The following is a 72089-nucleotide window of genomic DNA, read 5'->3' on the forward strand; positions in this document are numbered from 1 at the left end:
AAGACGTAAGGAGAACGTTTTGGTGGCCAAACATGAAGAAGGAAATCGCAGATTTCGTGGCCAGGTGCCTGAATTGCCAAAGAGTAAAGGCTGAACGATGCAAGCCCAAGGGGCTCGTACAACCCCTTGAAATACCACAAGGAAAATGGGATTCCATATCCATGGACTTCGTCGGAGGGTTACCCCCAACAAGAACCGGCAAGGACAAAATCTGGGTCATAGTGGATCGGCTGACCAAAACGGCACGATTCATTGCCATGAAGGAATCATGGACAATGACGCATCTAGACCAAGCCTACATAAGCCGAGTAGTGAAATACCACGGAGTCCCCCGAAACATTGTGTCCGATAGAGATTCCAGGTTCCTCTCACAATTCTGGAAATCGCTACAATCGGCGTTGGGGACACAACTAAAACTGAGCACAGCCTTTCACCCCACGACAGACGGCCAAACCGAGAGAACCATCCAAACCCTCGAGGATATGCTAAGAGCCTGCACACTAGACTTCCGAGGGACATGGGAAGAACACCTAGACCTCATCGAGTTCTCATACAACAACAGCTACCACGCGAGCATTCGCATGGCACCCTACGAAGCACTGTATGGTCAGAAATGTAGAACCCCCTTATGTTGGGAAGATATGGTCAACCCGGTAACACTGGGCCCCCAATACCTACAAGACACCATAGCTAAGGTCAAACACATCCAGGAAAGGATGAAGGCCGCCCAAGACCGCCAGAAGTCTTATGCCGACCTAAAGAGGAAACAAGCCAAATTCAACCTCGGGGACAAGATCTGGCTAAGGATCTCGCCCACACGAGGAGTAATGAGGTTCGGAAGTAAAGGAAAACTCAGCCCCCGATTCATCGGTCCTTACGAAATCGTAGAGAGAATCGGGGACTTGGCCTACCGCCTCGCCTTACCCATCGAACTAGAACGAGTACACAACGTGTTCCACGTATCTCAACTAAAGAAATACATACACGATCCAAGCCACGTACTCTAACACGAGACCGTAGACCTCGACGAGTCACTAGTATACGAAGAGAAACCCGTAAGAATCCTGGACACCAAGACAAGAAATACCCGGAACCGAGTCATAGAAATGGTGAAAGTCCTCTGGACCAACCACGGGACCAAGGAAGCAACATGGGAACTTAAGGACACAATGAAGGAGCGGTATCCCGAGCTGTTCACTCCAGGTAACTAAAGGAAAACCTTTCACCAAGGGCCAAGCTTCGGGGACGAAGCTTCCTGTTAAGGGGGGGAGAGTGTAACACCCTGTGTTACGAGTCCTAAAACCAATTAATTAATTAATTAATAGCCCAAGAGAAAGAATGAATTATAATGATTAATTAGGGAAAAAGGCCCACCATAGCCCGTGGGCCCTCATATATAAACCCAACCCCTAATCCCAATAGGATTAGACTCTAAATAAGATCCCTAGATCTATAAATAGGGAACTTAGGGGGCACCTAGAATCCCTCCCACAAGAAAAACGCCCCACCACCAAAAGAGCTCCAAGAACCCCCTTAGGAGAAATCAAGAAAGCAAAGAAGCTTAGAGAAAGATCCTTCATAGCCAAGGAATTAATTAAGGCTAAGAGGTAACCCATGTCTCAACAAAACCTATTTTCATAGCTATGATTCCCCCTTAGGGTTTCCCCCATATTATTGTGTATTGGCGAGATATGATGATTATTATTGATGTTTGATGTGATGATTCCATGAGGGATCTTGATGATCTTGATATTGGGAGATTCTTGATGATTATGGAATTCTTGATGATTATATAGAGTTCTTGATGATTATGTGTTGTTCTTGATAATTGTGTGATGCTCTTGATGTTCATGTGTTATTCTTACCGAATCTTGCAATTAGAAGACGAACCGTATACTTGTTGATATAAAAGTGATTAGAACCCTAGGTTGTATCGTATGATCTTATTCTTGGATTATCGGGTGGGGAAATCGCATGTTTGGGTGTTGATTATATTAGAAAAGCATGATAGGTTATGTGCCGTTCGTTTCTCGTATTTGATCCGTTAATTGTCTACGCGTTGTTATTACTTGCGCTGTAAAGTGTCTAAGCATGGTTTCGGGTTCCACAATGGTTCCCGGGGCGTAATTGTGTGATAAGAGTCAGTGGGGGGTAGGGGACCCGCCACCTACCCACGGCCGAGAAGTCGTCTCCGGCAGCGGGCAGCCGGCGGGCGGGCAGCTGCCCGCCGGCGACCCGCTGCCCGGAACAGTAAAACCGGCGAGCAGCCGCGGGTGGCCCCCACCCACCGGCTACCCGCTGGAAAATCATCCCCCCTTCGGGAACCCGGCTTCCCCGTACCCCGTGGTGTCCCAGCGGACTCCGTTTATCGTGCCCATGTCTAGTTTGATATTTTGGGTACCGTTCGTAGGTTTATGAGTCTATTATATTGCATGCTAGTTGAATTGGTATCCCGTTGACCTAGGTGGAAGAAGTATGAACCCCTTAGGACTATTCTTAGTAAGTGCTGGATCACGCATAGGTTTTGTTATACGTTTTCTCCCCCTTCCTAATGTGTAATGTGGGTTGCATGTGCTTGCTATGTGTTATGTGTGTGTTACCCCAATTCGGTTGTGATCGGATTGGTTATCCTGAGCTGCGGTTCAGAAGCTGGCTGCGGTCAGATTGATACTCTTGGGCTGCGGTCCACCGTTTGGTTGCGATCAAACGTTTCTATACGAGCTGCGGTTCGTCCTCTTTCCTGGCTGCGGTCAGATGACATTCTCTTGGGCTGCGGTCCACTATTTTGTTGCGATCAAACACTATGATGAGCTGCGGTTCATCGGTCGGTTGCGATCGACCCCTCCGTGTTGCGATACGGGACAGGGTGCTGCGGGGCTGTGTCAGAGCTATATGCGCTGACCCTCATGTATGGGCATGCGATTGGTCCTGTGGCGCCAACAAAGTGTGTTATGTGTTGTGACATGGACGAGTTGTGATTACGAGTGTCTTGGGGGATGTGACTATGGGATTTATATTGGGGATTGTTCATGTTGGGTTATGATCATTGTTTATGCCTTGCCTTATCTGCCTTATCTGTTGTGAACTGCATATGCTCGTTATAACTGTGCTTGTGTCTGGCCTTATCTGTCGAGTCATTCCCAGTTTTAAAGCTAGTGTTCGTAGGATATATTTTCATGCTCAAAATGGTTTTCTTATATCTATATGTATCTCTATATGTATTGTATTTCAACGCGTTGGAGTGGGTTACCAGCATCTCTCGCTGAACAGATATATTTGGCTTTCAGGCACAGAAGATTAAGTCACTGGAGTGCGCTAGAACTTAGAAGTAGATAGTTTCCCTTTTGGCCTGCGTGCCACGTTTACATATTTACGCTTTGAGGATATTAGTTAGTTAGCCTGTGCACTTGGGTTCTCTAGCCCAGGTGTGGCATAGCACCCCGAACGCTTGTATTTATATCTTGGGATTTAATAAGATTCTACTTTTATTATATGTTTTAAATGTCTTGAAAATCTGGGGTGTTACATGTTTGCTCAACAAAGTCCGCGGCACTAAAAGTTACGAAGATATTAGGACTGTAAATGGAGTACAATATGACTCATTCTGAGATGCGTGTTATGCAAGAGGTTTAGTTGATGATGACAACGAATATGTTGATGCAATAGATGAAGCCAGTCATTGGGCGTCAGCGGAACAATTGAGGAGATTGTTTGTGACATTACTAATGAGCAGTTGCATGGGGAAACCGGAAATAGTTTGGCACGCCGTTTGGCAACATCTATCAGACGATGCCCAATTCAATATCCGTACACAACTGCAGAACAGAGGTAATCGTACATTTTTAAAAGAATATTAAGTCAAATTTAACGTATTTGAGCTATAACAACAAATGTTTATATATATGTATGCAGAGTTTGTGTTGACCGATTCGCAGAAAATGAACTTTGCTTTAGTTCAGATTGAAAAGCTATTATCTAATCATGGTAAGAGTTTGAAGGACTATCCTGAGATGCCAACGGCCAATTTTGGTGCGTTAAACATTATTGCAAATAGGTTGATTCAAGAAGAATTATCATACGATCGTGGAGAACAAGAGAAAGAGAATCAAGAATTGGTAAGGCAGTTAACAGACGAACAAAGGGCAATATACAATGAAGTGTTAACTGACGTCGATTGCCAGCAAGGTGGGTTATTCTTCGTATCTGGTTATGGAGGGACAGGTAAGACTTTCTTGTGGCGAGCACTTTCTTCCGCATTAAGGTCTAAGAGTCAAATAGTTTTAAATGTTGCTTCTAGCGTCATAGCTTCGCTGTTATTACCTGGTGGTCGTACGGTGCATTCCAGATTTGCTATACCGATATCTGTTAATGAAGATTCCACGTGCAACATAAGGAACGGCAGTGAACTGGCGGAACTTCTTGTGCAAACAAAGCTGATAATATGGGACGAAGCCCCAATGATGCATAAATTCTGCTTTGAAGCTTTGGATCGAACTATGCGGGATTTGATGCGCTTCGTAAATCCAAGGAGTTCTGATATGACATTCGGTGGCAAAACAGTTGTTTTGGGTGGCGATTTCAGGCAAATTTTACCAGTCATTCCCAAGGGTACTAGACCGAATATAGTTCGTGCGAGCATTAGCTCATCCTATCTATGGCAATCCTGTAAAGTCTTGAGGCTGACTAAGAATCTACGCTTGAAAAGTGTTCAATCAGAATCCGAGTGCAAGGAGATCGAGGAATTTGCTAAATGGATAGCTAATATAGGTGACGGAATGATTGGGTGTCAACTGGATGGGGAGTCAGAGATTACTATTCCAGAAGATTTGTTGTTAAAGTGCGAAGATGACCCTATTGCTACAATTATTGATAGCACTTTCCCCAATTTCCGACTGGGACTTGCCGATTTGTCATATCTTAATCATAGTGCAATTTTAGCTCCAACATTGGATGTGGTAGATGCCGTTAACCAATACATGAATGACCATAATCCCGCTGAGAGTAAGACATACCTGAGTTGTGATTCTGTGTGTAAGTCAGATGCCAATGTGGACATGTTAGTGGATTTGCACACTCCGGAATTCTTGAATGCATTGAGATGTTCTGGAGTCCCAAATCATGCGTTGACATTGAAAGTTGGATCACCTGTTATGCTGTTGCGAAATATTGATCACACATTAGGATTATGCAACGATACAAGGTTGATTGTTACAAGGTTGGCTGACCATGTGTTGGAAGGCCAAATCATGTGCGGTACAAATGCAGGAACAGAGTATTGATTCCTAGGATGTCTCTTACACCGTCAGATCCTAGATTGCCTTTCAAATTTCAACGAAAGCAATTTCCCTTGATGCTATCCTATGCCATGACAATCAACAAAAGTCAAGGACAAACGCTTGCTAAAGTTGGGTTGTTGTTGAAAAAACCGGTCTTTAACCATGGACAACTATACGTAGCTGTTTCAAGAGTTAGTAACCCCAGGGGTTTGAAAATTTTGATTTGCGGGGAAAGTGTACCATGTCTTAGTACGACTAAAAATGTTGTGTACAAAGAAGTTTTCAATAATGTATAATAACAATTAACAATTTGTTTCAATAATACGTTTCTTATTAGGTTTCTTATTCTTATTATATTATACGTCATATTTTATGTACTATATAGGTAGAGTCTCTTAATGTATAATAAAACTACTATTTTCATCAATGTCGAATAAAATCACTACTTTTCATTTCACATTTTTAAAGGTCTAATAACTATATTCTATACTGTATATATATCATACTATTACGAATTCAAACTATATATTTTTTCAGCTAATTATATTATACTGTATATATATCATAATATATATATAGCCGCGCATCGCGCGGGTGCACCTACTAGTTCAATAATAATGGTTATAAAGTGGCAAAAAAAACTAATGTGGACTAAAATTGGAAACGCCTCTATAACAGTAGGACCAAAAATGGAATTCACTCTTATCAATTTTCTCAATAAGATGTTGGTGATATATTGGCTTGTTTCGGCCTTTAGATAGATTCACACCCAAGTATCTGAATGGCAGAGTCGATCTTTGCATGCCCGAATTTTGTGTCATAGTAAATAACCTTTGGCTCGAGCAATTTTTGGAAGTAACATAGAAGCTTGGTAAAGCTTTAGGAAGTCTTTTAGTGCCTTGAGAGAGTTCGCAACACCATTCACAAAGATCACAATATTGTCCGCGAAGGCCAAATGAGTGACCAACGGGCAACCCCTCTTCGACGTATAAGGCGACAGCATACATACTCCCACTTTTTGTATGAGAGAGCGCGATAAAGCTTCGGAAACTAGAATGAAAAGTAACGGAGAAAGCGGATCGCCTTGTTTCACCCCTCTCGATGGTTGGAAAAAACCACAGCTTACCCCGTTGACTAAAACCGAGAGTCTTGTCGCCGCTAGATTGCCCATAACCAGCTGTACAAAGGTTGTTGGGAAGCCAAATCTAAGCAGTACTGCACGTAGAAAAGGCCAGGATACATCGTTTCTTTCGTTCAAACATGGGCCGACGAGGTTTCTTAGGTTTTAGGTTTAATGTTCTCATTTATTTAGTCAAGCATAGTCTTGGATGAGAAGAAATGTCAAAATACCCCTAAATTACACGGCCTCTTGATGGAAATACTAACGGTGGGACAAAAAGTGGAACACATTTAATAATAGTGGTTATAAAGTTGCAAAAAAAATTAATGTGGACTAAAATTGGAAACACCTCTATAACAGTAGGACCAAAAATGGAATTCACTCTTATCAATTTTCTCAATATGATGTTGGTGATATATTGGCCTGTTTCGGCCTTTAGATAGATTCACACCCAAGTATCTGAATGGCAGAGTCGATCTTTGCATGCCCAAATTTTGTGTCATAGTAGATAACCTTTGGCTCGAGCAATTTTTGGAAGTAACATAGAAGCTTTTTCCAAAGTTGATTTTCTGACCCGAACCTTCTTGGTAAAGCTTTAGAAAGTCTTTTAGTGCCTTGAGAGAGTTCGCAGCACCATTCACAAAGATCACAATATCGTCCGCGAAGGCCAAATGAGTGACCAACGGACAGCCCCTCTTCGACGTATAAGGCGACATCATACCTACTCCCACTTTTTGTATGAGAGAGCGCGATAAAGCTTCGGAAACTAGGATGAAAAGTAATGGAGAAAGCGGATTGCCTTGTTTCACCCCTCTCGATGGTTGGAAAAAACCGCAGCTTACCCCGTTTACTAAAACCGAGAGTCTTGTCGCCGCTAGATTGCCCATAACCAGCTGTACAAAGGTTGCTGGGAAGCCAAATCTAAGCAGTACTGCACGTAGAAAAGGCCAGGATACCCTGTCAAATACCTTCATCATATCTAGCTTGACCACCACATTTGCTCCCCGACACTTTTTATCTATGTACTGCAGTAGTTCAAAAGCAAGAAGCACATTTTCCTGAATACTACGCCCCTTCACAAAACCCGCTTGTTCCCTAGATATCAAATTCGGCAGAATTGGGCTAAGCCACGAAGTAACTATTCTGGTGAAAACTTTGTTTATGAAATTGCACAAGCAAATTGGTCTGAAGTCAGCATAAGAGGCCGGATTTGCAATTTTTGGGATTAATACAATTTGCGCGCTAGCCATGGCCCTAGGAACCAGAACCCCTACAAAGAAGTCCTGCACCGCATGAACAACGTCTTCTTTTATTTCCTCCCAGCAATGTCTGAAGAATGCCCCGGAAAAACCATCGGGACCCGCAGCACTCTCCGGATCCAAACTCCAAACTGCTGCCTTGACCTCCTCTTGCGAGATTGGAGCCATAAGAGCCGAAGCATCTGCCTCGGCCAACCCTTCCGGTATACATTGAAGTAACCGGTTCAAGCCTGGGCAGTCCTCTGCCGCAAAAAGAGCGGAATAAAATCTGACTGCCTGCTCCTGGATTTCTGCCTGAGAGGTGAGGAGGAGCCCATCAGAAGACTGGATAGCACAAATCCGTTGCCTGCGGTGTCTATCTCTAACCACAGAGTGAAAATAACGGGTATTCGCAACTCCCTCCTTCAACCATCGTACCCTTGCATGTAAAGAGGCACTAGAATCCTCCGTAGGCGATTCAAAGTGGACACACTCATCCCCAGCCACTCGCTCCTCCAGGTCTTTGATGCGGTCAAAAACATTACCAAAGACTTCCTTGTTCCACACTCGCAGAGCTAATTTAAGCCGCTTCAACTTGAAAGCGAGTGCCCTCATGCCTCCTCCATCTGCTAGCAAAACCCAATTATTTTTCACGAGCTCTGCAAAGCCTGAGTGGGATAACCACATGTTCTGGAAATGGAATTGTTTAGGGCAAGACATGGCGTCATTTGTACCAACCAGGAAGAGGGGGGCGTATCGGAGGAGGAAACAAGGTTCATCACCTCAAGCAGGCCCGGTCCATATTATTTTATAGGCCCGTGATAGTAACATAAATGAGCCCTATATTAAGTTTATATATATATATATATATATATATATATATATATATATATATATATATTATGTATATATACATATATATATGTATGTATACATACATATATATATGTATATATACATAATATATATATACATATATATATATACATACATAATATATGTATGTATATATATATATATATGTATATATACATAATATATATATACATATATATATATACATACATATATATATATATATATACATAATATATATATATATATATATATATATATATATATATATATATATATATATATATACATACATATATATATATGTATATATACATAATATATACATATATATATATATATATATATATATATATATATATATATATATATATATATATATATACACGTACATATATATATATATGTACGTATATATATACATATATACATACCTACATATATATATATATATATATATATATATATATATATATATATATATATATTTATATTTATATAACTAAAATTTAAATTAAATAAATAAAAAAATACTAATGTCAATTAATTTGAAATAAGATTCACAAGTTTTTAACAATTTTATATACACATGAAAACAATTATAGATACATTCCTAAATCCAAAATAATTAATAACCGCATCACTGCTTTCATAAATAAAGAATTATAGTTTTCAAAAATGAAAAAATAATTTAAAACCAAATGAATTTATAGACAATCACATTATTATTATTATAATAAATAATAAAGTAATTGTTAATAAAATTTTATAAATAAATATAACTCGCAAATAGGAACATAGCATACAATCTTAATTATTAGGAGCAATAAATTAAAACACTCGAACATGATAAAAGATATTCATAATAAAATATGAAACATAATTAATTGGATAAAATAGTTTGAAGAAAAAACACATAATAAATCATACATCTCCTATATTGATATCATATTTATAAATACTTTTTTTAAAGTTAAATCAATTTCTAGCTTTTCTAGATTCATTTGAATACGATGACGCAGAATAGAACTTCAAAACTACATTGACTAGATAATTCATAAAAAAAAAATCTTCTAAAATATTTTACGTAACTAAATCACAAAATATATTATATATACATAACTCATTATAATGTTTACAAAATAACATATATTATAAATATAAGTAGTAAATTACCCGAATAGAAATTGTTAGTGTGTTATTTCTTTAAGAAAAACCCCAACATATATTTGGCAATATTACTATGCAAATTAAGATAGGGTTTAGCGTGGTGTCTGTCCGTCTTTGAAGAAGACTGATTGAGGGCACCAGTGATGTAAAACAGTCAAAGCTCTAGATGGTCTTACCAGAATTCGAAGCTCTCAGGATGAGTGAAGAAGAAACTATCTCTAACTTCCATAGCCGTGTTCAGAATTTGATGAACAGAGCATTAGTACTTGGGGAACCAATTAGAGATGAAAGAGTTGTCAAGAAGATCATTCGTTCTCCACCCATACGATTTCAAATGAAGGTGACTGCAATTCGGGAAAACACAGGCTGGGAGAAGAAAAGTGTAGGAGAGTTTATGGGGAATCTGCATGCTTATGAACTTCAGGTGTTGGCTGATGACAATCATGTAGTCAATAGAAAAGGCAACTCAGTGGCTTTTGTAGCTGAGGCTGATCGAGAATCTGACACAAATGATGAAGCCTTAGCCTTATTAACAAAAAATTTCAAGAAAATACAGAAAGGTTTCAATCGAAAGATTCAAGGACAGCCTAATATGACTCAGTACAAAAGTGGAAACTCCTCATATCAGAAATCAGAACCGTCTTCTTTCACAAAGAATAGTCAATCACAGACTGGACGAACAGGGCAATTCAGAACCACACCTACAGACACAGTTAAAACATTAAATCGGTCAGTGCAGTGTCGGGAGTGTGAAGGGTTTGGACATATACAATCTGAATGTGCAACTTATCTCAAAAGAAAGAAATCTATGTCTGTATCTACCCTAAGTGATGATGAAGAGGAAACAACAGATGACCCGTCTGATGAAAATGTTGGAAACTTCGTAGCCTTCTTCACAGCAACAGTGGTTCACTCAGAAGGAGATGAAACTGATGGTGAATCCTACATATCATCACATGATTTTGAAGAGCGACATGTTCAGCTAGAGATGGAATTTTCCAAACTGGTTGGTAGTTGGGAACAACTAGTGAAAATCAACAAGAATCTGAATGAAGACCTGAAACACCAAGATAAACTACTGAAGAAACTAAACACTGAATTAGTATCGAAAGATGACCTTATTGCTCAGATCAGATCTCGAGAGGTAAAGCTGATAAAAGAACTGGGGGATCTGAACACTATCAAGATGATGGATACCACTTCAACCTTAGATAAAATTCTGGATTCTGGTCGAACTCCTAACGATAAAAAGGGGCTTGGATTTGAATGTGGACAGTCCTCAATGTCAGCTCCTGTTTGTATCAAAGAAGGTACACCTGGTGGTGATTCAGTTCTCTGTCATGAACGGGGCCAATCATCAAGATCAACTCAGTTCTATCAGAGAGGAAGCATGTCTAATGAACGAAGGTATATCTGGTGGTGATTCAGTTCTTTGTCATGAACGGTGCCAATCATCAAGATCAACTCAGTTCTATCAGCCGGGGCTGCTACAACTGGACGAAGTCCTCTTGGTCAGTGGCCTGAAAGCAAACCTTATTAGCATCAGTCAGCTGTGTGATCATAATTGAATGTGTGTTTCATCCGAGACTGCTATAGGGTTTGTGATAAGGCAGATCAAGTGGTAATGGAAGGAACTCGCTCTTCTAACAATTGCTATGTTTTAACAAATGATACTACCTATTTCATGTCTAAAGAAGACGAATCAAAACTATGGCATCCACATTTGGGACACATAAATTTCAGAGATATGGACAAAGTGATCAAACTTGATGCTGTTCGATGGATACCAAAGCTTAAAGTAGAACAGGAAGGAGTTTGTGGTGCATGTGCTATTGGAAAACAAATCAGGGCTCCCAACAAAGCAGTAAAGATGATTACTACTAGAGATGTCTAGAACTGGTTCATATAGACCTTATGGTTCAAACTGAAATCATTAGAGGAAAGAAATACATCTTTGTGTGTGTTGACGACTTCTCACGGTTCAGTTGTGTATACTTTCTAAGAGAAAAAACTGAGGCTTTTAATGCTTTCAAAACTATGTGCATAAGAATTCAAAAAGAAAAGGACGAACCCATTGTAAAAATCCAAAGGCTGAGAAGTGATCATGGAAAGGAGTTTGAGAACACCTTATACTAAGATTTCTGTTCAGAAAACGGGATAGCTCATGAATTCTCTTCTCCACGAACGGCACAACAGAATGGGGTTTTGGAAAGGAAGAATTGAACCTTGTAAGAAATGGCAAAGTAATGCTACATGCCTCACATCTCCCACAATGTTTCTGGGCTAAAGCAGTGCATACTGCCTGTCATACAGTCAATAGAGTCTATCTCAGACCCGGTACCTCTCAGACACCATATGATATATGGAAAGGAAAAAAGCCAAACTTGAAATACTTTCATGTGTTTGGAACCAAATGCTATGTTTTAATTGACCGGGAACAAAGAAGAAAGTTCTAACCCAAGAGGGATGAGGGAGTATTTCTTGGATACTCACCAAATAGTCGAGCCTATAGGGTCTACAACAAAAGAACTCAAACAGTCATCGTGTCAGTAAATGTGGTTATTGATGACAATCCAGAAGAACCAAATGAAGCATCTATGATTAACCCTGAGTCAGACTCTCTTATTAGTGATCCACCAAAATCGTCTAACACAGCCAAATTGACTGACACACATGAATCATCAGAAGAAGATGAGGGTAATCCAGAAAAAGACAAATTGCTTTCTGATGGAGATGGAAAAAATAAGTCCACCAGAACTCAAAAAAAATCATCCATCAGACAACATAATTGGTGATCCAACATATGGAATGCACACCAGAAGCAGGGTGAGAAGTAATCTGATAGAAATAGCTGGTTTCGCCTGTTACACCTAAAAAATAGAACCAAACAATGTGAAGGAAGCCTTGCAGGATGACTTATGGGTTAAGGAAATGCAAGATGAACTACATCAGTTTGAAAGAAATCATGTGTGGGACCTTGTTCCAAGACCTGACAGTGTAAACATAATCAGAAGAAAGTGGATCTTCAAAAACAAAACTGATGAAGCAGGTAACATTGCAAGAAAGAAAGCTCGGTTAGTTGCTCAAGGATATACTCAGATAGAAGGAGTTGACTATGATGAAACATTTTCACCTATTGCTAGGTTGGAGTCAATCAGAATCTTACTAGCAATAGCATGCAAACTGGGTTTCACACTGTTTCAGATGGATGTCAAGACAGCATTCTTGAATGGTTATTTGCATGAAGATATCTATGTGGCACAACCTAAGGGATTTGAAGATCCAGTTCACCCAAATCATGTCAACAAACTTAGGAAAGCTCTATATGGACTCAAACAAGCTCCAAGGGCATGGTATGAACGACCGACGCAGTATCTACTACATCATGGTTATGATCGAGGGAGTGTGGACAAAACATTGATTGTCAAGACCACTGGAAGTCATGTTACAATCGCTCAGATCTACGTGGACGATATTGTGTTTGGATCTACTATACAGAAGTATACTGATGATTTAGTGGAAGTCATGAAGAAAGAGTTTGAAATGTCCATGGTTGGTCAACTGACTTATTTCCTAGGTCTTCAAGTTAAACAAAGTCCCGAAGGATACTTTATCTCCCAGGAAAAGTATGCTAAGAACTTGGTTAAGAAGTTTGATCTGGAATCATGTAAGACACTTAGGACTCCTATTTCAACCTCGACAAAGTTTTCTAATGATGATGCCGGTCAGACAGTTAATTCCACAGTCTATCGAAGTCTGATTGGAAGTCTGCTCTATTTAACAGCCAGTCGTCCGGATATAATGTTCAGTGTTGGCATGTGTGCTAGATATCAATCAGCTTCCAAAGAGTCACATTTGATAGCTGCTAAACGGATTTTGAAATACATCAAGGGTACAATTCAATATGGAATTTGGTATTCCAAGGACAGTGAACTGAGTCTGATTGCATACTGTGATGCCGATTGGGCAGGAAACATTGATGATAGGAAAAACACATCTGGTGGATGCTTCTTTGTTGGGAAGAACTTAGTATCATGGCTAAGTAAGAAACAGAATTCAATTTCCCTGAGTACAGCTGAAGCAGAATACATAGCAGTTGGAGGGTGTTGCACTCAACTTGTTTGGATGAAGCATATGCTGCTGGATTATGGTCAGTCTCAAGACTCTATGAAACTTTATTGCGACAATATCAGTGCCATAAACATTTCAAAGAATCCAGTTCAACACTCCAAGACCAAACATTTTGATATAAGGCATCACTTTATCAGAGATTTGGTTGAAGCAAAAGAGATAGAATTGGAATATATTCAGACAGATAAGCCACTGGCAGACATACTGACTAAGCCTCTGGATGCAAATCGGTTAGAGATTCTCAGATCTGCTCTGGGGATCTGTAGGAAGGATTGTTAGGGCAGAACGGTAAACCAGAAGAAGGGTTTTGAATTTCTCAGCCTCGAGTCAAATTTCAAAATTTGATTTCCTTATTTAACCCTCTTCTCTTTTTTTAAGTACGATCTTAACCTAGTTTGCCTACATTAAATTGCCTTTTTCAAATTTCAAATCTTCCGTTTAATCCCCAAAAAGAAGCTATACCGTTGCGTCAATCACTTCATAGCTGCATGTATCTTGTTTGCCGCATTGATGATCATACCTCACTGTAACACCCCTAAAATTTAAAACTTTAAATGCTTATGAAAGGAAGGTAATTCTATTATTAAATCCCAAAACAGAGCATACTTAACAAAAGAGTTTGGGGTGCTATGCCACATCTGAGCTGGAGAACTCAGATGCACAGGCTATACTAACTACATATCCTCAAAGCAATGTCGATACATCATCATGGCACGCAGGCCGAAAGGAAAACTATCTATCAAAGCCTCGGACCTCTAGCGCGCTCCGGGGCTACTCATCTCTGCCTGAAAGCCAAATATATCTGTTCAGCGAATAATGCTGGTAACTCATTCTAACGCGTTAAAATACAATATAGGGATATATATATATATATATATATATATATATATATATATATATATAGAAAAACCATTTTGAAGCCGGAAGATATATACTAGGAGACGTTAGTTTTAAAAACCGAGAATAGACTCAACAAGTAGGGACAAGCACATTCGACAGATATAATCATGCATATCAAGATACTAGCATATATCCTAAGGTCACAAGATTATTTCACATCATTCATATCATTATTCCATCATTATCTCAAAACATAAGCACACTTTGGTGGCACCACAGGACTAATCGCACGCCCATACATGAGGGTCAGCGCATATAGCGCTAACACGGCCCCTAGGCACCCTGCCTCATATCGCAACACGAAGGGATTGATCGCAACTAACCGATGAACCATAGCTCATCATAACGTTTGATCGCAACCAAACGGCGGACCGCAGCGCAAAAGTGTATTTCTGATCGCAACCAGATTATGAACCGCAGCTCATGTAAAATGTTTGATCGCAACCAAACGGTGGACCACAGCCCTATATAATATTTATATACCTGACCGATCGCAACCGGCCTGGTTAACAGTTGATATGGTTTTCAACCCATCTAACTGTCCGTATAGCCAATTTGATCGCAACCAAATTGGGGTATCATGCACACATAACACATAGCAAGCACATGCAACCCACAGTAGCACATTGGGAAAGGGGAGAGAAAACGTATAATAAACTTATGTGTGGTCATCCACATACTAGGAATAATCCTAAGGGGTTCATACATCTTTCGCCTAGGTTAACGGGATAATAATTCAACTAGCATGCAATACATAAGACTCTTTTATCCTACGAATGGTACTTGAAACATCAAACTAGACTCAGGCACGATAAACGGGGTCCGTTGGGACACGGCGAGGGTCGGGGAAACATCAAACGGGGAAAACCACCTTCCCACTTGGGAATTTCCAGCGGGTAGCCGGCGGGTGGAGGACCACCCGCCGGCAGCGGTTGCCTAGCCAGCAGTCACCTGCCCGCCGGCTGCCCGCTGCCGGCGACGCCCTTTAGGGGCAGCGGGTAGGTGGCGGATTCCCCTACCCCGCACTGACTCTTTTTCAATACTTAGGTCCCAGGATCTTTTGTGGAACCCGAAACCATGTTTAGACACTTTTAAACGCAAACGACGACACCACGTTGTCAAATAACGGATCCAAGCCAATAATCACATTGAACACATCCTAACATGACTTCTAAACATAATCAATATCCGAACATGCGAATTCCCACCTAAATATACCAAGAATATCACAATATGAAATTCACGATTCAACCTAGGGCTCTAATCATATTTAAATCACAAAATCATACCTTATCTTTAGAATCAAGAACATCAAGATTTATCAAGAATCAACACACAATTATCAAGATCCTCTTATAATCATCAAGATTATCAAGATCAACACATAAGATCATCTCATCAACATAAAGATCATATCATAATCATCATAAAAGATTTATCAAGACACAGGCATAGAGAAGGAGCCAAAGAAGAAGATTATAGCAAGGAAAATAGGTTTTGTTGAGACATGGGTTACCTCTTAGCCTTAATTTAGAATCCTTGGCTATAAAGGTTCTTTCTCTAAGATCTCTCTTCTTGATTTCTCCTACGTTTGGTGATAGGGGAATTCTTGAGGAATTCTTGTGTGGTGGAATCTATTGTGGTGTGAATTCTAGGTGCCTCCTATGTCCTTATATATATCTAAGAGTCCTAATTAGGGTCTGCATGGTATGGGCTTACTAATTCTATTTCTTATAGGATTAATGGTTTAGTTTAGGGATAAGGGTCCATTGTCTATGGTGGACCCTTCCTTATTAATTAAGGGAATTTAATTCTCTTTTAAGGGTAAGTAATTAAATAATTAATTTGGGTTAGAGACCGTAACACGGGGTGTTACACCCTACCCCCCTTACAAGAGGCTTCGTCCCCGAAGCCGGTGCGTGGATCCATTCTCTCGCCCCTGGACGTTACGAATTTTGGCCTCCTGATTAGGAAATGTGGCTCTACGTGACGTTTTGTTGGGGGTAGAGTGGAGCTTGGTGAGGTGGTGTTTGGAAAGTTTGGGTCTACCATGGTTTCCTGCTCCTGAGCTAGATGCCCCGCGTGTGCCCAACATGGCCTCGATTGTTGCCACTCTCCGATCTAATGCGCGCGTTGCGTGGATTAGGGACGAGAACCCTTCATCCATGATTTGGTTTTGCCGGGTGAGTTGCGCGAGGATGCGCTCATTGACGGATCCTTCATTTTGACCTTCCGGATCCCCTCTCTCTTGTGCGGGTGCAGGTGGGTTAGGCTCGCTATCTTCCTCCTATTCCTCTTGTTCTTCTTGTTACCCACATTCTTGCATTGCCCGTCTTAGTTTCTTGATGGAGATTTCAAACTGATCAACCAACTCTCGTCGTTCTTCCGTGGGCTTTAGACAAACGTCCTCGAGGGTGATGTATTGTCCCTCTCCGATATGGTAGATGTCGTTGCGGCGGAGGTTCTAGGCATTGAAAATCATCCCGCTTACGGGTTTGATTTCCGTGTGGCTTAGGTCCACCCCTTTCTTTTCCATGATCCAACTTAGGATCATCCCGTAGGGTAGACTAAACCGGTTGCTAGACTTGCAAAATTCCATGTCTTTTAGAATGAGGGAGGGTAGATTGAACTTGACCTTGTGTTTTAGAAAATAGGCAAAGGTGCACTCTAGGCTCCCCACATCCTTGCTTTTGTTATTTGTGGGCAACAGGCTGTCTGTTACAATCATGACTCACAATTTCTGTTTGGCGGTTAGCCATTTCCTGTTTGGCCGGGTGGCCGAGGTGAAGTCATCTTCCTTTCCGAGTAGGTACCTGTAACACCCCAGATTTTCAAGACATTTAAAACTTATAAAATAAAGGTGAAACCTCATTAAATCCCAAAACATAATACAAGAGTATGGGGTGCTATGCCACACCTGAGCTAGAGAACTCAGGTGCACAAGCTAACTAACTAATATCCTCAATAATGTAAAGGCATAGGCATGGCACGCAGGCCGAAAGGGAAACTATCTGTAACACCCCCTGTTACGGCCTTCAATCCCGGATTAATTATTTAATTATTCCCGTCAATAATAATTAAATATGATTTAATTATGTTAGGTTTACCTTTAATTAATTAGTAAGGTCCACCATGAACCGTGGACCCTTGCCCGAATAAGAATCTTAAGCCTGTTAGGAATAAAGGAAGTAGGCCTTTTACTATTCAGATTATGATTAGGATCCTCTTTAATTAATATGGTCCACTATGGACCATGGACCCTTATCCCTAAAACAAGCCCTAGCCCTATAAGGAATAGAATTAGTAAACCCATACCATTCAGGCCCTAACTAGGAGTCTTAAATATATAAATAGGGGACTTAAGAGGCACCTAGAACTCCCCACAAGATTAACGCCCCACCACCCCAAAAGAGCTCCAAGAATCCCCTTAGGAGAAATCAAGAAAGCAAGGAAGCTTAAAGAAAGATCCTTCATAGCCAAAGGAATTAATTAAGGCTAAGAGGTAACCCATGTCTCAACAAAACCTATTTTCATAGTTATAATTCCCCCTTAGGGTTTCCCCATATTATTGTATATTGGTGAGTTATGATGATTATTATTGGTAATTGATGTGATGATCCCATGGGGGATCTTGATGATCTTGATATTGGGAGATTCTTGATAATTATGGTATTCTTGATAATTATATGGAGTTCTTGACGATTATGTGTTGTTCTTGATAATTGTCTGATGCTCTTGATGTTTATGTGTTATTCTTACCGAATCTTGCAATTAGAAGACGAACCGTATTCTTGTTGATATAAAAGTGATTAGAACCCTAGGTTGTATCGTATGATCTTATTCTTGGATTATCGGGTGGGGAAATCGCATGTTTGGGTGTTGATTATATTTAGAAAAGCATGATAGGTTATGTGCCGTTCGTTTCTTGTAATTGATTCGTTAATTGTTTACGTGTTGTCGTTAATTGCGTTGTAAAGTGTCTAAGCATGGTTCCGGGTTCCACAACGGTCCCCGGGGCGTAAAGTGTGTGAAAAGAGTCAGTGGGGGGTAGGGGACCCGCCACCTACCCACGGCCGTGAAACACCGCCCGGCAGCGGGTGGCCGGCGGGCGGGCAGCTGCCCGCCGGCGACCCGCTGCCCGGAACAGTAAAGTCCGGCGGGTGGCCCCCACCCACCGGCTACCCGCTGGAAATTATCCCACCTTGGTATCCCGGCTTCCCCGTTTGATGTTCCCCCGTTCCCCGTGGTGTCCCAACGGACTCCGTTTATCGTGCCTATGTCTAATTTGATGTTTCGGGTACCGTTCGTAGGTTTATGAGTCTATTATATTGCATGCTAGTTGAATTGGTATCCCGTTGACCTAGGTGGTAGAAGTATGAATCCCTTAGGACTATTCTTAGTATGTGATGGATCACGCATAGGTTTTGTTATACGTTTCCTCCCCCTTCCTAATGTGTAATGTGGGTTGCATGTGCTTGCTATGTGTTATGTGTGTGTGTTACCCCAATTCGGTTGCGATCGGATTGGTTATCCTGAGCTGCGGTCAGATTGATACTCTTGGGCTGCGGTCCACCGTTTGGTTGCGATCAAACGTTTCTATACGAGCTGCGGTTCGTCCTTTTTCCTGGCTGCGGTCAGATGACATTCTCTTGGGCTGCGGTCCACTGTTTGGTTGCGATCAAACACTATGATGAGTTGCGGTTCATCGGTCGGTTGCGATCGACCCCTCCGTGTTGCGATACGGGGCAGGGTGCTGCGGGGCCGTGTCAGAGCTATATGCGCTGACCCTCATGTATGGGCATGCGATTGGTCCTGTGGCGCCAACAAAGTGTGTTATGTGTTGTAACAGGGACGAGTTGTGATTACGAGTATCTTGGGGGATGTGACTATGGGATTTATGTTGGGGATTGTTCATGCTGGGTTATGATCATTGTTTATGCTTTGCCTTATCTGCCTTATCTGTTGTGAACTGCATATGCTCGTTTTAACTGTTGCTTGTGTCTGGCCTTATCTGTCGAGTCATTCCCGGTTTTAAAGCTAGAGTTCGTAGGATATATCTTCATGCTCAAAATGGTTTTCGTATATCTATATATATCTCTATATGTATTGTATTTCAACGCGTTGGAGTGGGTTACCAGCATCTCTCGCTGAACAGATATATTTGGCTTTCAGGCACAGAAGATTAAGTCACTGGAGTGCGCTAGAACTTAGGAGTAGATAGTTTCCCCTTTTGGCCTGCGTGCCACGTTTACGTATTTACGCCTTGAGGATATTAGTTAGTTAGCCTGTGCACTTGGGTTCTCTAGCCCAGGTGTGGCATAGCACCTCGAACGCTTGTATTTATATCTTGGGATTTAATAAGATTCTACCTTTATTATAAGTTTTAAATGTCTTGAAAATCTTGGGTGTTACAGTTGGTATCAGAGCTTAAGTTTGACCCTAGGATAAGACTCTTAAGACCGTACTTTAGGACACTAGGCTTGAACTCTAGGTACTTAGGAACATAGGATCCAGGAATCTTAGGACGCGCAGTGAGATTGTGAAACCTACACATAACTTCCCCTCACTTCATCCCTCTCTAACTTAAAGGAACCTCCCCCTACGCTTACCACACCAGGTAAGGGTGCGAATAGATAAGTTTACTTCCACAACTGGGTAACGTACACTTACCCGATAAATCGCCTCGTCCTAACTCCCGTCAAAAGACTTGACAAGGACCCTGACCAAAGAAAAGGAAGATTTGGATGACTACTAAGAAGAGGCGTTACAGTCAAGACTGCTAAAAGGGACGGACTGCAATACGCACCAACCCAGGGTAACCACGATAACCCCCGAGTCAGACAAATGACATGCACCTTCCGACAAGTTGCCTTATCTCGGCAAACCCGGGTTGCGGCTACAACAAACAGGAAGGAGAACTAGGACACCTATTAAAGTAGCGAAGGAACGACACCATTAGTCGAATCCTTGGGTGCAAGGTAAGTATATCGCGACACCTTGCGACCCCACCACCCCAATTTAAAATATCATCCGCCCTGAAACCCCAGCATCTTGATACCCCTATTTGTTGAAAACTCCCACCCCGAATCCTTAATTACCTTAAGAGCAAATTCGCGACCGTCATGACCTTGCTCACCCTTTGTTGCGCTTAACCCAAACCCTCGGAAACCCTGAATTGCTATTGCCCTTACTCTAAGTTCATATCCCCACTCCGTTTGGAAACCCTGTTAAAAACCGTAGAGCAGCATAAGGCCCTTACCCTGCCCAGGGGCGTGAAGAACCGACATTCATTGATTCAATATTAAAATAAGTTGTTAGATAGGAATCGACGAAGTAGGTGGAGGTTACGAATACGTATCACCCCACCCTTGCACGAAAACCGTGAAGGCTTCACGAGAAACCATAGCCTGTACGTACGCCACCGAAGAACGCCATGCGTTGACAAGAGCGGGCAAACAAATACGTTCAAAGTGTCAGGGGCCCTCGCTACAGAAAACATCGTCAAATAGGTGCAACAGGCCGAACCTCAAGGAGGACATAAAGCCTTGCTAAGAATTTCATCCACCAAGGAAGGGATGAAACCCAATAGAACAAGAAAGACTAACCCGAAACCCCCCTTACCCTTAAGAACCCTCGGCAAGGATTAGGAGTCAAGACCTAGGGGTTTGACCCACTAAACCGACTGGGTCCAGACCTCTGGATATCCGAGGGGAACGTGCACGGAAACCATCACGAGAACTCCCCTGGAAGCCATAGAGACGAAGGGGACTTCGACACGGGAAGAGAAGATCAAACGAAAATCTTAGAATCAAACAAAGCCAAGGAAAAGGGATCACCAGTTCGACTGCACGCCACAACCAAGCCCCAAACAGGCATAATCACTCGAAGCCAAGAGTCCTTAGCCCCTTTCCCTCCCCTTGCCAATCAAGTACCATTTCGTTAAAGAATCCGTCCTATCACTCCAAACCTCGCTCTTGATCCCTCATTACAGACAAACCCGTACAAGGTGGCAACCTTCCTTCCTGTATTACGACCTTGAGACATCGACCCTATCCGCCCCTCGACCTTGAAACCTAGCCCTTGCACTTCTTACACCCCTTTAAACCCAGACCAAGAAAACATAGATATATATATGTGTGTATATCTACCTCTAGAACTCGTGCTTAAGGATCAATGAACATTGTACGATGGGTCATCCTATGTATCCAAGTCCCTTTTATTGTGCACAAGGGCATGGGACTTGTCAGGACATGAATCTGTGCATTTTTGGGGTCTTTCCCGAAGGAATTAACTATTCCTAGTCACTTTCCCGCGGGTCCCCAACGGGTCCTTGACGGGACCTTGGCGGGTCCTTGGCAGGAGCTTGGCAGGCGGACGACCGCCCACCTCGCGCCCACTGGTACAATGTGCTGATTTCTTAACCCCTCATTTTATTGATTTGTGGCGCACTTGTGTGCCTCGATTGAGGAATGTGAGTCTTGGGTAAGGAACCATGGACCACCCAAACATAGTGTCCTACGATACAACCGACTAGGGATGTTTGGCGTAAAGGATTGCGCAAACCAAGGAGGCGAGTTGGGAACTCGTACTAAGAACCCACGAAAACCTTAAAAGTCAAAATGCTAAGGAGGGACCGGGACTCCTCCAAACCATGGACATCGTTCGAGCAAATCAGAGGACTCCTTACAAGTTGTATGGAATTAAGAACTACGTAGCCCATGGTGCTAAGCAAAAGGGTGAAGAACACATTCATGCCAAGACTTCAAGGGTCATTAAGGACCCACAAGGAAATAAGGTGACTCGTAAAGTCGCCGAGTCATCCCACAACGAAATTTGGTAACCGACTGCGCTTTAAAAGAAAAAGGGCACGCAAGGACACCTTCATCATTAAAAATAACACAAACAGGGCACAACAATGCCGAACCTCGGGTAAGACATGAAGTCTTACTAAGAATTTCATCTACTAAAGAGGAGATGAAATTCAATAAGAAGAGAAATTCAACCCATAGTCCATCGACAACCAAGAAACTTTGGGAAGGATTTGGGAAGTGCGCCCTAAGAGATTGGCTTGGTTGACCCAACTCGGTCAAGACCTTGGGCGCATTAAAGAAGTAAGTGTTGAATCACCACGGGAAATTCCCTCAAGAAAGAAGAGAAGGATGAAACCTTAGCCTGGGAAGCAAGGTCTAACAAGGATCTTAAAGTCAAGCAAGCACCAACACCAAGGAAGGAGGATCATCAGCTCGTCGGCGCATCGTGATCAAAGCATCTAACCAGATTATTCACTTGGGATCGAGAAAACCTTAACCCATCCTAGCCGAATTCCTTTCCCTCCCTCGGAAAATCGGCCCCTTCCTTATTTCAAAACCCTTTCTACCCTTCAGACCCCATTCTCAATCCCATGTTTTAACAATTCCATACAAGTGGCAACCTCACAACCTAAGTTGCAACCTCGAAAACTCGATCCTAATTCCTGAATTCACCGTGTCCTCAAGTTTGAAACCCACTCTCTTAGCCCTGTAAACCTAATCGTTCCCAAAAACCCAACACACATAGGCGTGCAAGTATACAATTTCCCCGTGGAATACCTTCTCTATAGGACCACGGTTCTTCTCTTGACTCGTTAACCCTACAATGATTTCCGAGCTTCGGGGATGAAGCTTCTCGTAAGGGGGGGAGAGTGTAACACCCCGTGTTACGGCCTTCAATCCCGGATTAATTATTTAATTAATCCCGTCAATAATAATTAAATATGATTTAATTATGTTAGGTTTACCTTTAATTAATTAGTAAGGTCCACCATGAACCGTGGACCCTTGCCCGAATAAGAATCTTAAGCCTGTTAGGAATAAAGGAAGTAGGCCTTTTACTATTCAGATTATGATTAGGATCCTCTTTAATTAATATGGTCCACTATGGACCATGGACCCTTATCCCTAAAACAAGCCCTAGCCCTATAAGGAATAGAATTAGTAAACCCATACCATTCAGGCCCTAACTAGGAGTCTTAAATATATAAATAGGGGACTTAAGAGGCACCTAGAACTCCCCACAAGATTAATGCCCCACCACCCCAAAAGAGCTCCAAAAATCCCTTAGGAGAAATCAAGAAAGCAAGGAAGCTTAAAGAAAGATCCTTCATAGCCAAAGGAATTAATTAAGGCTAAGAGGTAACCCATGTCTCAACAAAACCTATTTTCATAGTTATAATTCCCCCTTAGGGTTTCCCCATATTATTGTATATTGGCGAGTTATGATGATTATTATTGGTAATTGATGTGATGATCCCATGGGGGATCTTGATGATCTTGATATTGGGAGATTCTTGATAATTATGGTATTCTTGATAATTATATGGAGTTCTTGACGATTATGTGTTGTTCTTGATAATTGTGTGATGCTCTTGATGTTTATGTGTTATTCTTACCGAATCTTGCAATTAGAAGACGAACAGTATTCTTGTTGATATAAAAGTGATTAGAACCCTAGGTTGTATCGTATGATCTTATTCTTGGATTATCGGGTGGGGAAATCGCATGTTTGGGTGTTGATTATATTTAGAAAAGCATGATAGGTTATGTGTCGTTCGTTTCTTGTAATTGATTCGTTAATTGTCTACGTGTTGTCGTTAATTGCGTTGTAAAGTGTCTAAGCATGGTTCCGGGTTCCACAACGGTCCCCGGGGCATAAAGTGTGTGAAAAGAATCAGTGGGGGGTAGGGGACCCGCCACCTACCCACGGCCGTGAAACACCGCCCGGCAGCGGGTGGCCGGCGGGCGGGCAGCAGCCCGCCGGCGACCCGCTGCCCGGAACAGGAAAGTCCGGCGGGCAGCCGGCGGGTGGCTCCCACCCACCGGCTACCCGCTGGAAATTATCCCACCTTGGGATCCCGGCTTCCCCGTTTGATGTTCCCCCGTTCCCCGTGGTGTCCCAACGGACTCCGTTTATCGTGCCTATGGCTAGTTTTATGTTTCGGGTACCGTTCGTAGGTTTATGAGTCTGTTATATTGCATGCTAGTTGAATTGGTATCCCGTTGACCTAGGTGGTAGAAGTATGAATCCCTTAGGACTATTCTTAGTATGTGATGGATCACGCATAGGTTTTGTTATACGTTTCCTCCCCTTTCCTAATGTGTAATGTGGGTTGCATGTGCTTGCTATGTGTTATGTGTGTGTGTTACCCCAATTCGGTTGCGATCGGATTGGTTATCCTAAGCTGCGGTTCAGAAGCTAGCTGCGGTCAGATTGATACTCTTGGGCTGCGGTCCACCATTTGGTTGCGATCAAACGTTTCTATACGAGCTGCGGTTCGTCCTTTTTCCTGGCTGCGGTCAGATGACATTCTCTTGGGCTGCGGTCCACTGTTTGGTTGCGATCAAACACAATGATGAGCTGCGGTTCATCGGTCGGTTGCGATCGACCCCTCCGTGTTGCGATACGGGGCAGGGTGCTGCGGGGCCGTGTCAGAGCTATATGCGCTGACCCTCATGTATGGGCATGCGATTGGTCCTGTGGCGCCAACAAAGTGTGTTATGTGTTGTGACAGGGACGAGGTGTGATTACGAGTATCTTGGGGGATGTGACTATGGGATTTATGTTGGGGATTGTTCATGCTGGGTTATGATCATTGTTTATGCTTAGCCTTATCTGCCTTATCTGTTGTGAACTGCATATCCTCGTTATAACTGTTGCTTGTGTCTGGCCTTATCTGTCGAGTCATTCCCGGTTTTAAAGCTAGAGTTCGTAGGATATATCTTCATGCTCAAAATGGTTTTCGTATATCTATATATATCTCTATATGTATTGTATTTCAACGCGTTGGAGTGGGTTACCAGCATCTCTCGCTGAACAGATATATTTGGCTTTCAGGCACAGAAGATTAAGTCACTGGAGTGCGCTAGAACTTAGGAGTAGATAGTTTCCCCTTTTGGCCTGCGTGCCACGTTTACGTATTTACGCCTTGAGGATATTAGTTAGTTAGCCTGTGCACTTGGGTTCTCTAGCCCAGGTGTGGCATAGCACCCCGAACGCTTGTATTTATATCTTGGGATTTAATAAGATTGTACCTTTATTATAAGTTTTAAATGACTTGAAAATCTGGGGTGTTACACTATCTACTTCTACGTTCCTAGTTCTAGCGCGCTCCAGTGACTTATTCTTCTGTGCCTGAAAGCCAAATATATCTGTTTAGCGAGAGATGCTGGTAACCTACTCCAACGCGTTGAAATACAATACATATAGAGATATATATAGATATACGAAAACCATTTTGAGCATGAAGATATATCCTACGAACTCTAGCTTTTAAATCCGGGAATGACTCGACAGATAAGGTTAGACACAAGCAACAGTTATAACAAGCGTATACAATCCACAACAGGCAAGGCAGATAAAGCTGAGCATAATTAATAAACATAACCCAACATAAACAATCCCCAGCATAAATCCCATAGTCACATCCCCCAAGGTACTCATAATCACAGCTCATCCATATCTCATCACATAGCACACTTTGTTGGCGCCACAGGACCAATCGCATGCCCATACATGAGGATCAGCGCATATAGCTCTGACACGGCTCCGCAGCACCCTGCCCCGTCTCACATTACGGAGGAGCCGATCGCAACCGACTGATGGACCTTTGTCCTACATAATCTTTATATACCTGACCGGTCTTTACCAGCCTGGTAAACAGTTGGGATGGTTCTCAGCCCATTCAACTGCCCGTATAGTGGACCTTTGTCCTATATAATATTTATATACCTGACCGGTCTCTACCGGCCTGGTTAACAGCCGGTATGGTTCTTAGCCCATCCGACTGCCCGTATAGTGGAACTTAGTCCTATATAATATTTATATACCTGACCGGTCTCTACCAGCCTGATTAACAGCCGGTATGGTTCTCAGCCCACCCGACGGCACGTATAGCCCGATTGATCTTAACCAACTCGGGGTTACATGCACACATAACACATAGCAAGTACATGAAACCCACATTAACACATTGGGAAGGGGGAGAAAACGTATAACAAAACCTATGCGTGATCCATCACATACTAAGAATAGTCCTAAGGGGTTCATACTTCTTCCACCTAGGTCAACGGGATACCAATTCAACTAGCATGCAATATAATAGACTCATAAACCTACGAACGGTACCCGAAATATCAAACTAGACATAGACATGATAAACGGAGTCCGTTGGGACACCACGGGGGACGGGGAAACATCAAACAGGGAAGCCGGGATCCCGAGGGGGATAAATTTTCCAGCGGGTAGCCGGTGGGTGGGGGGCCACCCGCCGGCTGCCCGCCGGGCATTACTGTTCCGGGCAGCGGGTCGCCGGCGGGCAGCTGCCCGCCCGCTGCCGGAGATGTGTTTTCCGGCCGTGGGTAGGTGGCGGGTCCCCTACCCCCCACTGACTCTTATCACACAATTTCGCCCCGGGAACCATTGTGGAACCCGAAACCATGCTTAGACACTTTACAACGCAATTAACGACAACACGTAGACAATTAACGGATCAAATACGAGAAACGAACGGCACATAACCTATCATGCTTTTCTAAACATAATCAACACCCAAACATGCGATTTCCCCACCCGATAAACCAAGAATAATATCATACGATACAACCTAGGGTTCTAGTCACTTTTATATCAATAAGAATACGGTTCGTATTCTAATTGCAAGATTCGGTAAGAATAACACATAAGCATCAAGAACAACACACAACTATCAAGAACATCATATAATCATCAAGAGCTCCATATAATCATCAAGAACACCATAACTATCGAGAATCTCTCAATATCAAAATTACCAAGATCCCCCATGGGATCATCACATCAATCATCAATAATATCATCACAAATCCGCAACATACAATAATATGGGGAAATCCTAAGGGGGAATCATAACTATGAAAATAGGTTTTGTTGAGACATGGGTTACCTCTTAGCCTTAATTAATTCCTTGGCTATGAAGGGTCTTTCTTTAAGCTTTCTTGCTTTCTTGATTTCTTCTAAGGGGATTCTTGGAGCTCTTTTGGGGTGGTGGGGCGTTAATCTTGTGGGAGCTGTTCTAGGTGCCTCTTAAGTCCCCTATTTATATATTTAGGAGTCCTGACTAGGAACTAATATTATAGGCTTGCTAATTCTATTCCTTTTGGGACTAAGGATTGGGTTCCATGGTCCATAGTGGACCATATTAATTAATTAAAGAGAATCCTAATCATACTCTGAATAGTTAAAGACCTACTTCCTTTATTCCTTATAGATAACTAGGTCTAGGATTCCTAATCAAAATCTGAATAGTAAAAGGTTTACTTTCTTTATTCCTAATAGGCTTAAGGCTCTAATTTAGGCAAGGGACCACGGTTCATGGTGGGCCTTATTAATTAATTAAAGGGAAACCTAACCGAATTAAATCATATTTAATTATTATTAACGGGATTAATTAAATAATTAATCCGGGATTGAAGGCCGTAACACGGGGTGTTACACTCTCCCCCCCCTTACGTTAAGCTTCGTCCCCGAAGCTTAGAAATTATTACGGGGATAACGAGTCTAACTTGTACGGCGGTTACGTAGAGAAAGTATTCTACGAGGAAAATATATAATTATATATCTATGTACGCTGGGTTTTTGGAAATGATTGGGTTAAGAGGATAAAGAGAGGGGGCGGTTCGGGTTTCAAACCTGAGGACAAGTTGAGTTTAGGAATTAAGATCAAAGTTTTCAAGGTTGCAAATTAGGAGGTGAGGTTGCTACCTTGTATGGAATCATTAAAATGGGGAGTCAAGAATGAGGCTTGAAAGGTAGAAAGGGTTTTGTAATAAGACGGGGTTCGATTATTGAAGGGAAGAGATGGAATTCGGCTAGGGTGGTTTAAGGATTCCCGACATTGGGTGATTATTCCTGTTTGAAGCCCGATTATGACGTCAAGATGAACTGATGACCCCTTTTTCTTTAGATTTGGCTCTACTCGACTCCAAGATTTCCGTTTATATTTCCTTTCCATGCTAGGGTCTCATCCATTCTTACGGTTTTTGAAAGATTTCTTGTGATGAATCCCGTGATGATTCAACACGTGCTTCCTTAATGCGCCCAAGGTCTTGACCAAGCTTGGTCAACCAAGCCAATCTTTTTAGGGCGCACTTCCAACTTCTTCCTAAAGTCTCTTGGGAGTCAATAAACTTTGGGTTTGACTTTCTCCCCCTATTGAATTTCATCTTCTTTTTAGCGAATGAAATTCTTAGTAAGACTTCATGTCTTCCCTGGGGTTCGGTTTGCGGTGCCCTTTTGCATTACTTTTAATGATGAAGGTGCCTTTGCGTGCTCCTCTTCTTCTTGAAGTGCGGTTGGTTACCCAATCTTGTTGCGGAATGTCTCGGTGACTTTACGAGTCATCTTATTTCCTTGTTGGTCCTTGATAACCCTTGAGGCCTTGGCACAAATGTGCTCTTTACTTTTTCCTTAGCGCCACGGACAACGTCATTCTTGATTTCATACAACTTGTAAGGAGCCCTCTGATTTACTTGAACGATATCCATGGTTTGATGGAGTCCTGGTTTATCCTTAGTGTTTTGACTTTAAGGCCCTTGTGAGTCCTCAGCACGAGTTCCCAACTCGCCTCCTTGGTTTCCACAATCCTTCTCGTCAATCACTCCTAGTCGGTTGCATCGTAGAGTCCAACTATGATTCCCTGTGTAATGCAATTGGTTGTGCTCTTTCGATGGTGTTTCGCGGGTCAAGGTCTTTTACCGAGGTCACCATGTTTGGACAACCCATGATTCCTTCTCAAGACTCGCGTTCATCGCCCGAGGCACACAAGTGCGCCATGAATTAATAAAACGAGGAGTTAAGGAATCAGCACATTGTACCAGTGGGCGCGAGGTGGGCGGTCGTCCGCCTGCCAAGCTCCTGTCAGGGACCCGTCAAGGTCCCGCCAAGGTCCTGTCAAGGACCCGTTAGGGTCCCATCAAGGTCCCGTTGGGGACACGCGGGAAGGTGACTAGGAAAAGTGAATTCCTTCGGGAAAAATCCCAAGAATGCACAGATTCAAGTCCCGACAAGCCCCATGTCCATGTGCACAATAGAAGGGACTTGAATACATAGGGTGGCCCATCATATAGTTTTATTGATCCTTAGGTACGAGTTATAGATGAGTCAAGACTCTCGCATGTTCTTTTTGCTCAGTAGGTTGGGTCCGGTTTCCAACTCGCAACCTCATCGTCTTCACCGGGTGGTTGGTTATAAGCCAACTTTGTCTTTGCTTTGCTTGATTAATGATAAGCCTTCTTGTTTTTTTTTCTTGGAGTTTGGCTTGTCGCTTGTTCTTTGTTCAGTCCTTTGGTGACCAAGTGCTGGGTGATGCATTTCTCTTCCTTGGAATGCATTGATTGACTGCCTTTGACGTCGCATGGCGTTTTGGCGATTTTGTGTGTCTCATGTACTTCTTACGGTGTCTTAAAACCATCGAGGTCTTTGTTACAAGGTACGACCTTGATTGCTGGGGAGCTTTAGTTGTGTGGTACTTTTCGACAATTCGCATTAAAGGTTGAGGAAGGATGCTGTTTATGTGTTACTTTACATCCTTGTATTTAATTGGCGTTTCCAGTCCCTTTTACAGGTGGTCCCCCACTTCTGTTACTCCTTCCCTTGGGTTTGTTCCTGAATTCCCCGTTGTAGAGGTTGGATTTGATAGACGTCGGCAGCACTGGTGTAGGTTTTGTTAGTGGTTCGGGGTTTGCTTAGATTAGGGTCTTCTGGGTTTCGTAGTTTGCGGTCCATCGCAGACTTCTTTATCTTGGTTTTCTTCCGCGGGGTTTGCGTGGTCCTCGTCTTCTGGGGTTTGGTTCCCTTCTTCGTGGTTGCTTTCGTTCCCGAGTTTTGGCCTGGGTGCGGCTCATGGGGACAAAATATCTTTCCGGGGGTGCCGTAGTTTCCTTGACGAGTGGTGCCCCCGTGTTGACCCGTGGTGGTGGTGCGTGGTCTTTGGGGTTGAGTGCACTGGAAGGCCTTGTGTCCTTCCTCTCCGCAGTTGAAGCAGCGCCAGGGATTGCCCATGCAGTTTTTACCTTTATGGCTTTTGTTGCATTCCGGGCAAGGGAAGCTCCTTGCGTTAGCTTCGTTGTTCCCTAGGGGTGACCTTTGGCTGGCTAGGTTACTCGGTCTTGTGTTGGTGTCGTTTCTCGTTCTTTTACAGGTGGTGCTCCACCTCCGGTGTTTCTCTTTCGTATCTGTTCCTAAACCCCACGTTGGAGTAGTTGGATTCGATAGAGATTTGCTGCACTGGAGTAAGCCTCGTTGAGGGTCCGAGGTCTGCTTACCACTAGTGCTTCTCGGGCTTCGAAGTTGAGGCCCGATACGAATCTTTCCATTTTGGTTATCTCGGTGGGAACTAGTTCTAGCGCGAAGCGTGCTAGTTCGAGGAATCGTTTATAGTACTCCGTGACGGTAGCTGTCCCTTGTTTCAAATGGGGGGGAACTCTTTGTATATGGATGCTTTTACGTGTGTTGGATAGAATCGTTCTCGTAGTCGTGTTTTGGGGCTTTCCCAGTCGAACCCTGGTTGTTGTTGGTAAGAGATCGGCTTCGTATCCGAAGTAGAATGAGGCTATCTCTACGCGACGTTCTTCTGGGCATTCCACTAACCCGAGGATTTTCTCTAAGGTTTGGATCCATTCTTCGAGGGATGTGGGGTCCTTGACTAACTTCTCGTTGGCGCCGTGCTGGTGGTTCTCTGGGCCAATATTTATTATAATGATGCGTTGATGTGTTGTACCCTTACCTTGGTGTGGTAAGCGAATGGGAGTTCTTTAAATTAGTGATGGATAAAGTGAGGGGAGGTTATGTGTAGGTTTCAGAATCTCACCGCGCGTCCTAAGATTCCTGAGTCCTATGTTCCTAAATACCTAGAGTTCAAGCCTAATGTCCTAAAGTCCGGTCTTAAGAGTTTTAGCCTAGGGTCAAACTTAGGCTCTGATACCAACTGTAACACCCCAGATTTTCAAGACATTTAAAACTTATAAAATAAAGGTGAAACCTCATTAAATCCCAAAACATAATACAAGAGTATAGGGTGCTATGCCACACCTGAGCTAGAGAACTCAGGTGCACAGGCTAACTAACTAATATCCTCAATAATGTAAAGGCATAAGCATGGCACGCAGTTGCCCGCCCGCTGCCGGAGATGTGTTTTCCGGCCGTGGGTAGGTGGCGGGTCCCCTACCTCCCACCTACCCCCCACTGACTCTTATCACACAATTTCGCCCCGGGAACCATTGTGGAACCCGAAACCATGCTTAGACACTTTACAACGCAATTAACGACAACACGTAGACAATTAACGGATCAAATACGAGAAACGAACGGCACATAACCTATCATGCTTTTCTAAACATAATCAACACCCAAACATGCGATTTCCCCACCCGATAAACCAAGAATAATATCATACGATACAACCTAGGGTTTTAGTCACTTTTATATCAACAAGAATACGGTTCGTCTTCTAATTGCAAGATTCGGTAAGAATAACACATAAGCATCAAGAACAACACACAACTATCAAGAACATCATATAATCATCAAGAACACCATAACTATCGAGAATCTCCCAATATCAAAATTACCAAGATCCCCCATGGGATCATCACATCAATCATCAATATCATCACAAATCCGCAACATACAATAATATGGGGAAACCCTAAGGGGGAATCATAACTATGAAAATAGGTTTTGTTGAGACATGGGTTACCTCTTAGCCTTAATTAATTCCTTGGCTATGAAGGGTCTTTCTTTAAGCTTTCTTGCTTTCTTGATTTCTTCTAAGGGGATTCTTAGAGCTCTTTTGGGTGGTGGGGCGTTAATCTTGTGGGAGCGGTTCTAGGTGCCTCTTAAGTCCCCTATTTATATATTTAGGAGTCCTGACTAGGAACTAATATTATAGGCTTGCTAATTCTATTCCTTTTGGGACTAAGGATTGGGTTCTATGGTCCATAGTGGACCATATTAATTAATTAAAGAGAATCCTAATCATACTCTGAATAGTAAAAGACCTACTTCCTTTATTCCTAATAGATAACTAGGTCTAGGATTCCTAATCAGAATCTGAATAGTAAAAGGTTTACTTTCTTTATTCCTAATAGGCTTAAGGCTCTAATTTAGGCAAGGGCCCACGGTTCATGGTGGGCCTTATTAATTAATTAAAGGGAAACCTAACCGAATTAAATCATATTTAATTATTATTAACGGGATTAATTAAATAATTAATCCGGGATTGAAGGCCGTAACACGGGGTGTTACAGTACCCAAGGTAATCCTCGTACCGCGGGCCTTGGGTACCGATTCATGCCTTTCGGTCATAATCTGACACACCTGTGGTGGTCAGTTTCAGGAGTTTGGCCAAGCGGCCTTCGGAGAGTACAATCTCTTTGCCACAGACCTTGGCGGTGATTTCCAACTTGTCACCCCGTTTGACGGCTACCAAGTGGCGATAGAATTCTTTCACCAACTCGGGGTACGTATCTCGTTTGATTGTGAGATAGGTATCCAAAAGACCTTGGAAATTAAACATATCGACCAATTCCAGAGAGAATTGGTCGGGTTCGAAGGCTTTACCTCCGATCACCATGTAGTCGGCGTCGTTCCATTCCGGGGTCCTCATCCCAACGGTCTTCTTTCGCATTGCGAGATTTCCCGATGTGGTGTTTTTCCAGCGAGGCTCCGGCGAACTCCGGCGAGGATTTTCTGCTGACGAGGAGGTGATGCGACTCGGTTTCGGACGGCGAGGGCGCGGCTGGCCTGGGCGGAGCAGGAGGCTGTGTCGATGCTGGGAACTGGCCGGGCGAGCGGCGGTGTCGCGTGGCAGTGGGCGAGTGATGGGCGGTCTTTTGGGCGTTGTTGGCAGCGGTTCTCGTCGTGGGTGGCTACCGGGCGGCAGAGGCAGGTTGCGTGGGCGGTTGATGGTGGTTTGCTTGGTGGTGGCTGTTGGTGGGATGGGTTATGCTGTGCTTGGGTGGTGCCGGCGGCGTGGTGAGAGAGAGGGAGGGAGAGAGAGAGTGAGAGGGAGGAGAAGGAAGAAGGGTTTTTGATTTGGGGATTTTGTGGGTTTTAGGGATTTAGAGGGGTTTAAGAAGGGAGTGTTCCCTTGAGGTTTCAAGAAACACTCATAGTTTAGTGATTAGGAACTTGGACTTATATGTAGAAGGTCTGGCGTTTAATCCCCATTGGTTACATTAATATTCTTTGTTGTGCATCCCTTGGATCTTTTCTTATCTTCCTTTTGACCCAAAGTGGTAAGAGGTTTGACCGGTTCTCCTTGTTGAACTTTTTTTTGCCCCCATTGTGTGTTGATCTTGCGACTCTTGGGTTCATGAGGGATGTTTTAGTCCCGCTTTTCATGCTAATTTAATTGACTTTGTCTCTTATTCATAATAATTTCTAAGTAACTAAACTAAACAAGTGGTTTTACTACGAGGGTGGTTTACAAGGGGGGGGGGGGGGTTCATTGATCATCCTAAGCAGAATTCTTCCCACTGGTTTTCTTCTGATTGATTTGCAAGGTCCTCGTCTCCTGGGGCCACGTTCTCTTCGTCGAAGTTTCCCTCGTTATGAAGATCGGCCTGAGTGCGGCTCGTGACGAATACTTTTCCGGGAGCACTGTAATTCCCTTGATTGTTTGCGCCCCCGTGTTGGCCCATGATTGTAGGGCGCGAGTTAGGGGGTTGAGTGCACTGGAAGGACTTGTGTCCTTCTCCCCCGCAATTGAAGCATCGGCAGGGGTTTCCCATGCAGTCCGTGCCTCTATGGTCTTTGTTGCATTTTCGGCAAAGGAAGGGCCTCGTATTAGTTTCGTTGTTTCTCGGGGGTGGCCCTTGGCCAGCTGGGTTACTTGGCCTTGTGTTCCTCCCGTGTTCCTTTTTACGAATCTGTTCCTGGACTCCACGTTGTAGTAGTTGGATTCGATAGAGGTTGGCGGCATTGGAGTAAGCTTCGTTGAGGGTTCGGGGTCCGCTTACGATTAGGGCTTTTCGGGCTTCGAAGTTGAGGCCCGACACAAACCTTTCTATCTTGGTCGTCTCTGTAGGGACCAATTTAGGTGCGAAACAGGCTAGTTCGAGGAATCGTTTGTGGTACTCCATGAGAGTGGGCATCCCTTGTTTTAAGTGGAGGAATTCCTCGTACATGGTTGCTCTTACGTGTGCAGGGTAGAACCGTTCTCGTAGTCGTGTCTTTAGACTTTCCCAGTTGAATCCTGGTTCTTGTCTGTAAGTGGGTCCCTCGTGAATCCACCAGAGGTCGGCCTCGTGTCCGAAGTAGAACGAGGCTAATTCTACGCGGCACTCTTCTGGGCATTCCACTAACCCGAGGATTTTGTCGAGGGTTCGAATCCATTCTTCGAGGATTACGGGGTCCTCTTCCCCCGAGAAGATGGGTGGCCGATGATTTGAGACTTGCCGAGCGACATCCGAGTTCCCGTTCGGCGGTGGTGGTGGTCGGTTGTTATTACGGAGAACTACGTCGCTCAGTGTCTGGGTGACCTGAATTAGTTGTTGTAGAGTCTGAGCCAGAGGATCGTGAGTGGTGGGTTCGGGGGTTCTTGATTGCCTTCTGTTTGGTGCCACGCCGATGGTCTACAGGGCCAATGTGTTGCACCCTTACCTTGATGCGATAAGCGTAGGGGAAGTTCTTTAAATTAAGTGTAGAATAGAGTGAGGGGGAAGTTATGTAGTGATAGGTGGGCTAACAATCTCACCGCGCGTCCAACGATTCCTGAATCCTATGTTCCTAAATACCGAGAGTTCAAGCTTAATGACCTAAAGTCTTGTCTTAAGAGTCTTATCCTAGGGTCAAAATTAGGCTCTAATACCAACTGTAACACCCCTAAAATTTAAAACTTTAAATGCTTATGAAAGGAAGGTAATTCTATTATTAAATCCCGAAACAGAGCATACTAAACATAAGAGTTTGGGGTGCTATGCCACATCTGAGCTGGAGAACTCAGATGCACAGGCTATACTAATTAAATATCCTCAAAGCAATGTCAATACATCACCATGACACGCAGGCCGAAAGGAAAACTATCTATCTAAGCATCGGTCCTCTAGCGCGCTCCGGAGCTACTCATCTGAACCTGAAAGCCAAATATATCTGTTCAGTGAATAATGCTGGTAACCCATTCCAACGCGTTAAAATACAATATAGGTATATATAGATATAGAAAACCATTTTGAAGCCGGAAGATATATACTAGGAGAATCTAGTTTTAAAAACTGAGAATAGACGCAAGAAGTAGAGACAAGCACATTCAACAGTATAATCATGCATATCAAGATACTAGCATATATCCTAAGGTCACAAGATTATTTCACATCATTCATATCGTTATTCCATCATTATCTCAACACATAAGCACACTTTGGTAGCGCCACAGGACCAATCGCATGCCCATACATGAGGGTCAGCGCATAAAGAGCTAACACGGCCTCGCAGCACCCTGCCTCGTATCACAACAAGAAGGGGTTGATCACAACCAACCGATGAACTGCAGCTCATCATAACATTTGATCGCAACCAAGCGGTGGACCGCAGCCCAAAAGTGTATTTCTGATCACAACCAGATTATGAACTGCAGCTCATGTAAAACGTTTGATCGCAATCAAACGGTGGACCATAGCCCTATTTAATATTTATATACCTGACCGATCGCAACTGGCCTGGTTAACAGTTGTTATGGTTCTAAACCCATCCAACTACCCGTATAGCCAATTTGATCGCAACCAAATTGGGGTATCATGCTCACATAACACATAGCAAGCACATGCAACCCACAGTAGCACATTGGGAAAGGGGAGAGAAAACGTATAATAAACTTATGCGTAGTCATCCACATACTAGGAATAATCGTAAGGGGTTCATACATCTTTCGCCTAGGTTAACGGGATACCAATTCAACTAGCATGCAATACATAAGACTCTTTTATCCTACGAATGGTACCCAAAACATCAAACTAGACTCAGACACGATAAACGGAGTCTGTTGGGACACCACGAGGGTCGGGGAAACATCAAACGGGGAAAACCATCTTCCCACTTTGGAATTTCCAGCGGGTTGCCGGCGGGTGGTCCTCCATCCGCCGGCTACCCGCCGGCGACGAGATGCTGGGCAGCGGGTGCCCGGCGGGGCAGCGGGTAGGTGGCAGGATCTTTTGTGGAACCCGAAACCATGTTTAGACACTTTTAAACGCAAACGACAACACCACGTAGTCAAATAACGGATCCAAACCAAGAATCACATTGAACACATCCTAACATGACTTCTCAACATAATCAATACCCAAACATGCGAATTCCCACCCAAATATACCTAGAATATCACAATCCGAAATTCACAATTCAACCTAGGGCTCTAATCATATTTAAATCACAAAATCATACCTTATATTTAGAATCAAGAACATCAAGATTTACCAAGAATCAACACACAATTATCAAGATCCTGTTATAATCATCAAGATTATCAAGAACTACACATAAGATCATCTCATCAACATCAAGATCATATCATAATCATCATAAAAGATTTATCAAGACACAAGCATAGAGAAGGAGCCAAAGAAGAAGATTATAGCAAGGAAAATAGGTTTTGTTGAGACATGGGTTACCTCTTAGCCTTAATTTAGAATCCTTGGCTATAAAGGTTTTTTAACTAAGATCTCCTCTTCTTGATTTCTCCTACGTTTGGTGATAGGGGAATTCTTGGGGAATTCTTGTGTAGTGGAATCTATTGTGGTGTGAATTCTAGGTGCCTCCTATGTCCTTATATATATCTAAGAGTCCTAATTAGGGTCTGAATGGTATGGGCTTACTAATTCTATTTCTTATAGGACTAAGGGTTTGGTTTAGGGATAAGGGTCCATGGTCTATGATCGACCCTTCCTAATTAATTAAGGGAATTTAATTCTCTTTTAAGGGTAAGTAATTAAATAATTAGTTTGGGTTAGAGACCATAACACGGGGTGTTACACTCACCCTTGGGATTATATCTCCCTTATGATCACCCTTAGACGCAAAAGAAATCCCAATTCAACTCTGCTCTCTGCGTCAAACATCTCCCAAATATCTCTGCCTAAGGTTTATCTCACTCTCTCTTAAAAATTTAGCAGACGTGGCCGATGCGGTGATGCACATAATAATCAAGTTGGGAAGGAAGAATCACTCACCAGAATGTGCTCTAAAGCATGTGAAGACGTTTCTCTAGCTAGCGCTGAAGAAGAAACTGAAGTTGGACCCTGTTTTTCTAGACAAAATCCTTGTCACAGTGATATCTGACTATCTGGAGTTCTATGAACACTGGTCAAATGAAGATATATACAATCTTTTGGTGATGGCTTCTGAAGCAGATGATGACATCAGTCCAGCCACCATTGATGTACCAGAGGATGGGATTCGAGCAGGGGCATTCCTCAAATACTTTGCACAGAGGGCTTTGGAGTGGGAAGAAATTTCTCGACGACGGGCAGATTCTCATCCTCTGTATCTTCAAGCAGCCCAGGAGGAAGCTCAGCGACGAAGAGAATCTCTGCAAAACATGTCAAACACTTCTGATACTCCTATTGAAATTTCCCCTGATAAGCCTACTGAGTCTTAATCTGTTGATGTTGAGTCTTATCTACCTACTGAGAAGTCTGATATTAATCTGGAATCTCTAGAGCTCTTATTGCCTGCTAAGTTTAATGTATCTGGTGTTCCGCCCCCGTTGTCTACTGTTGAAATATCTAAGTCTGCAAAACCTGTTGTTGTGCCTGAATCTGGTGACATTCTCCCAAAGTCTGATCATATTGATGAGTCAAGACTAGTTTTTTTAACCTCTGATGTTGATCGTATTGTTATTCCTGTTGACCCTGGATCCACAATACCTGATAAGCCCTCTGTTGAAAATTGTCCGATTGAAAAATCCACATAAGGAGTCTGTTGTTCCCCTCTCTGAACAGTCAGAAAGCCCTCATCCTTATGAGTCTGTTGATGGTGTTCCTGTTTATACATCTTCCAGTCTGGCTGAGAGCCTAGAACATATTCGCCACTTTGCGGGTTTACCTTCTGCTTCAGTACCTGAGCCCTACAAAATGATATGACCAAGGGATGATCCTTCTATTCCAACAGACAGTGATGATGAAAAAATTCTGGCTGAAGTATATGGTTCCAAGGCTCCATCCTCTTATCCAAATGAGTCTCTAGTGGCAGAGATAGCTCACCCAGATTCAACAACTTTCAAAATCAGAGAAGTCACCAAGCTTCTAACCTCTTCTACTGTCCATGGGTCTGAGACCAGCAATTCTGTGTCCCCAAGTCCTACAAAGAGCTCACCTGTCAAAGAAAGTCGGAAATCCAAGAGAAAGGGGGTTTCAGAGAATGTTGTTGTGGATACTAGTGATGAGCCTACAAAGTCTACCCAGCCAGAGAAGAAAAGATGATCGGCTGAATCTGGGAAAGTTGAAAGTGATCCACCAGTCAGACAAGTTTTCAAGAACCTGCGATCGTCTGTCAAAGGTAAAGCTCCTCCAGTTGTTCCATCAACAAAAAACAGAAAAATAAAAGCTGTTACAAAGCCAAGAAGAAGAAGTGTTACCCCTGGTGTACAGAATGCTCCTATTGAAGTTCCAGAGAGTCCTGATACTTCTGTTTATAAGCTACAATTTGTCTCTGATGCTGCCCAAGACAAATGGTCTACGATGGTGAAACGAGAGCTGATTGTACAGAGATCAGTTGATGAGAATCAGCTGAATTCAGTATGTGATGTATTGCCCCTTCTGCATGAGGTTGGTTTGCTAAAGACAGTGACATCTGTATGTGGCTATTCGAAGCTGCTCACTTATGAATTCTACTGCAACCTTAATGAAGAGATTAACGATCTGACTAGCAAGAGGTGTATGCAAATCTTCATTAGGGGTACTTGGTATGTGTTTGGGCCTGATGCAATCAACCAGTATTATGGATTGAAGACAGTTGACGAAGATGAAATTACTTCGACTGGGATCTAGTTGCTAAGACCCTCACTGGAGGACTGGTGTCTGAATGGCCAACTGGAGATAATGATACCTTGTCCAATTCATAATTCACCTCCAAGTTTGTTATCCTCCACCGGATTTCTTTGCACAACTGGTTGCCATTTCCACATTTTTATACAGTCAGTAAGCCTCTAGCTGCACTTCTGTATCGAGTTGGCACCAAGATGACCATTAATTTATGGAAATGGATCTTCTCTCATCTCCTCACCTTGATTTATCCAAGAGAGCAAAAGGTTAAGCTTCCTTATCCCAATCGTATTTTTGGTGTGCTAACATGTAACACCCAGATTTTCAAGATATTAAAAACCCATAAAATAAAGGTGAAATCTCATTAAATCCCAAAACATAATACAAGAGTACGGGGTGCTATGCCACTCCTGAGCTAGAGAACTCAGGTGCACAGGCTAACTAACTAATATCCTCGATAATGTAAACGCATAAACATGGCACGCAGGCCGAAAGGGAAGCTATCTACTTCTACGCTCCAAGTTCTAGCGCGCACCAGTGACCTACTCTTCTGTGCCTGAAAGCCAAATATATCTGTTCAGCGAGAGATGTTAGTAACCCACTCCAACGCGTTGAAATACAATACATATAGATATATATATAGATATACGAAAAGTCATTTTGAAGCATGATGATATACCTTAAGAGACTCTAGCTTTCAAATCAGGGGACCGACTCGACAAATAGGGGTACACACAATCTACAGTCATAATCGGCATATACGATTCTCACATAGGAAACAGTCATAGATAAGCACAACTAATAGTCACAATTAAGCATTACTAGCAAGAGCCCTATAACAGTCACAACATCAACCCTTCTTATCTCATCATATAGCACACTTTGTTGGCGCCACAGGACCAATCGCATGCCCATACATGAGGGTCAGCGCATATAGCTCTGACACGGCCCCGCAGCACCCTGCCCCGTCTCATACTACGGAGGGGTCGATCGCAACCGACCGATGAGCCGCAGCTCTATATAATATTTATATACCTGACCGGTCTTTACCAGCCTGGTTAACAGTTGGGATGGTTCTCAACCCATTCAACTGCCCGTATTGTGGACCTTTGTCCTATATAATATTTATATACCTGACCGGTCTCTACCAGCCTGGTTAACAGTTGGGATAGTTCTCAACCCATTCAACTGCCCGTATAGTGGACCTTAGTCCTATATAATATTTATATACCTGACCGGTCTCTACCAGCCTGGTTAACAGCCGGTATGGTTCTCAGCCCATCCGACTGCCCGTATAGCCCGATTGATCTCAACCAAGTCGGGGTAACATGCACACATAACATATAGCAAGCACATGCAGCCCATATTAGCACATTGGGAAGGGGGAGAAAACGTATAACAAAACCTATGCGTGATCCTTCACATTTTTAGAATAGTCCTAAGGGGTTCATACTTCTTTCACCAAGGTCAACGGGATACCAATTCAACTAGCATGCAATATATAAGACTCATACAACCTACGAACGGTACCCAAAAATCAAACTAGACATAGGCACGATAGACGGAGTCCGGTGGGACACCACGGGGGTCGGGGGAACATCAAACCGGGAAGCCGGGGTCCCGAAGGGTGGGAATTTCCAGCGGGTAGCCGGTGGGTGGGGGTTCACCCGCCGGCTGCCCGCCGGTGTTTACTGTTCCGGGCAGCGGGTACTCGGCGGGCAGCTGCCCGCCCGCCGGCTGCCCGCTGCCGGAACTCCTCTTTTGGCCGCGGGTAGGTGGCGGGTCCCCTACCCCCACCTACCCCCCACTGACTCTTTTCACCAAAAACGCCCCGGGAACCTTTGTGGAACCCGAAACCATGCTTAGACACTTTCAAACGCAATTGATAACACACGTAGACAATTAACGGATCAAAATCAAGAAACAAACGGCACATAACCTATCATGCTTTTCTAAACATAATGAACACCCAATCATGCGAAATCCCACCCAATATACCAAGAATAATACCATACGAATTCCACGATATAACCTAGGGTTCTAATTATTTTTAAATCAACAAGAACACAATTCATCTTCCAAAATCAAGATTCGGTAGGAATATCATATAACTATCAAGAACCTCATATAATCATTAAGATCATCAAGAACACCATGTGATTATCAAGAACGTCATATAATCATCAAGAACACCACAATTATCAAGAACCTTTCATCATCAAGATCACCCATGGAAATCATCCCACCAATCATCAATAATAATATCACAAATCATCAATACACAATAATATGGGGAAATCCTAAGAGGGGAATCATAACTAAGAAAATAGGTTTTGTTGAGACATGGGTTACCTCTTAGCCTTAATTAATTCCTTGGCTATGAAGGGTCTTTCTTTAAGCTTTCTTGCTTTCTTGATTTCTTCTAAGGGAATTCTTGGAGCTCTTTGGGGTGGTGGGACGTTATTGTGGTGGGGGGTTTCTAGGTGCCTCTTAAGTCCCCTATTTATATATTTAGGAGTCCTAATTAGGAACTAATATTATAGGCTTGCTAATTCTATTCCTTTTGGGACTAAGGGTTGGGTTTAGGGATAAGGGCCCGTGGACTATGGTGGGCATTTCCTAATTAATTATTGTGATTTAATTCTTTCTTTGGGTAATTGGCTAAATGATTTAATTGATTTTAGGGATCGTAACACGGGGTGTTACACTCTCCCCCCCTTACGAGGGGCTTCGTCCCCGAAGCCCGGTGTGTTAATCCACTCTTTCACCCCTAGGCTTCCCATATCTTGGCCTCCCAGTTAGGAATGTGGCCCCACGTTTTGCTTTAGCTGGGGTAGACTGGATTTCTGGTGGCGTTGTGATAGAAGGGTTTTAGGTCTACCTCGGTCTCCTGCTCCTGAGCTGGATGCCCCGCGAGTGCCCAAGGTGGCCTCGATGGCTACCACCCTCTGATCTAGTGCGCGTGTCGTACGGTTCAGGGATGAGAATCCTTCCTCCATGATTTGGCTTTGCCGGTTGAGCTGCGCGAGTATGCGTTCATTGATTGAGCCCTCGTTTTGCTCCCTTGGGTTCCCTCCCGATTGTGGTTGCACTGACGGGTTGGGTTCGTCATCCTCCTCCTGGTCCTCATTTCCCTCCAGAATTCCGCAATCCTACATTGCCCGTTTGAGCTTCTTCTTGGAGATTTCTAATTGGTCGACCAATTCTCTTCGTTCATCTTCGGGTTTTTGGCAAATTTCTTCGAGGGTGAGGTAATGTCCTCCCTCGGTGTAGTAGATGTCGTTGCGGCGTAGGTTCTGGGCGTTAAAGACCATGCCATTTGCGGTCTTGACCTCGATGTGGCTTAGGTCCACCCCCTTTTTCTCCATGATCCAACTTAGGATCATCCCGTAGGGTAGGCTAAGCCGGTTGTTTGTCTTGCAAAACTCCATGTGTTTTAGCATGAGTGCCGGCAGGTTGAACTTGATTTTATGTTTCAGGAGATAGGCAAAAGTGCACTCTAAGCTCCCCACGTCCTTGCTCTTGTTATTGGTGGGCAAGAGGCTATCGGTCACAATCATAACCAATATCTTTTGCTCCGTCGATAGCCACTTTCGGTTCGGTCGCGTAGCCGAGGTGAACCCGTCCTCTCTCCCGAGTAGGTACCCGAGATAGTCCTTGTACCCCATGTTTTGGGTATTTATCCACCCCTTTCGGTCGTAGTTAGACACACCCGTGGTGGTCAATTTCAAGAGCTTGGCCAGTCGGCCTTCGGAAAGCACAATTTCCTTGCCGCGGACTTTGGTGGTAATTTCTAGTTTGTCACCCCGTTTGGTGGCTATAAGATGTTGATAAAATTCTTTCACCAATTCGGGGTACGTGTCCCCCTTGATGGTGAGGTATGTATCTAGGAGACCTTGGTGTTTAAGCATATCAACCAATTCCGGAGAAAATTGGTCGAGTTCAAGGGCTTTCCCTCCGATTACGGTGTAATCGGCGTTGTTCCATTCCGGTGTGCGGGTTCCAAGGGGCTTTTTCGGCATTGCGGAGCTTTTCTTGGTGGCGAGGTTTTCCGGCAAGAATTCTCCGGTGGCTTTTCCGGCGAGACGGTGACGGGGCTCCGGCGTGCTTTCCGGCGAGCTCCTTGGTGGTGTGGTCTCCGTTTGCGAGGGAGGTGGCGGTGAGGCGGTTTCGGTGTTGGCGCAACGAGGGGAGGGCGTCGTGGTGGTGTTGGGCAACGGGGGCAGCGGGTGGTAGCTGGGTGGCGGCTGGGTGTCCTCCGGGCGAAGTGGCGGGGCGTTGGTGCGGCGGCACGGTGCTGGCGGGAGGTGGTCTGACAGCGGCGGCTTTCGGCTGGCAGCGACGTCGGGTGGCTGGCGGTGTTTCTATGGTGGGGATGGTGAGGTGCGTGAGAGATGGAAGGGGAGGAAGTGGGGAAGAAGAAGAAGAAGGGGAAGGAGAAGGAGTGTTTTTGATTTGGGGATTTTGTGGGTTTTAGGGATTTGTGGAGTTTTAACAAGGGAGTGTTCCCTTGAGGTTTCAAGAAACACCTTTAGCCTAGTGGTTAAGACCTTGGTCTTATAAGTGGGAGGTCAAGAGTTCAATTCTGATTGGTAACATTAAGCTTTTTGATGATGGGGCCCTTGTCTTTTTTCTTATTTCGGCTTTTAGTGGTGAGGTTTGGCTAGTTTGTATAGTTTTAGTTCTACCCCCCCGTAAATAGAACCGAATTTCGAACTAATCTTTTATTTATAATATTTCCAAGTAATTAAGCTAAGTAAGTAGTTCTACTACGAAGGTGATTACAAAGAAATCACCGACTTATCCCAGACAGAATTCGTTTTCTTGGCTTTCTCCCACGGGGTCTGCGTGGTCCTCGTCTTCTGGGGTTGGGTTTCCTTCCTCGAGATTGTTCTCGTTCCCGAGGTCGGCTTGAGTGCGGCTCATGACGAATACTTTTCCAGGAGCGCCATAGTTTCCTTGATGAGTGGTGCCCCCATGTTGTCCCATGGTGGTAGTGCGTGGTTTCTGGGGTTGGGCGCAATGGAAGGTCTTGTGTCCTTCTTCTCCGCAGTTGAAGCATCGCAAGGGATTGCCTATGCAATCTTTGCCTCTATGGTTCTTGTTGCATTTTGGACAAGGAAAGCTCCTGGTGTTAGCGTCGTTGTTCCCCAGGGGTGGCCTTTGGTTGGTCAGGTTACTCGGTCTTGTATTGGTGTCGTTTCTTGCTCTTTTTACTGGTGGTGCCCCTCCTCCGGGGTTCCTCTTTCGTATTTTCTCTTGGACCCCGCGTTGGAGTAGTTGGATTCGGTAGAGATTAGCGGCACTGGAGTAAGCCTCGTTGAGAGTCCGAGGTCCGCTTACCACTAGTGCCTTTCGGGCTTCAAAGTTAAGGCCCGATACGAATCTTTCTATTTTGGTCACCTCGGTGGGGACTAGTTCTGGTGCGAAGCGTGCTAGTTCTAGGAATCGTTTGTGGTATTCCATAACGGTAGCTGCCCCTTGTTTCAGGTAGAGAAACTCTTCGTACATGGATGCCCTCACATGTGTTGGATAGAATCGCTCTCGTAGTCGCGTTTTGAGTTGTTCCCAGTTGAACCCCGGTTCTTGTTGGTAAGTGGGACCCTCGTGGATCCCCCAGAGATCGGCCTCGTGTCCGAAGTAGAACGAGGCTATCTCCACGCGGCGTTCTTCTGGGCATTCCACTAACCCGAGAATTTTGTCAAGGGTTCGGATCCATTCCTCCAGGATTACGGGATCTTCTTCTTCTGAGAACGTAGGTGGTCGATGGTTAGAGACTTGTCGAGCGAAGTCTGCGTTTGCGTTTGAAGGAGGTGGTGGGGGCCTGTCGTTGCGGAGAGCCACGTCGCTTAGTGTTTGGGCGACTTGTGTTAGTTGTTGTAGCGTTTGGGTTAGGGGGTCGTGCGCGGCGGGTTCTGGAGTCCTTGATTGTCTTCTGTTGGGTGCCATGTTGTCGTCTTCCTGGGTCAATGTTTATAAGAACGTTAAATTGGGGCTTGATGTCCCTTTTTATGATAACGGGGGAACGTTTTCTCCAGGTAAGGGAGATTGTGTGTAGGTTTCACAATCTCACCGCGTGTCCTAAGATTCCTGAATCCTATGTTCCTAAATACTTAGAGTTCGAGCCTATTTTCCTAAAGTCCGGCCTTAAGAGTCTTGTCCTAGGGTTAACTTAGGCTCTGATACCAACTGTAACACCCTAGATTTTCAAAATATTTAAAACCCATAAAATAAAGGTGAAATCTCATTAAATCCCAAAACATAATACAAGAGTACGGGGTGCTATGCCACAGCTGAGCTAGAGAACTCAGGTGCACAGGCTAACTAACTAATATCCTCGATAATGTAAACGCATAAACATGGCACGCAGGCCGAAAGGGAAGCTATCTACTTCTACGCTCCAAGTTCTAGCGCTCTCCAGTGACCTACTCTTCTGTGCCTGAAAGCCAAATATATCTGTTCAGCGAGAGATGTTGGTAACCCACTCCAACGCGTTGAAATACAATACATATAGATATATATATAGATATACGAAAAGTCATTTTGAAGCATGATGATATACCCTAAGAGACTCTAGCTTTCAAATCTGGGGACCGACTCGACAAATAGGGGTACACACAATCTACAGTCATAATCAGCATATACGATTCTCACATAGGAAACAGTCATAGATAAGCACAACTAATTGTCACAATTAAGCATTACTAGCAAGAGCCCTATAACAGTCACAACATCAACCCTTCTTATCTCATCATATAGCACACTTTGTTGGCGCCACAGGACCAATCGCATGCCCATACATGAGGGTCAGCGCATATAGCTCTGACACGGCCCCGCAGCACCCTGCCCCGTCTCATACTACGGATGGGTCGATCGCAACCGACAGATGAGCCGCAGCTCTATATAATATTTGTATACCTGACCGGTCTTTACCAGCCTGGTTAACAGTTGGGATGGTTCTCAACCCATTCAACTGCCCGTATAGTGGACCTTTGTCCCATATAATATTTATATACCTGACCGGTCTCTACCAGCCTGGTTAATAGTTGGGATGGTTCTCAACCCATTCAACTGCCCGTATAGTGGACCTTAGTCCTATATAATATTTAAATACCTGACCGGTCTCTACCAGCCTGGTAAACAGCCGGTATGGTTCTCAGCCCATCCGACTGCCCGTATAGCCCGATTGATCTCAACCAAGTCGGGGTAACATGCACACATAACATATAGCAAACACATGCAGCCCATATTAGCACATTGGGAAGGGGGAGAAAACGTATAACAAAACCTATGCGTGATCCTTCACATTTTAAGAATAGTCCTAAGGGGTTCATACTTCTTTCACCTAGGTCAACGGGATACCAATTCAACTAGCATGCAATACATAAGACTCATACGACCTACGAACGGTACCCGAAATCAAACTAGACTTAGGCACGATAGACTGTGTGCGTTGGGACACCACGGGTGTCGGGGGAACATCAGACGGGGAAGCCGGGGTCCCGAAGGGTGGGAATTTCCAGCGGGTAGCCGGTGGGTGGGGGTTCACCCGCCGGCTGCCCACCGGTGTTTACTGTTCCGGGCAGTGGGTGCCCGGCGGGCAGCTGCCCGCCCGCCGGCTGCCCGCTGCCGGAGCACCTCTTTTGGCTGCGGGTAGGTGGCGAGTCCCCTACCCCCACCTACCCCCCACTGACTCTTTTCACCAAAAACGCCCCGGGAACCTTTGTGGAACCCGAAACCATGCTTAGACACTTTCAAACGCAATTGATAACACACGTAGACAATTAACGGATCAAAATCAAGAAACAAACGGCACATAACCTATCATGCTTTTCTAAACATAATAAACACCCAATCATGCGAAATCCCACCCAATATACCAAGAATAATACCATAGAAATTCCACGATATAACCTAGGGTTCTAATTATTTTTAAATCAACAAGAACACAATTCATCTTCCAAAATCAAGATTCGGTAGGAATATCATATAACTATCAAGAACCTCATATAATCATTAAGAACATCAAGAACACCATGTGATTATCAAGAACGTCATATAATCATCAAGAACACCACAATTATCAAGAACCTTTCATCATCAAGATCACCCATGGAAATCATCCCACCAATCATCAATAATAATATCACAAATCATCAACACACAATAATACGGGGAAATCATAAGAGGGGAATCATAACTAAGAAAATTGGTTTTGTTGAGACACGGGTTACCTCTTAGCCTTAATTAATTCCTTGGCTATGAAGGGTCTTTCTTTAAGCTTTCTTGCTTTCTTGATTTCTTCTAAGGGAATTCTTGGAGCTCTTTGGGGTGGTGGGACGTTATTGTGGTGGGGGGTTTTTAGGTGCCTCTTATGTCCCCTATTTATATATTTAGGAGTCCTAATTAGGAACTAATATTATAGGCTTGCTAATTCTATTCCTTTTGGGACTAAGGGTTGGGTTTAGGGATAAGGGCCCGTGGACTATGGTGGGCCTTTCCTAATTAATTATTGTGATTTAATTCCTTCTTTTGGGTAATTGGCTAAATGATTTAATTGATTTTAGGGATCGTAACACGGGGTGTTACATAACATCCAAGGGTTTGATTCTGATGCCTAGTGAGATCATTACTCCTTCTGAGGCTGATACTGTTGATGATACCCCCTACGGTCGTGACTTGCAGCTGTCCTTGCGATTGAAGGCTCGTGTGTCTGAGCTGCAGACTGTGAATAACATTATCTCGCATCTGCTCAATGTGGCTTGCACAGAGTTGTCATCGTTCTTTCTCCGAATGAGCCTTTCTGAGTCTGCTGCTGGTGAAGCTTTGAAGTCTGACATTAGAGGTCCCTCTAATGCTTAACGAGTCCTTTTTCTATCATTTGCAAAAAGGGGGAGTACTATACTCAGGGGGAGTATTTGTGTGATGGTTATTTGTGGTGGTTGAAGTACCTTCTGGCCCTGTCTGGGCGTGCTGATGATCTGATCTATGTCTTTATCTAGCACGGGTTGTGTGCTGATGTGTTTATGGGTTGTAATCAAACAATATTTCTTTTTGCTATAACTGTTGCGAGTACTGACCCTTTTTTTTATTCTGCTATTCTCTATCTTTAGTTGAGATATTTTATCTTTAGTTGAGTTTTTTTTGCCAAATAATAGTCAAATGGGGAGTTTGTTAGTGTGTTATTTTTTTAAGAAAAACCCCAACATATAATTGGCAATATTATTATGGCAAATTAAGATAGGGTTTAGCTTGGTGTCTATCCGTCTTTGAAGAAGACTGATTGATCAGTAAAATCAACAGACGCGCCTCTAGATCAAGCCACCGAAGATTTGATAAAAGACAGTTTCTAAGGGCTGGAACGCGGTTATGAGATGATGGTTTTGGAAAGAATATCAACGAATCAGCTTGAGAGGTATGAACCGAATCTTAAGATTTCTTTCTTCACAAAAAGTTCTACCATCTACAATCAGAGATATATTTGGAGAGTGTCCAAATCAAAGATGTAACACCCCTAATTTTTCAAGCTATTTAAAGCCTTAAATATGCAGATATCTACACAAAACATCAGACACAGCGGAAGACAGAAAGAGGAATATATATACTGGAAGTAAAAGGGGTGCTATGCCACGCTCATCCAGAGATGAACGCTCAGGCTAACATCTGCATAATTCAACATCTAAAACCATACACGTTCAAAGTACTAAGTCTATACTTGGCTCACAGGCCACAAAACACAAGATAGGAGCTACACTAGCTGGCACTAAACCGCGCTCTCGTCTAAATATCACCTGAAAGAAACACATAAAAGATTGGACGACGCCCGGTCAGCGAATGATGCTGGTAACCCACCAATACATGTGAAATATCATATATAGATAAGGTATACATTTGTAAAGTCATTTGCGAAACAGAATACATATATATATAAGTTCAAAACCAAGAGCAAAGGTCAACACAAGACTCAAAGCACTCACAACAAGATAAGGGAACACATCCCAAGACTACGAAGAACAACAAAGACTCACAATGACGGCGCAAGGTATCATCTATCATCACACAATAGATTAACACTCGACCTGCACAACTCAAAAGAATAAGGATACGACAAATGGCAACACATACCTAGGCAACACATGCCTTTGTGACAACACACGTCACAACAAGAGAACTCACCACAACGGCTACACAAGCCTTCGTGACATCACCCATTACGAATTGATATGCCTTCCTTATGCCCGGTTCCAACCTTATGGCAACCCCCAACCTTATGTCTAGTTTCAACCTTTACCTCCAGGACCCCTATACACCAAGTCCAACCTTTTCCCTCCGAGGACCGTCGTCCCCTCTCCGACAGATCTCCAACAGAACCACCGATTTCATAGTACACGAGGGTACCGATCAGACACACGGCAACACATGCCACCCAAGAAATACGTGAACCTTACACAAAGGTCACAAACTCCATAACCACGACATGGCCACCACGAGGACCACTGCAATACCTTAGTGACTAGTGTCTCATACCACTAATCGTGCAATCCAGGTAAAGCCACACACACATCACACACCAACAGGAATCAATAAATGGATCACAACGAAGATATGAAACTATACTCAATCAAAGAGTGTATCACAGTCCAACAACAACAACGATGAATAACACAAGTCATCATCAACCAATAGGAAGGTACAACCGACACACACGCGAGCATTTAAACACTGAACTAGCATGCTTATCAAACGGGTAAACCAAACGTAGTTCCAAAGAACACACAAGACTCATAACGGTGCAACGAAACACAATGTTGAACACCTAGCACGATTCAAGACACCAAAACCTATATGGATTCCTACCATGTAGTTCTAGACATACGAAATATCAACAAGACGCTCAAATAGTTCCACAAAAGAACATCGGGAAGTCAAAAGACCAAATACCGAGTCAAAAGAATCACGGAGAACAAATCCCCGCCAAACAACATTACGTACCCTGCGGGTGGGCCCACGGGTAGGCCCCTACCGTGCTTCCGCCCGCGTGTACATACCCACGTCCAACTTGTACCCCGCGGGTGGGCGGCGGGTGGACGCCTACCCGCTGTTCCGCCCGCGGGTACGTACCTATACACCAAATAATCGCTTCGGGGATTTTCAACACCAAGCTCAAATTCAAGTCCAAAACATGCCAAATCTCACCAAATACAACAAAATGACTTGAATCAAAGGAATAGCCAAGCAATGGCATACAAGAACCCTAAACACAAGCTCTAGATATGCATTTTCACAAGACAACGCATAAATACTCACATTTCATAGAGAAACACATGTAGAATCCAAGAAATCATCATATAGGTAAGCAAAATAGATTTTGTAGAGCATGGGTTACCTCTTGTAGACCAAAACCTTCACTTAACACTTCACCAAGCTCCTAATAAGGCTCACCTTCCAACCCACTTCAAGAACACACCAAAAGATCATAAAGATTCTATCTTTAAGAAAAGACACCTTAGAAAACACTAAAAACACAAGATGAACATAGATCTTACCCTCCTAGATGCCCAAATGTATGAAAGGTAGAATCTTGGAGATAACTCTTGAAGATTTGACAAGGCTTCAACTTGGCTTGGAAGAAAAGCTATCTACCTTTTTAGAGAGAAGGTAGAGCCAAAGTTTGGAAAGTGTTAGGAGAGAAGTGAGGATTGTCTACTGGGTTAGCTTGCATTACTAACACAAGATGAAAAGTCATGAATACCCTTACAAAAATGAAGAGGTGTAAGGGGACAAGGGAACTCCTCACAAAGCTTAAGGTACAACCTTGACTTTGGGGTTGACAAGTCAATTATTAGTCCCCGACTATTGAATTTTCAAAATTTTTAGGAATTAAGATACCAATTGAATTAGGAATAATTACTTAATTAATCCCTTAATCGATTTTGGATTACAGGGTGTCACATCCTCTCCCCCTTCAAAGAAACTTCGTCCCCGAAGCTTGGGTATGACGAATTAAGACAAACGGTGAGACGAAACAACTATGTGACAAGAATGCCAAGAACAATCTCTTTTGGTCAAAATCCAAAAGGATTCACAAGGATTCAAAGCAAGAAAGAAGGTATACTAAAACAAGAATTGGAGAAATTTTACTAACGGATATATTGAGCATATCAAACTCTAAACCAAACACAACCACCAACTTCTAGCCAACAACTACGAACTAACAACTATTTCAAAGCACCAACCACAAAACCAGCTACTCTACAAAACAAACAAGCAAGAACAAGTACACAAGGCAAACAACAAGCAACTACCAACGGTATCAACAACTAAGAAGATAACAACATCAAGGGAAGGGCGAATAAGATCACTACAACACCGAGCTAGAACGACTCACTCTCCGACTCATGGGTTCCCTCTTCAGATTCTTCATCATCCCCACCTCTACGGCTTGAACTAGACTCAATCTGATCTAGCCTTTGGTGCACGGCAACAAACTGTGTCTTCATGTACGCGGAGCCTTCTTCAATCATGCGGTTCTGTTGACGAAGCAAGGTAACAACTCGCTCCTCATGCGTCATGGCATCATGCACCCTTTTGGTACGGGCTTCCCATCTTCTTTGGTTTTCTTCACTTTCAAAATCACTTTCCTCGGCCTCGGCAGCTTCCGGTGCTTCCACTTCTTCCTCATGGCCTGCTTCACCCTCATCTTCTTCATCGCCTCCCAAACTCTGGACAGCGAGGTTCAACTTCCCGGCGTGAATCCCAAGCTCGGCTGCCAACTCGTGTAACACCCCCATTTCTTAAACTACATAAACTGTCAAAAAATACATACAATTTTTTTTTTTGAAAATGAATGTAACTGCGGAAGCGAAAATAAAACTAAAAGAAAAGGAGAGTGCTACCGCCACGCTCAGGTATTTCTCTATACCCAAACGCTAAGGCTAAATTTACAATTTACAATAAACAACTCAAAATATGTATTAGTACAAAAACAACTAACAATTCAAATGTTTAACTAATAAATGATATCTCTACGTGGTTCACTCATTCTCATGTCCAATGCTCATGCAAGAGTTCCTGCAAAAACAATTAAAGAATAGAAAACAAAGAAACACACAAATTCAGCATTAAGCTTGTAAGATCTACTTCACCCCGTAAAACATATTTGCACATAGCACATAGGAGCACATAATTGGAATATTTGTAAGATCTACCTCCCGCTGCTCCTCCGGCTCCTGGGGGTGGCGGTAACGCCCTTTGATTGGCCTGATGAGGGCACTCGGAACCTTTGTGACCCCTATCTTCGTAACGAAAGCATCGTAACACGAAGCCGTTGCAGTTCTGACCGGCATGTACCTTTCCACTTGATTCCCTTGCTCCATCCGGTTGGGTCCTTGGGTTGAAGATGGCACACTCTTAGCTTGAAAACTTGGTCGTGGCTTCTTAACGGTGGAAGAACCTCCGCTCTCGGTCCTCTTCCTTGCTAGCTCATAAGACCCTCGCTGAAGCTGCTGAACACGGTACAGATCCGCGGCACTCACATAAGCATCCTTAAGAGAACTCGGCCTGCTCACAGTCAAAGCCTTTCGTGCCTCGTAATTCAAGCCGGCAACGAATTTCTCGACCTTAGCGAGCTCCGTATGCACGAGCATCCGAGCAAAGCGCGCCAACTCCAAAAACTTCTCGTGGTACTCGACCACTGACAGAGATCCTTGCTGAAGATGGAGGAACTCCTCGTACATGGCGGCTCACACGTGTGCCAGGTAAAACCTCTCGCGCATCCTATCCTTAAGCGCAGATCAATTGAACTCAGGCTCTTCACGGTTGGTCGGACCCTCATGAATCCACCACAGATCAGCCTCATGATAGAAGTAGAACGTTGCTAATTCTACCCTTCTCTCCTCCGGACAACCCACAACCGCGAAGATCTTGTCAAACACTCTCATCCATTCCTCCAAAACAACCGGGTCTTCTTCACCCGCGAAGGTCGGCGGCCTGTGACCCGACACAAAATGACCCATGTCCATGTGCCCAGCAGGTTGAGGAGGTGGCATGGGATGGTTGTTGTTCAGCAAAGCCTCACTAAGAGTCTACATCGTCTGCATCAACTGCTGCAGGTTCTGAGCAAGCTGCTCATTCGTCGGGGTCTCCGGGGTACGCGCTCGTGGACGAGGAGGCATCGCAAACTTCTACAACAACAACACGGTTACCAAGAAGACAACAAGCAAGCAAATAACTGAAAGCAACACTCAGCTCACCGCGCAACCTAGAGTCCTAAGCCTAACACTAAGATTCTTAAGGTCACTTTAAGGTCTCAAACCACACTTAGCCACTTAGAAGTCTAGACTTCACCCTCCTAGGCTCAAAACTAGGCTCTGATACCAACTGTAACACCCCACTAATTTTCCAAGCTATTTAAAGCCTTAAATATGCAGATATCTAAACAAAATATCAGACACAGCGGAAGACAGAAAGAGGAATATATATACTGGAAGTAAAAGGGGTGCAATGCCACGCTCATCCAGAGATGAACACTCGGGCTAATATCTGCATAATTCAACATCTAAAACCATACATGTTCAAAGTACTAAGTCTATACTTGGCTCACAGGCCACAAAACACAAGAAAGGAGCTACTCTAGCTGGCACTAAACCGCGCTTTCGTCTAAACATCACCTGAAAGAAACACATAAAAGATGGGACGACGCCCGGTCAGCAAATGATTCTGGTAACCCACCAATACATGTGAAATATCATACATAGATAACGTATACATTTGTAAAGTCATTTGCGAAACGGAATACATATATATATATATACATATATATATACATATATATATATAGGTTCAAAACCAAGAGCAAAGGTCAACACAAGACTACGAAGAACAACAACGACTCACAAGGACGGCTCAAGGTATCATCTATCATCACACGATAGCAAATGTATCATCTATCATCACCTATCATCACAAGGACATGACAAATGGCAACACATGCCTTTGTGACAACACACATCACAAGAAAAGAACTCACAACAACGGTTACACAAGCCTTCGTGACATCACCCATCACGAATTGATATGTCTTCCTTATGCCCGGTTCCAACCTTATGGCTACCCCCAACCTTATGTCTAGTTCCAACCTTTACGTCCAGGACCCCTGTACACCAAGTCTAACCTTCTCCCTCCGATAGATCTCCAACAGAACCACCGATTTCATAGTACACGAGGGTACCGATCACACACACGGCAACACATGCCACCCAAGAAATACGTGAACCTTACACAAAGGTCACAAACTCCATAATCACGTCATGGCCACCACGAGGACCACTGCAATACATTGGTGACTAGTGTCCCATACCATTAATCATGCAATCCAGGTAAAGCCACACACACATCACACCTCAACAAGAATCAATCAATGGACCACAACGAAGATATGAAACCATACTCAATCAAAGAGTGTATCAGAGTACAACAACAACGATGAATAACACAAGTCATCATCAACCAATAGGATGGTACAACCGACACACAAGCTAGCATTTAATCACCGAACTACCATACTTATCAAACAGGTAAACCAAACGTAGTTCCGAAGAACACACAAGACTCATCACGGTTCAACGAAACACAATGTTGAACACTTAGCATGATTCAAGACACCAAAACCTACATGGATTCCTACCATATAGTTCTAGACATACGAAACATCAAGAAAACGCTCATATAGTTCCATAAAAGAATATCGGGAAGTCAAAAGACCAAATGCCGAGTCAAAAGAATCACGGGGAACAAATCCCCGCCAAACCACATTACGTACCACACGGGTGGGCCACGGGTAGGCCCCTACCCGTGGTTCCGCCCGCGGGTACGTACAGACGTCCAACTTGTACCCCGCGGGTGGGCGGCGGGTAGACGCCTACCCGCTGTTTCGCCCGCGGGTACGTACCTGTACACCAAATAATCCCTTCGAGGATTTTCAACACCAAGCTCAAATTCAAGTCCAAAACATGCCAAATCTCACCAAATACAACAAAATGACTTGAATCAAAGGAATAGCCAAGCAATGGCATACAAGAACCCTAAACACAAGCTCTAGATATGCATTTTCACAAGACAACGCATAAATACTCACATTTCATAGAGAAACACATGTAGGATCCAAGAAATCATCATATAGGTAAGCAAAATAGATTTTGTAGAGCATGGGTTACCTCTTGTAGACCAAAACCTTCACTTAACACTTCACCAAGCTCCTAATAAGGCTCACCTTCCAACTAGGGGTGGAAATGGGCCAGGCCAAGCCAGGCTTTTAAAAATTAGGCCCGGGCCTGTTAGGAAAAGGTAAAGCCTAGGCCTGGGCCTGGGCCTGTATGTAGATTTTTTTTAGGCTCAAGCCTGGGCCTGCAGTAGGCCTGGCTTAGCCTGAAGCCTTTTTAAAAGCCTATTTACTAAATAGGCTTTTAAAAAGGCTTCAATGTAGGTTCTAAATAGGCTTTGAGAGTATTTAAATAGGCTCAAAGCCTATTTAAAGCCTACATTTTAAAGACTTTTAATATACACCTGTAAAAAATAATAATATTATTAAATTACAATCAACCAATAATCATAAACTACAAAACCATGTTCATATTTTATAATAAAATGTCCAACAACACAAGTTTAATAAGTAGGGGTTCATAATACAAAATCATACAAGTTTGATAACTTCAAGTCTACAAGTCCATAATACAAAAGTCCACAAATTCACAAGTTTAACAACAACAGAAATCATAAGTCCACAATACATACATGAAACATTAAACATAATAACAACAATAGTATTCAAATATAAAATTAAACAAGTCATGGCTTCAACATAATCTCCTCTTGTCCAGAATCCCCCTACACAATGAAAAAATTGAGAATATTAAAGTAACAAATAGTAATATAAAATAATATAAAATATTAAAGTAATAAGTACATTCTTACCTTTTGTTTTTTCTTCAGCCCATATTTGTTACGAAGCCAATCCCCACCACAAATAAGAGCTTCAATAGATTCCTCATTTAAGCTAGCACGATATTCATCAATGACTCTTCCCCCAGCACTAAATGTAGATTCAGATGCCACACTTGAAATAGGAACAGCTAGTATATCACAAGCCAGCTTTGATAAAATTTTAAACTTTGGGCTATTATTTTTCCACCACGCCAAGGCACAAAAGGATGAAGTAGAAGAAGGAATAAAAAGATTTTCCTCAAGATAAGTCTCCATCTCTGATTTCGTAAGAGGAATTGATTGACTTTGGTAAACCATACTCAATATTTCTTGCATCCCTTTATCCATTTGTTGTCCACCATCAACCAAAGTGTTGCTTTCAACATTGACTTCACTATGTCCACTAGTAGAAGAAGCATCTTGACTATACAAGTTCACATAATCAAGATATAAATCTTCTAATGCCTTTTTCACCTTCTCCACATTCTTTTCAGCATCACTTGGTGTTTTATACAATAAGGGAAAAGTTATCTTAATACCATTCAATTTCATCCTTGGATCTAAAACACATGCAATAGACATTAACAAATTACACTCCCCCCCAATATTTGTCAAATTTTGCTTTCATAGGTATTGCCATATCACTCATAAACATGTCAAAACACTCAGCTGCATTATCAATAACCTTTTTCACCCTTTGAATTTCAGCTAGGTACAAGTTAGAAGTAGGGTAATCACTACCTGAGATGACATGAGTGGCATCATTAAAAACCTCCAAAAGTTTACAAACCTTCTCAATCTTGTCCCAATCCTCAAATGATGGTGCATACTTATAATGTGGCTCTTTTTCATTGTAATCTGAAAATGCATGTTTAAATTTACTTGCAGTAGACAACATCAAGAATGTGGAGTTCCATCTTGTTGGACAATCAAGAATAAGTTTCCTTTCTTTCAATCCTTTTAATTCAACAACTTCATGGAATGACTTTAGCCTTGCATCTGAAGAATTTATAAATTTCACACTTTCACGAACATTGAGAATGATATCTTTAATAGTGTTAAGGCCATCTTGCACCAACAAATTCAGAATGTGAGCACAACACCTAACATGAAAAAGTTGCCCCCCAAGTACTAACTTACTGCTCAATGACATGTTTTCTTTCAAACTTCTAACACAAGAGTCATTGTAAGATGCATTGTCAACAGTTACTGAGAATACTTTATTCTCAATGCCCCATCCTCTCAAACACTTGAAAATAGCATTTGCTATATCTGTTCCCCGTCGAGGAGGAGGCACTTTGACAAAATTCAAAACTCTCTTCTGAAGGTTCCAACTTGCATCAACAAAATGACCTGTCACAACCATGTACTCAACTACTTGGTGACTTGACTTCCACATGTCTGTTGTAATGCTAACCTTACTCACATTATTCAAAATCTTTTTCAAAGTATTCTTTTCAGCTTCATACAATTGCAAACAATCACTTCTTGCTGTTTTACGACTAACTCTTCTAAAATTTGGATTTGCATATTCAAAACCCCACATGAACATGTCATCCTCTACGATGCTAAATGGTCGCTCATGCACCATGATTCCACAAGCAATAATCTCTCTCATCTTTTCATTGGAGTATTTAGCATTAGGAACAATAAAAGGATTACCACCAAATTCACTAGGCGGACGAAATTGTATCGTTGTTTGCTTATTTTCTCGAGAGATATGCAACTTGCACTGCAAGCAAATCTCTGAGTGCCTCTTAAGATATCTAGTGCTTCCACCCTTTCCACCAGTAGAGTATTTTTCCTTACAATACAAACACACTGCTTTCTTTGTACCATTAGCAAGTACAATTTCATCAAAATCCTTCCATACCTGAGATGTTTTTTTCCGCTTTTTTGTTAAGATTGAATCATTCTCAACCCTATTGACTTCTTCAGAATTGTTACTTTCAATTGGTTGACTTGAAGAAATTGATGGAGTTGTAGTTGTAACTTGCACATTAACTTCTTCAGGAGTAGATTCATTTGTATTGTTACTTGCCATCCTATATAATTTTATAAATATTTAACCATCAACAATACACACATAAACAACTAGTTAAGGAATAAACAACTAAACTAATACATTCTTATTTTATTACTGTAATCACTAATCAGCAACTGTAATTAGCTTAGCTTAGCAACTGTAATTAGCTTATTTTATTAGCAATTATAAGAACAGTAATTAGCTTAGCTTAGATTCCTAATTAGCTTCCTAATTAGCTTACTGCCTTACTGTTATTACTTAGCTTCCTAATTAGCTTAGCTTAATAGCAATTAGCAACTAAGATAGGAAGCTTAGCTTAATAGCAATTAGCAACTAAGAACAGTAATCAATGTATTAATTAGCTTATTGGTATAGTTAGCAATTAGCAACTAAGAACAGTAAAGAAATGATTTCCTAATATAAGTTTAACACATACTCAAAGTACAATTCATGGGAATAAAGTAAGTCGTAGGTAAATGGCCCAACACATATTATATTATAGTTCAATTCATGTGAAGACAGTGACTTTCTGGATCGGAATAGAACAATCTTATTGCAAAATTAATAAATAACACTACTTGGTATGCATTATTATTACAACTAAGAACAATTAGGCAAATTGGCAGAGATCTTTTTCAGAAAATAGAGAAATCTAAGGCTTCTTAGGCTTCTTAGCCAACAACACAAAGTAAATCACTGCCAACAACACAAAGTAAATCACTGCCAACACAGAGAAATCTAAGGCTTCTTAGGCTTCTTAACCATCAATACACACATAAACAACTAGTTAAGGATAAGGGAAGAAGGAAGAAGACACTGCCAATTCTGAGTCGCAGTAAATCACTAACCTCACATGAGTCGCTGCAAATTCTGAGTCGCGTCGCCGTTTCCGTTTCGCCTGAGTGGTTGCGTACCTACGTCCGTTGTCCTCGCCGACTTGCCGGGATGTGCAGTAACTCGCCTCACCGCCTCGCCGGAGTCGCCGGGATGCAGGGATGCACCGTAAATCGCCTCGCCGACTCGCTGTTTTTGTAGAACCGTAAATCGCAATTCACAAATGTCTGATGTCTCGAGTCTCGACTAAGTGTTTGACTAGGGTCTAGGGTTGTACAACTATACTTATGTTTATATAGTGGGCTATATTATAAATATAAAAATATAATAGTTATAATATGTAATATATATAATAATTAGATATATATAATATATATTTTATATATATTTTTATATAAACAGGCCAGGCCTGCAGGCTCGCAGGCCAGGCTTTTATATATAGGCCTGAGCCTATTTAACTAAATAGGCTCTTAAATAGGCTTGAGCCTGGCCTTTTTATTAAACAGGCCAAGCCAAGCCAAGCCTTAAATAGGCCAGGCCATAGGCCCCTACGTAGGGGCCTGGCCCATTCCCACCCCTACTTCCAACCCACTTCAAGAACACACCAAATGATCATAAAGATTCTATCTTTAAGAAAAGACACCTTAGAAAACACTAAAAACACAAGATGAACATAGATCTTACCCTCCTAGATGCCCAAATGTATGAAAGGTAGAATCTTGGAGACAACTCTTGAAGATTTGACAAGGCTTCAACTTGGCTTGGAAGAAAAGCTATCTACCTTTTTAGAGAGAAGGTAGAGCCAAAGTTTGGAAAGTGTAAGGAGAGAAGTGAGGATTGCCACTAGGTTAGCTTGCATTACTAACACAAGGTGAGAAGTCATGAATACCCTTACTAAAATAAGAAGTGTAAGGGGACAACCTTGAGTTTGGGGTTGACTAGTCAATTATTAGTCCCTGACTATTGAATTTTCAGGATTTTTAGGAATTAAGATACCAATTGAATTAGGATTAATTACTTAATTAATCCATTAATCGATTTTGGATTACGGGGTGTCACAAAAGATGTATATATATACTTATTCGCTCAGAAGTTCGTGTTGCATTGATTGAAGCCGCAACACTATACACTAAACAAAATACACATCTCTGATTGTCGTGCCTCTTCTCAAGACAATAAGTTCTTGGTGATTGCGAATAAGAATTTGAGAAGTATCAAAGTTGCTTAAACGAAAAGAAGCGAAGATCACTCAGTTGTGGGAACAACGTGGGACTGCGTCATTGAAGCGGACTGCATCAGAGTTAGCTCTCCAATTGAAGGGATTTCTTTGGACTTCTGAATGCGTGGCTCTCTGACTTCAACAATCCACTAAACCTTTGTACACTGGGTACTGACCTTGTGTGGGGCACTTGGGTGAGATTGTTTTTCTCTGCCTTTGTACATTGGATTATGAGTCAGTGGATTGGACGCATCGGTTGTAACACCCCATATTTTCCATACCAAATTAAACTTAATCATGCAGATAATTCTAACCATAAAAGCATACACAACGGAAGACTAGATATGGAATATATGTAAAACATAGAGTGCTAAGCCACGCTCACTCAAGAGTGAACGCACAGGCGTAAACATCTGCACAAAATCCATTATCCAAAATAAAGTCAAGGACAGAAGGACTAAAGTCTAACATCGCGCACAGGCAAAAAATAACAAAGTTCAAGGGGTCTAATCTAATAGTCTCTAGACCGCGCTCTAGTCTACTCAGCACCTGAAAGAAACACATAAAATAAGGGACGAAGCCCGGTCAGCGAATGATGCTGGTAACCCACCAATACATGTGAAATATCATATGTAGATGGTGTATATATATACAAAATCATTTGTGAAACGGGATATAGATTATATAAGTTCAAATCCATGAGTAGAAGTCAACACAAGACTCTTGCACTGTAACACCCCGTGTTACGGCCTTCAATCCTGGATTAATTATTTAATTAATCCCGTTAATAATAATTAAATATGATTTAATTCGGTTAGGTTTCCCTTTAATTAATTAATGAGGTCCACCATGAACCGTGGACCCTTGCCTAAATGAGAGTCTTAGGCCTATTAGGAATAAAGGAAGTAGGCCTTTTACTATTCAGATTATGATTAGGATTCTCTATAATTAATTAAACATGTCCTTAGTCCTTAGTCCCTACCATGGACCCTTATCCCTAAAACAAGTCCTTAGTCCTATAAGGAATAGAATTAGTAAACACATACCATTCATGACCTAATTCGGAGTCTTAAATATATAAATAGCGATATAGAAGGCACCTAGATCTTTCACCACAATAATCTCTCACCACACAAGAAGTTCCAAGAATCCCCTTAGGAGAAATCAAGAAAGAAGAAAGCTTAAAGAAAGACCCTTCATAGCCAAGGAATTAATTAAGGCTAAGAGGTAACCCATGTCTCAACAAACCCTATTTTCATAGCTATGTTTCCCTTCTTAGGATTTCCCCCATATTCTTGTGTGATTGATATAATAATCTTGATAATTGGTATTATGATTCCATGGGTGATCTTGATGTTCTTGAGAGGTTCTTGATGATTAAACGGAGTTCTTGATGTTCTTGATGATTATGTGATGTTCTTGATGATTATATGAAGTTCTTGATGTTTATGTGTTATTTCCTACCGAATCTTGATAATAAAAGATGAATCGTGTCTTTTTGATTTAAAAGGGATTAGAACCCTAGGTTGTATCGTGAAGCTCGTGTGGTATTAATTCTTGGTATATTGGGCGGGAATTCACATGTTCGGGTGTTGATTATGTTTAGAATAGCATGATAGGATATGTGTCGTATGTTTCTTGATTTTGATCCGTTAATTGTCCACGTGTTGTTATTAATCACGTTTGAAAGTGTCTAAGCATGGTTCCGGGTTCCACGAAGGTTCCCGGGGCGTTTTGTGATGAAAAGAGTCAGTGGGGGGTAGGTGGGGGTAGGGGACCCGCCACCTACCCGCGGCCTATTTGGGCATCGCCGGCGGGCGAGCAGCTGCCCGCCGGGCACCCGCTGCCCGGAATAGTTGCCGCCGGCGGGTGAACCCTCACCCACCGGCTACCCGCTGGTTTACACCCTACCTCGGGTTTCCGGCTTCCCCGTTTGACGTTCCCCCGACCCCCGTGGTGTCCTAACGGACCCCTCCTATCGTGCCTTTGTCTAGTTTGATGTTCGGGTACCGTTCGTAGGTCGAATGAGTCTTGTATATTGCATGCTAGTTGAATTGGTATCCCGTTGACCTAGGTATAAGAAGTATGAACCCCTTAGGAGTATTCTTAGTTGTGGATGACCACGCATATGTTTCCTTATACGTTTCCCCCTTCCCAATGTGTTAATGTGGGTTGCATGTGCTTGCTATGTGTTATGTGTGCATGTTACCCCGATTTGGTTGAGATCAATCGGGCTATACGGGCAGTCGGATGGGCTGAGAACCATACGAGCTGTTAACCAGGCTGGTAGAGACCGGTCAGGTATATAAATAATATATAGGACAAAGGTCAACTATACGGGCAGTTGAATGGGTTGAGAACCATCCCAACTGTTAACCAGGCTGGTAGAGACTGGTCAGGTATATAAATATTATATAGGACTGAGGTCCATGATACGGGCAGTTGAATGGGTTGAGAACTATCCCAACTGTTAACCAGGCTGTTAGAGACCGGTCAGGTATATAAATATTATATAGGACTGAGGTCCACTATACGGGCAGTTGAATGGGTTGAGAACCATCCCAACTGTTAACCAGGCTGGTAAAGACCGGTCAGGTATGTAAATATTATATAGAGCTGCGGTTCATCGGTCAGTTGCGATCGACCCCTCCGTATTGTGAGATGGGGCAGGGTGCTGCGGGGCCGTGTCAGAGCTATATGCGCTGACCCTCATGTATGGGCATGCGATTGGTCATGTGGCGCCAACAAAGTGTGCTATCTGATGAGATGAGAAGAATTGATGATATGACTGTAGGGCTCTTGCTAGTAATGCTTAATTGTGATTATTGGTTGTGCTTATCTATAACTGTGCCCTATGTGAGAATTATGCTTGATTATGACTGTTGATTGTGTGTACCCCTATTTGTCGAGTCTGTTCCCTGATTTGAAAGGTAGAGTCTCTTAGGATATATCTTCATGCTTCGAAATGACTTTTCGTGTATCTATGTATATAACTATATGTATTGTATTTCAACGCGTTGGAGTGGGTTACCAGCATCTCTCGCTGAACAGATATATTTGGCTTTCAGGCACAGAAGAATAAGTCACTGGAGTGCGCTAGAACTTGGAGCGTAGAAGTAAATAGTTTCCCTTTCGGCCTGCGTGCCATGCTCATGCATTTACATTATTGAGGATATTTGTTAGTTAGCCTGTGCACCTGAGTTCTCTAGCTCAGGTGTGGCATAGCACCCCGTACTCTTGTATTATGTTTTGGATTTAATGAGATTTCACCTTTATTTTATAAGTTTTAAATTTCTTGAAAATCTGGGGTGTTACATGCACTCACAATAAAGATAAGGGAACACATCCCAAGACACCAAGAAGCATTAACCACTCATAAGAATGGCTCAAGGCATAATCTACCGTCACATAGTAGATTAACACCCGACATGCATAACACAAGAGAATAAAGACAAAATCATCGGCAACACATTGCCTTTGCGACTACACACGTCACAAATAGAGAAATACACAACAACGGCTACACAAGCCTTCGTGACCTCACCCATCACGAATTGATATGCCTTCCTTATGCCCGGTTCCAACCTTATGGCTACCCCCAACCTTATGTCTAGTTCCAACCATTACCTCCACAACCCCTGTACAACCAAGTCCAACCTTTTCTCTCCTGGGACCGTCGTCCCCACCAACAAAACCACCGATTTCATAGTACGCGAGGTACCGATCACACACATTGCAACACATGCCACCCAAGAAATACGTGAACCCATCACTCAAGTCACAAACTCCATAATCGCGTCATGGCCACCACGAGGACCACTACCGTTCCTTGGTGACTAATGTCCCATACCATTAATCGTGCAATCCAGGTACAGCCACACACACCACACCACAACAGGAATCAATCAACGGATTACAACGAAGATATGAAACCATACTCGATCAAGGAATGGATCATAGTCCAACAACAACGATGATTAACACAAGTCATCATCAACAATAGGAAAGTACAAACAACACACATGCAAGCATTTAAGCACCGAACTAGCATGCTTATCAAACGGGCAAACTAAACATAGTTCTGAAGAACACTCAAGACTCACCATGGTTCAACGAATCACAATGTTGAACACTTAGCACGATTCAAGACACCAAAACCTACATGGATTCCTACCATATAGTTCTAGACATACGACACATCAAGAAGACGCTCAAATAGTTCCACAAAAGAACATCGGGAAGTCAAAAGACCAAATACCGAGTCAAAAGAATCACGGGGAACAAATCCCCAACAACACCATATATGTACCCCACGGGTGGACCCACGGGTAGGCCCCTACCCGTGGTTCCGCCCGCGGGTACATACACACGTCCAACTTGTACCCCGCGTGTGGGCGGCGGGTGGACGCCTACCCGCTGTTCCGCCCGCAAGTACGTACCTATACACTAACTAATCCCTTCAAGGATTTTCAACACCAAGCTCAAATTCAAGTCCAAAACATGCCAAATCTCACCAAATACAACAAAATGAGTTGAATCAAAGGAATAGCCAAGCAATGGCATACAAGAACCCTAAACACAAGCTCTAGATATGCAATTTCACAAGACAATGCATAAACACTCACATTTCATAGTAAAATCACATGTAGAATCCAAGAAATCATCATATAGGTAAGCAAAATAGATTTTGTAGAGCATGGGTTACCTCTTGTAGACAAAAACCTTCACTTATCACTTCACCAACCTCCTAATATGGTTCACCTTCCACCCCCACTTCAAGAACACCAAAAGATCATAAAGATTCTACTTTTAGATAAAGATACCTTAGAAAACATTAAAAACAAAAAAGGAGATTAGATCTTACCCTCCTAGATGCTCAATAGTAGGAAAGGTGGAATCTTGATGACAAACTTGAAAGATTTTGATAGCCCTAGATTTAGCTTGGAGAGAAAGCTAACTAGATTTTTAGAGAGAAGGAAGAACTTATGATTTTGGAGAGTGTTTGTGAGAAATGAAATGTGTCTCTTAGGTTAGCTTGAAAGACAATTGCAAGGGAAATGTCTTATTTAACCTTACTAAGATGAAATGTGTAAGGGAACAATGGAACTATTCACAAAGCTTTAGGTACAACTCTTGACTTTGGGTTGATGAGAACTGATTGTATTATATTTTCTGAACTTGATTACAATGTGATCAGATGATGTGAATATATAGAATAGAGAGTCACAGTGTGACAATGATAAGAAGTAGAGAGTCACAGTGTGACCGTGATAAGAAGTTCTAAATAGACTCATATACATAAAGTCCTAATACTCCCCCTCAAGCACAGTGTATACTAGTAACCTGTAGCTTGTCCCTTAAGGAAGAAAATCTAGGTCCAGGCAGAGCTTTGGTGAAGATATCAGCAAGTTGATCCTTTGTGGAGATGAAGTTGACTTGGATATCGCCCGAAGCTACTCGCTCACGAACAAAATGATAATCAATCTCCACATGCTTGGTGCGCGCATGAAAGATTGGATTTGCACTCATATATGTAGCTCCTAGATTATCACACCATAATTTTGGAATGGAAATACCCGGAATCTGTATCTCACGCAATAATGACATAATCCATAGAACCTCAGCACAAACATATGCAAGAGCTTTGTATTCAGCCTCAGTGGATGACCTAGCAACAGTTCTCTGTTTCTTGCAAACCCATGATATAAGATTACTCCCCAAGAAAACAGCAAAACCACTCATGGATTTTCGATCGTCAGGACAACCAGCCCAATCAGAATCAGAGAAAGCATGAATGTCTCTAGATGAGCACCGTCGTATGCGTAAACCATGATCAACTGTTCCCTTAACATACCTGAGTACCCGTTTGAGCTGCTCCCAGTGTGATATGGTGGGAGCATGCATATGCTGGCATAACTAATTAACTGCAAAGGATAGGTCAGGTCGTGTGACAGTGAGATATTGCAGTGCTCCAGCTAGACTCCTGTACTGTGTGGGATCATCATATAGATCTGAATTGAAGGGGACAGTTTTCGAGACAGAGATAGGTGTAGAAAGGGGTTTGCATTCAGATATTCCAGCCCGTTTTAAAATATCATTCATATACCGTTGTTGAGATAAAATAATCACATTGTCACTCTTAACTGTTTCAATACCCAGAAAAAAATTTGGTTCACCAAGATCTCTGATTTTGAATGTAGCAGACAGTTTGGACAAGATCTAAGACATAATACCCTGATCACTTCCCATTACAAGAATGTCATCCACGTACACCAATAGATAAATCAAAGCAGAGTCTTTAGAGTAATAGAACAGAGAGACATCTGTCTTGGATGCTTGAAAGCCAACCGATAGTAAGAACGTATGTAGTAGATTAAACCAAGCTCTGGGAGCTTGTTTTAACCCATACAGAGATCTTTTTAACAAACAAACATGATTCGGGAAGTTAGCATCAATATAACCAGGGGGTTGCTTCATATAAATTGTTTCAGCCAGATTACCATTCAGAAAAGCATTATGAACATCTAGCTGTTTGATAGACCACCCAGATGATAAAGCTAGAGATAGAAGGAGTCTTACAGTCGTAGGCTTTACCACTGGACTAAAAGTGTCAAAGAAGTCCTGACCTAGAACCTGATTAAAACCTTTCGCAACCAGCCTGGCTTTATGCCTTTCAATAGCACCATCAGCCTTTCTCTTCGTACGAAACACCCATTTATAGCCAATAATATTCATACCTGCTGTGGGTGGAACTAGAGACCATGTGTGGTTATGCAGGAGAGCATTGAATTCTTGGTCCATGACTTCACGCCACTCAGGATATTTGACAGCTTGAGAGTGACATGTGGGTTCCGTGGGATGCACTTGAGCTGCTAGAGCAAAAAGAGGAGCATCTGCGTTGCTGCGAGTAGCTATAGAGTGAGTACGGACATTGGGCCTGATGGACCGCCCACGTGGACGGCCTCGCCGGCGAGCAACAGGCTCCACAGGATCACCCGACGAGGCAGCCTGTCCGGGATCCACGGCTGGTTCGAATGAAGCAGGTAGCGGCGGTTCTGGCAGCTCATCATTGGACACGGCAAGAATAAGTGTGTTGTGACTGAGAACAGATTCCGGCCAAGGTCCAGAAAACGGAGTAGATAGATCCTGCAAAGAAGTTTTAGTAGCAAAGGGGAAAACTTCTTCATCAAATCTGACATGCTTGCATGTGTAAATCTTATTAGTATGTAAGTCCATGCATCTGTACCCCCTAAAGGACTCAGGATAACCTAGGAAGACACATGGAGAAGACCTGTATGACATCTTATGATGATTATATGGTCGAAGATGAGGGTAGCATAAACACCCAAAGACACGAAGAAAAAGATAGGAAGGAGGGGATTTATGTAACAGGAGATGAGGACTGGAGTTATTTAATACAGAAGATGGCATTCTGTTAATTAAATAGACAGCTATCTCAAAGGCAAAATCCCAAAATTTCAAAGGAACAGATGCATGAGCTAGAAGAGCCAGACCAGTTTCAACAATGTGACGATGTTTTTGTTCAACACGACCATTCTGTTCATGTGTATAGGCACAGGATTGTCTATGTTGAATTCCTAATTGAACAAACAAAGAATGCAACTTTTTGTACTCAGCACCTAAATCAGACTGAATGGCCTTTATTTTGCAATTAAAGGACCGTTCAACAAGAGTACGAAATTTATCAAAGATGACATAAAGATCAGACTTTAATTTCATAGGGAAGAACCATGTATAACAGGAATAGTCATCCACAAAGATCACAAAATAACGGAAGCCAGAAGTAGATAAAGTGGGCGCAGGACCCCAAATGTCTGTGTAAATAAGATCTAGGACTTGAGAACTAGAGGAAGCAACACGGGGGAGGGGAACACGGGCAGATTTGCCTAATTGACACGCATTGCATAAAGAATTATGACAACGAATATTATCACGAGACCCACTAACCAAACAAGAACGAAGTATATGGCTAAGAACACGGTTATGAGGATGACCCAGACGATTGTGCCAAGTGGAAGCCGAGGCATGAGCAGAAATAAACGCTGGCGGAGACGAACTAGGTAATGAAAGTGTGTATAGTACCCCCGAACTATTGCCCCGAAGAAGTACTTCCTTGGTATTGATATCTTTCACAACAAAAAAGGAGGGGTGAAAGTCAAAAAAGACTTTATTATCGGATGCAAACTTTTGAACAGATAATAAAGAATTAGACAAACGCGGAACGTGAAGTATATCAGACAATGTAAATTTGAGACGGATCATCATAGCGCCAAAAACAATTGACTCCTGTGTGGCCGAAACCTTTACAGATTTGACACGGATCATCGAAGCCACGTTGCTGACCTCCACGGTAAATAAGGTTGCCATCGCAGCGCTGCATCTTCTTGATTTTATGAATCACAAAACCCTAGCTAACTGATACCAGATGAGAACTGATTGTATTATTTTTTCTGAACTTGATTACAATGAGATCAGATGATGTGAATATATAGAATAGAGAGTCACAGTGTGACAATGATAAGAAGTAGAGAGTCACAGTGTGACAAGGATAAGAAGTTCTAAACAGACTCATATACATAGAGTCCTAATAGGGTTGACTAGTCAATTACTAGTCCCCGACTATTGAATTTTCAGGAATTTAAGGAATTAAATTATCAATTAGATTAGGATTAATTACTTAATTAATTCCTTAATTGAATTTGGATTACGGGGTGTCACACCCTCTCCCCCTTAAATGAAGCTTCGTCCCCGAAGCTTGGTACGACGAATTAGAACAAACGATGAAATGGAACAACAATGTGACAAGAGTGTTAAGAACATTTCCTTTTGGTCAAACCTCAAGGATTCAAAAGATATCAAGAATAAGCAAGAAGCTATATTGGGGCAAGAATTGAAAGAAATAACCTCGGAGATAATGAGCATATCAAACTCTAAACCAAACACAACCACCAACTTCTAAACAACACACAAGATCTAAACAACTAGCTCCTAACACGAACAACCAAACTAACAAACCAACCAAATAAGCAAGCAAAGCAAACACACGAAGCAAACCACAACAACTAGCCACGGTAACAACAACCAAAAAGGTAACACAAGCTAAGGGAAAAGGGGTGAACAGGGTTACCACAACACCAAGCTAGAACGACTCGCTCTCAGATTCGTCGGTGCTCACCTCGGACTCCTTTTCCTCTCCTCCTCTTCGGCTTGAGTTGGCCTCAGGCTAGTCCAACCTCTGGTTAACTGCGACGGACGGCGTCTTTATAAAAGCGTAGCAACTAAACCAACTACTCAAACTACAAGCTAACAACCACGGCAAACAAGAGAGAACGACTAAACGCACAACTGACCAAACAACTACCAACGAACCTATTAACAAAACAAGCAAGGGACGCAACATGGTTCCACAACGAAAATGGTCGGCTTGCGAAACGGATGACAGAGCTTAAGAGATGGGTTGCAAACGAGGTTTTAAGCAACAAAGGTGTTCGCCACCAACCAAAGTTAGAGAAAACAAGGGTTTAAAGTAAGGTAGTAAGAATGATAGGCTTGGACACAGCGAATTTCAACACCAAAACCATCGGTTAACAAAACGAATGACAAAGCTTAGAAATAAGCTGAGATTTCACAAAGGTAAGGCAAGACAGAAGATAAGGTGATAGATATAAGATTTACCGAAAAGGGAAACTAACCCTGCCTTAAACTTAACTCCCTGCTTAAAACTAGCCACTGAGCTACCCAGATCTAACGTCTAAGCTAAGGAACAAACTACAACAGAAACTGACACCACAAGAACCCTAAACTAGATCACTCGGGATCACAGAACCAGGGTTGCATCTTCAACTGATCTCTACTGGCTTCTTCAACCAAAGGAAACAAGGTACCCCCACTACTTAACTTGAGCTCGGCATCTGCTTGAACTTGACCCGTCACTTCCGACAAGGCTACAACTGCTAGATCCAAAACAGGAGTTGGATGTCATTCTCTCTGGCTCTTGGGCTAACTTGATGAAGGCTACCGACTTAGCACTTGCATTAGCACACCACTTCCAACTCTCTACAAAGCAACGCTTGAAACTTCAAAACTTCGATCCAAATGAAAGGTCCAAACAGGAATGGTAACAAAGGAGAAAGGTAACTCAGGGGAAAGAAGGCTCACAAGAAGAGTTGCGGTTCAACGGAAAGGATTAGAGTGAAGGGTTTAAGGTTTGCAAACTCGAAGATCACATTGGTTAAGAAGAGAAGAAAGTTAAACTGGGCTACAACTTAAGGAGTAAGGAATCAAAACGGGGTTTTAGGGAGTTGAAAGAATTTCCTCACGGAGGGTATCCGATTTAAAACTCAAGGATAGCGTTGATTATGAAGGGAATCAAGATTTTCAAAGTCACAACTTAGGAAAGATGAGGTCGTAACCGTGGACAGAGTCAAATCAAGATGGAAACAAGAACGGGATTTGAAAAGGCAGGAAGGCTTTCTCGAGAAGGGGCAAGGGATTTGACAAGGGTAAGAGAAGAAAGTTGGCTTCAAGAGATAAAAGGGTTCACGACTTCCGCGAAACTTCGGCTTGGCGTTGATCACTACGCTTGTCGAATTGAAGGCTCTCTACCACGAATCAGATGTGGCTTACTCTTAAACCTTGCCAGATTCCTTCATAAGCTGGTGTCACCGCTGCCTTGCACAAGATGGTTTGGAAAGAAATCAAGAACAAGGTTCGGAAGAAAAGGATCACTTGGCAAAAAGGTGATTGGGTTTGTCTAGGGAAAAGAAAAGATTACAGAGGGTCAAGGGTAACTCTCGAACACGCTAACGCCTGAAACTAACACACAAGGAAGGGCACAAAGACGAAGGAGGGTGACACAAAAGGTACAAGAGCTTACTTCAACGGTTCCCACTTGCATCAGTCTCACGACTGCGGATCTTGCCTTGCCGAGGTCCCGACTTTGTACACATGTCTTGGTTGCTACTTCCATTGAGCCCATTGTTGCTTCTACTTCGATGCTTACTTCCCGACCGGGGCCTTACACTACCAACAGGTTTTGAGCTTGCTGAAGTCTTCCTCTTAGACCTGCACTCAAAGGACCGGTGACCCTTCTTGCCACAAGCAAAGCACTCTATCGGCTTCCCATGACAGACGACACCGGGGTGGTCACCTCCACACTTCTTGTAAACGGAGCGCCTTCTCTTAACCTTGTTGTTCCAGATTGGATGGGAAGTCTTACCCCTCTTAGAACCATCTCTTTGAAAACTTCTTGTTGATCCAGCACTAGCAACCAT

General features: G+C 42.8%; 2 protein-coding genes across 2 annotated transcripts; one reads left to right on the forward strand and one right to left on the reverse strand.

Annotated features, from left to right (window-relative positions):
* The first annotated feature begins 38575 nt into the window (after positions 1 to 38575).
* LOC109166766 lies at positions 38576 to 39742 on the forward strand. The gene is made up of 3 exons (XM_019315655.1): positions 38576 to 38792; positions 38865 to 39131; positions 39252 to 39742. Exons 1-3 carry the CDS (start codon positions 38576 to 38578, stop codon positions 39740 to 39742), a joined length of 975 nt encoding a protein of 324 aa, XP_019171200.1.
* Positions 39743 to 56970: 17228 nt separating this feature from the next.
* LOC109166767 (zinc finger BED domain-containing protein RICESLEEPER 2-like) lies at positions 56971 to 58334 on the reverse strand. The gene is made up of 2 exons (XM_019315656.1): positions 57458 to 58334; positions 56971 to 57140 (listed from the first exon to the last, which is right to left on the reverse strand). Exons 1-2 carry the CDS (start codon positions 58332 to 58334, stop codon positions 57037 to 57039), a joined length of 981 nt encoding a protein of 326 aa, XP_019171201.1. The 3' UTR covers positions 56971 to 57036.
* Positions 58335 to 72089: the final 13755 nt, after the last annotated feature.

Source organism: Ipomoea nil, unplaced genomic scaffold, assembly GCF_001879475.1.
Source record: "Ipomoea nil cultivar Tokyo-kokei standard unplaced genomic scaffold, Asagao_1.1 scaffold3105, whole genome shotgun sequence".
Classification (NCBI taxonomy): domain Eukaryota; kingdom Viridiplantae; phylum Streptophyta; class Magnoliopsida; order Solanales; family Convolvulaceae; genus Ipomoea; species Ipomoea nil.

What these genes read in the sequence shown, in the direction of transcription:
- LOC109166766 (XM_019315655.1), top strand. Translation starts at nt 38,576, where the DNA reads ATGTTGATCGTATTGTTATTCCTGTTGACCCTGGATCCACAATACCTG. An exon ending in ACATATTCGCCACTTTGCGG is followed by an intron (nt 38,793 to 38,864) that starts GTTTACCTTCTG and finishes CTATTCCAACAG; the next exon opens with ACAGTGATGATGAAAAAATT. An exon ending in GAATGTTGTTGTGGATACTA is followed by an intron (nt 39,132 to 39,251) that starts GTGATGAGCCTA and finishes CGTCTGTCAAAG; the next exon opens with GTAAAGCTCCTCCAGTTGTT.
- LOC109166767 (XM_019315656.1), bottom strand. Translation starts at nt 58,334, where the DNA reads ATGAGAGAGATTATTGCTTGTGGAATCATGGTGCATGAGCGACCATTT. An exon ending in TGCCACTCATGTCATCTCAG is followed by an intron (nt 57,141 to 57,457) that starts GTAGTGATTACC and finishes GAACTTGTATAG; the next exon opens with TCAAGATGCTTCTTCTACTA.